The sequence below is a fragment of the Oncorhynchus gorbuscha genome, linkage group LG07 (genome assembly GCF_021184085.1).
Source record: "Oncorhynchus gorbuscha isolate QuinsamMale2020 ecotype Even-year linkage group LG07, OgorEven_v1.0, whole genome shotgun sequence".
Classification (NCBI taxonomy): Eukaryota; Metazoa; Chordata; class Actinopteri; order Salmoniformes; family Salmonidae; genus Oncorhynchus; species Oncorhynchus gorbuscha.
In genome coordinates, this window is record NC_060179.1 from 45,458,835 (window position 1) to 45,525,941 (window position 67,107).

Genomic DNA, 67,107 nt, shown 5'->3' on the forward strand with positions numbered 1-67,107 from the left:
AAGGAAATACATTCTCAAATGACCTAGTCTGTGTGCATTGCAGGGCCACTGAGTGACCATTTTGAGTTAAATGAGTTATGTACATTGGCCAATTACTTTTGGATGATTATTTCCATTCTGCAAGTTGAGCTTACTACCCCCCCCCCACCCCCACCCACCCACACACAAAAACACTGGACACAGTGGAAACCATTACCACTCAAATTACAGCTAAGCAAGCTGTCTTGAAATGATAAACATCTTGAGCATGCATGCACCCCTGGCTAAAGGGAAGGGAGAGCAGTGGAAAGACAAAAACACAAAAAGTCCCATTGCTCATACTGCAAGAGAGAGAGAGAGAGAGAGAGAACATTTAGTGGTTTGCAGAGCCTCATTGTTAATACACTTGCATCCAATTTACACAATTATCAATGAATGTAACAAAAAGGCTCCTCAAATTGTCCCGTGGTCAAATAAGTAGGCCTATGGTAGAATTTCCCCTCATTTCCTTGTATGGCTGATTTATTTAGAATGATCTGTATTGCAGCCTGGAAGCCTACCCCAGGGCACAAAACAGCCTATTGGTAAATCCAATTACTGTGAGAATGGTTTTCAACTCTGTTCAAAAAAATACAAGCTTGAAAAATCTGGCACACAGTTGTGTGTGTCGGGAGCATTGTCACTAGGCAGTGTCTCAGGATAATGTAATGGGGACCCGGTAACGGGTCATGCTGAGTTCACATTCTACCACCGTATATTACTGTATATATGTGGGCTTGTTTCATTTCAGTGAGTAAAAGCTGGTCTATGAAGATCGAGGCGAGTCAGGTACGACCTGGTTTTACATATTTAGAATAGAGGGGAAGCTGTTGCGCTAGAACAGGTAGGGAAACTGTGTTACTTATCTCCAGGACAAACAATTGTATAAGGAAGTCACCTGTTCATTTACTTGTGACTTAAAGTAGCCTAAGACAGTCAGAGTGACATGCTATATGTGTAAAATCTTACATTGAAGGTCACTATTGGTGGTTGTGAGGAGCTGTTATTGTCAGGAAATCATCATTTCCACTTCCATTTGCACATACAGCATCACAAAAACAGCGGTCATAGACAAGGCAAGAGACCCATTTTTCAACTCATTGTTCATCCCATTAGTTGAGCCAGTGGTGGTGTAGCTATTGGGGGCTGGGCTCAGTAAGACAGACTCAACGGGCATTTTTCTACAAGCGTTCAGCACAAATTCAGCAGTCGGAACTGTGTGCTAGAGCGCTCACATCAACAACACGCGACATCGCGTTCGTTGCAAAGAGGAAGAGACGGAGATGTTGCGCACGAAAACTTTTCCAGCTACAAACGATACATTAAAAGAACAGTTCAAGAGGACAGAACACCCACGCCAAACAGTTATTTTATAAAGAGTTTACCAAACGGTCAACCTCATTCTGAATTTATGCAGCGAGGCTTTTCATGGTAAGTTTTTTTTTAAATGCTGCAATATGTAACTTTTTGGTCGACTTGACAAAATTCACATTAACGTGATATATAGATCTGTCATTCTCATTGAAAGCAAGTCTAAGAAGCGGTAGATGTGTTTTATGTGCTTTATTTCTATGCTTCATGTTTTTAAGATTCGTTTTTGCTATCTTTCGTTTTTGTACACTACCAACTCCAAACAGCTGAAAATACAATATTTTTGTTTATGGAAAATATATTTCACAGTGATTCAGATGGTACAGTGATTCTCTGCACTATAATTGCTTGTTTGGTCATAATCACTGAAATTAGGCGAACTATTAGCATTTTTGCAATCAGGAAATGGTGCAACGATTTCTGAAAAGGGCATATGTAATTTATACAACGTTGCAGCCTGTGTTATTATAATATGTTGTGTAAATGTACTTTTATAATAGTTTTTTTGTTCACAAGAGACTGAGCGTCCTATATGGGAATAGTAGAAATGTTGAAAGAAGGCAGGCAGTGTAGCCTTTTGACACAGGTGTCGGCTGTCATACTTAACTGTCAATTCCTACATGACTTCTTTCAAAAAAAAGCTTCTCTGATAAACATATCTTTATACTGTCAGGCATGTAACATGCATGTCGTGGCATGTTTAACTGACCTATGTCTTTATCCTGATAGGTCAATAATGCAGAGCAAGTTGTCAATAACTGGCTCAGGACAGGACAGGAAACGCATTGTATGCAGCCGCCAATACATTTGTGGACCGTTCGCTAAACATTCTATATTCAGCCTGCATCGGCTTTGATTTCCTCCATAACTTTATTTAAATGGCAAGAAAGTTGAAAAAGACTGGGAAAATATGCATACTTTCCTTATGAAACACAATTGTCCACCACCATGCTAGAATGGCTAAACTACAAAGATACAGGCGTCTTTCCTAACTCAGTTGCCGAAGAGGAAGGAAACCGCTCAGGGATTTCGCTGAGGCCAATGGTGATTATAAACCAGTTACAGAGTTAAATGGCTGTGATAGCAGAACTGTTTTTCCATTAATACAATAACAAATAATACAAATCTTCCACTTTGCATTTGAGTATTTTATGTAGATCGTTGACAAAAATGACAAATCCATTTTAATCCCACTTTGTAACACAACAAAATGTGGAAAAAGTCAAGGGGTGTGACTAGTTTCTGATGGCACTGTATGTTGTTTGAATTCAAGTTTGAATTCAAGTCAAGTGCTTACTTTAGCAAACAGCCTGGGGGACAATGGAGGAAGCAAACAGTTGCAGAGCCACGGGTTATTTGCATAGCAGACTTCTTTAGAGACATTGTAGGCAGACATTGTGCCTCCTCCAGGTCTTTACCAGGAATGCAATCTCAGCCTTGGGACGCTTTAGGTGTTGTCAAATTCCTACATACAACCTTTTGGACATGCAATGATTCATCTGAAATTGTTCCCTTTGCTACAGTGAGAGACACTGGTCTTGTTTAAAATATTTGACCAAGGACTTTGACTGAACTCATTTACAGCAACAAGCTCGAGAATAGTTACTGGGGATGGATGAGCCAATTGGAAGCTGGGGATGATCGGTGGTATGAGTGCCAGATTGGGAATTTAGCCAGGACACCGGCGTTAGTACCAGAGGTCGACCGATTAATCGAGTTTAATCAAGTTTTCATAACAATCGGAAATCGGTATTTTTGGGCTCCAATTTGCCGATTTTTATTAGATTTATTTGTTTATTTTATTTGTATTTTTATAGCTTTGTTTAACTAGGCAAGTCAGTTAGGAACACATTCTTACTTTCAATGACAGCCTAGGAACGGTGGGTTAGCGGCCTCGTTCGGGGGCAGAACGATATATTTTCACTGTCAGCTCGGGGGATCCAATCTCACAACCTCACAGTTAACTAGTCCTTCGCAATAACGACCTGCCTCTCTCTTGTTGCACTCCACAACTAGCATTAAACTTATCTTATAAAAAACAATCAATCATAATCACTAGTTAACTACACATGGTTGATTAAATTACTAGATATTATCTAGCATGTCCTGCGTTGCATATAATCTGACTGAGCATACAAGTCTCTAAGTATCTGACTGAGCGGTGGTAGGCAGAAGCAGGCTCATAAACATTCATTCAAACAGCACTTTCGTGCGTTTTGCCAGCAGCTCTTCATTGTGCATCAAGCATTGCGCTGTTTATGACTTCAAGCCTATCAATTCCGAGATGAGGCTGGTGTAACCAAAGTGAAATGGCTAGCTAGTTAGCGCGCGCTAATAGCGTTTCATTATTTACTTGAGGCTAAATTGATTTTATTGATGTATTATCTTAAGTTAAAATATGTGTTCATTCAGTATTGTTGTAATTGTCATATTACAAATAAATAAAAAAAATTGTCCGATTTAATCGGTATCGGCTTTTTTGGTCCTCCAATAATCGGTATCGGCGTTGAAAAATCATAATCGGTCGACCTCTAAGTACTTTGTGATCTTTAGTGACCACAGAGAGTCAGGACACCCGTTTCACTTCCCATCCAATAGACGGCACCCTACAATGTCCCCAGATCACTGCCCTGGGATCTTTTTTATTTTTTTAGACCGGAGTAAAGAGTGCCTCCTACTGGCCCTCCAACACCACTTTCAGCAGAATCTGGTCTTCCATCCAGGGACCAGCCAGGACCAACCCTGTTTAGCTTCAGAGGCAAGCCAGCAGTGGGATGCAGGGTGGTATGCTGCTGATGGTGTCCTCCCAGCACCTCCCTTCCCACTCTTGCATTGTATTGCTTAGCACAACAATTTACTGCTGTTGGTGCATTTTCATGGATGTGCAGTATTTGTTATACATAAGGAAGCAGAGAGCAGGCTTTAGATGTGCTTCTCTGACACAATCCTCACGCAAAATAGGCTGCATCTCTTTTAATGAAGCGAGGACCAAAGGGAATTTAAGACCGGATCTGAAAGAAATGCTGTCATTTTTCTTCTGTTCAATGATCAAGTTCATTTTTGTAAGCTGTTATACTGCACTGTATGTAGCATTGGACTTGTTTGGAATAGGGATCAGCACTTCAAGTAGTGAAAAAGGGTGAGGTAGAGGGCTTTGTCAATATTTCAAAGTAGTGTTCGTCTGTGAGCATTTCGCTGTGTCATGGAGGAATTCCCCTTGTGGGACAGAAGGAGCTTGGGGAATATGAGGAAGAGGGTTTGTGTTGTTTATTTTAACCAGGGCCGTGTCCCCTTCCCTGTTCAGTGGATGAACTGCTTGTGTAAGGGATACATTGTTTTTGCCCTTGAAAGATATTGAAATTGACTGGTCAAGTCCCTCTAGATAAGAATACCAGTTTTATGGGGGATGTTTGTTTGTATAACAGGGAAGGTAAAGTGCCATTGTGTTTCTGTGATTACTGTAGTTCATTTCAAATGGCGCATCTTGTAATGTACTTAGACAGGTACTTTTTCCCCATGTCTTCAGGGTCTGTGGGTTGTCTTGTGTTTCTCTCCCGCTGCTGAATCCACCTCCTGTTTCTCATTGTAATTTCTGATGTTGCATAGTCTCCTTCCCACTCACTTCACCACAGTATGTTAAACCGTTTAAAACAACAACGACATGGGTGGAAAAGTCTTGTTCTTTGTATATTTGGGTTGGGAGAAGTCTATGAAATGACTCAATCGTTTACGAGTAGAGGGAGTGCTGAGCTGAGCACTAACGACTTTATCAGATTGACGAGATCAGAACTTCAGGGAGGCTCGGCCCCTAACCTGAAGGCTAATAAAAGGTGCTGCTAGTGGCTCGCTTCTGTCTCAACATACTGTTGAGATCTTCAGGTCTATTGTGTGTGTGTGTGTGTGTGTGTGTGTGTGTGTGTCTACCACCCATCTACTTCTATCGGTCTGTGTTTGTAAAATATCTGTCAACAGTACCACCTACCTTTTTAGAATGGATCCTTTCTAATGCTTGATGATAGACCACAGATCAGTCTTAGCCCCAGGCTTTAGTGATGTTCTCAGCACTAAGCTCAGTGAACAGATGGGCCACACAGGTGTCTGAACGGCATAGACAGACAGGGGACAGTCAAAGGGACAGGGGGAACCCACCAGTTCTCAGTGCCTGGGAAAGGTTGAAGGTCTTCTGAGCCAAAATGTTGGTATAAGATAAACTGGAGATTATTTTAATTGAAGGCTCAATACTGTACGTCATGTCTCCTCTTCAGAGGCAGGAGTTTTTCCTGGTCTGGTCACGATGTGGTTAGGATAAACTAAGGGCCTTGCAAAAAAAAATGTCTGAGTTGTATAGTGTATCCCAATGAACTAGCCCTTCGAGCCGGATCATAAACAGGGTCTCTCTGCCTCATGTTGTAAGCAGCTCTCTCAACCTTTGGTTCTCAGTCATCTCCTTGAGTGTCATAGACAGACAACCAGAGTACAAACCCTGATATCTCCCGACCATATTCAGTCAGTACTCCACCACTGTAACTACATTAACCTCTATCTTGCTCCAAAGCTCTCTCTTTCTTTCTTTTACATATCACAATATTATTTTGGATGATATTATATAGATACTTTGACTCCAAGTTTCCACTTTTTCCCCCCTATGTAGTGTTAGCTAGCGCTTGTCAGTTGTACCTGTGCCAAAACTCTTGTATTTTTCATTTTATAGCATGTTGTCCATCTTATTTTTAAATAGTGAGCCAACATGTGTTCAGCACTTTTATTTCCATGACTGATCAAAGCTAATTTTTTTTCATGATCATCTCGTCTCTTTGCAGCAGACATACACTGACTGTACAAAACATTAAGGACACCTGCTCTTTCCTTTACAAAGAATGACCAGGTGAATCCAGGTGAAAGCTTTGTTCCCTTACTGATGTCACTTGATAAATCCACTTCAATCAGGGAAGGCTACCGGTTAAAGAAATATTTTTAAGCATGGAGACAATTGAGACATTGATTATGTATGTGTGTCATTCAGAAGATGAATGGAAAAGACAAAAGATTTAAGTGCCTTTGAACGGGGTATGGTAGTAGGTGCCAGGCGCACCAGTTTGTGTCAAGAACTGCAACGCTGCTGTGTTTTTCACGCTCAACAGATACCCATGTGTATCAAGAATGGTCCACCACCCATCTTGACACAGCTGTGGCAATCATTGGAGTCAACATGGCCCAGCATCCCTGTGGAATGCTTTTGACACCTTGTAGAGTCCATGCCCCGATGAATTAAGGCTCGGAGGGCAAAAAAAAGTTTTGTATACTCGGTGTATAGTGAGCAATATGTATGGCGTATCAAATCTCAGTAAAATCACAGTATCAAATTGCAATAGCCTACATATAGAATCGTGAGAATTGCAATACATATCATATCGGTACCTAAGTATCGTGATATCTTATCGTGAGGTCCCTGGAAATTCCCAACCCTAATTTTTACACGGACTGTCAGTCACAAGTCTCATGGTCTTTGGTGATTGAATGTCAGTAAAATACTATTTTTGTGATGGTTCATTGCAGTACTGTTTTGCGGATCGGGCTGTGTTATTACAGAAGGAAGAATGACATTGACTCGGGGGCTAGGATAGAGATGGGTGATTATGGCCAAAAATCCACAATGTGATGAATCGATGTGATTCTTTAAACTATCCTTTTCCATCAAATGCTAGTTTGACGGTTATAGCCATCAATTGTCCCATTAACAATTACCCATATTAGCAAACTTATTTAATTTCAAAATTCACATTTCTATAGTATAGGCTACATACCGTATTGAACGATATCTGCAAAATGCCTGGGATAAGTGGTCGGTGTCGCTATTTTTTGGTTTATCGTCCCCGGCCCGAGGCTAGGACCCAGGGCAGTTTGTTGGGGACAGTTAGAGAGTTTAGCACCCACTCTTTGGGTCTGGGCCTTTCTTCTTATATTTTCAAAATCAAAGTAATGAGGTCTGCAGATTTCAATCAAGAAATGTTCATAGGTTAGCCTTGTGTCTGTCCTGGTTACTGTCAATTCAGATGAAATAAAATGCTCTGGAATACAATTAGTAGAGGTTGAAAAATAACATGGTTAAAATGCAATGTCCTTCCTGAGTGCTTTGTGATTGGCCGCGGTAGTTTGTGTGATGAATACATTCACAGCTGGTGTGGGACGGCCCTCGTGGACTATACTCGAATACTCTTGCTGCTTTTCACTTTCCCTTCCCTAAAGTTTCCTGCAGCCGTCAAGGTATTAGCCAGGCTTATGGAACCGGGACGACCCTTCCCAGAGGTTGTTTTGTTTTGGTTATTTTTCCTTTGATAAGCAGAACATAATAGTATTTGTCCTGTAGGAAGAAGCTGTTTGAGTGATTGGGTGCGATAGGCGAATTGAAGCAGGACGTGTTGTAGGTGGGAGGCAGAGGGTGATGTACGGGGGGGGGGGGCCTGTTGGAGCAGAGTGGAGGGCTACGTGGGGGGGCGGACGTGTCATACCGTTGCATAACGGCTTAAGCTGAGGGGAACTGGGTCTGAAGTAATTTGTCTGGAGAGGTGGTCTGCCTCTACTGCTGCCACACACACAGTGGGGTGGCCACCTAGTTACTGACTACCTCCCTCCTAATCTCTGTTCTTTTCATTCACCAAGGAGGGGAGTCGTACACTTGACTCCACATGACCCTTGATTCACAATGTGCAGTGGTCTCATATTCCATTAAAGGGTAATGTAGGGAGTATGAAAAAACCTACTCCCTACGTTTATAGTTATAGTAGTTATAGTTTTAGCATATAGTCATTTTAGAATGTCTATGGAAGTATCTATGCAATCCCGAACAGTCCTTGTGTCTGACGATATTCCCTCCGTACCCTCCAGCCACTCTACTATACATTAGAATTTGGAATGGTATTTTCCTCTTCGTCTGCGTGTTTTCAGGACAGGGGAAATGAATGAGGTTTTTGGTTACAATGAGAAGTGATCTCATAGAATTTTTTTTTTTTGACATCATCATCATATCATCATCATATATCATATGTTTCTTCTTGTACAGACTTCACTCTAATCCCTCATGGATAAGCATACTAGTGTTGTCCTGGGCAGATGCCTGTATAATTTCTGTGCCATTCTGTCCATAAACAAATGATATCTCTTAGACAGAATGACACATTTACACATTCTTACAGTTCAGCCTTGCTCACACAACCTTGACAGTGGCACCTAGTTTGAACTGGTGGTATTGGACTGGTGGTATTGGAGCTGGTAGAAATGGCCCCTAACTGCCTGTCCATGGTCAGATTTAAAAAAAATCCTCCTCCTATTTAAGGGTAGAATTTTGGACGAGGTAACCTGATCCTAGATTGGTGGTTAGCAAGAACCTCTACCTCGACTGTTTACATTACAATCATGGACCAACTGTTGTTTCATCACTTCCTTATTCCACCTCTGTGGCCATTTCCTTAATTCCACCTAGGGTGTGGTCCCATCACTGCTGAAGCCTTGAGCCCGATCCCAGATCTGTTTGTGCTGTATAGCCAACCAACTCCTTGGCACGCGGCTGTGCAATAACAAACCCTTGTGGGGAGTCTGAATCCAACTTTGAATCAGACTTAATTGAAAAAAAATGCCATTTAAACACCGGAGGATGCAGAACAGTAAAATGGACTCAAACTATTTCATCCAACTGGACATTCATAGCCCACTTTGTCTCTCTAGACGTTTAAGGGTGTTTTAAACGATGCCCTTGATCTTAAAGGGGTTTGTAGCCTATGTCTTAATGTTTAGCCTAGTGTGGAACACAGAACACTGAGATGCAAAGTATGATCTGATCTCAGTCCTGGGGGGATTTTTGGTCAAATTTGGATGATAGATTGCTGGTTGTTCTGCCTGCAGATTATAGGACTTAATCTGTCCTTACTTTTTTCTCTCTTTTGCCGTTCCTTACAATCCCAAACTGTCAATCAACAAAGTCTGTTTTTGAAGGGCACTTTATCTTGTCACGCATACCCTCACACAAAAGTATGTTCATCCAATCTTTAACTGAGCAGCGTAAACACTTGACCTAGAACGGAATGGTTGCATATTTAGATGTGTCCTTTCCCTGCCCTCCGGCCATCCAAATACACCCTGAGCCCCAGCACTGAACAGCAGGCTTTTGGGCAGGGTGCTCTTGGCCAGGCTTTTATCATGGAAGTGTGTGGTAGCTTCAATCAGGGTTCAACTCCCCCCTAATGACCAATATCCAACAGCTCGCCATGGGGGTCTGACCTGACCTGACCTGGGCCCGGCAGGATGGAACACTATGGCTGCGTCCCACATCCTGGCATTTTAGTCATTCTCAAATTGGATAGGCCTATATTTCACATGAAAACGTTCTTCTCTCACATAGACTAAAACAATATTAAATAGGTTGTAGTAATGTATGAGAATCGGGACATTATGGACCTGATGTTTGTGGCAAGAACAGCTGAACCCCCTGCCTGATAAGAATTAGATATTGTAAAGTTGTGTATTTCTCTTTGTTTTATTTCTTTCGCTATACATCACAACCTCTATTTTATCAGTTACTGGTCATAAATACTATAACCAGGTGATATGTACATTTATGGCTCAGCCAAGGTTTTGTCCTACTCCCTGTTCTCTCTCCTCTGGGATTTCCTTCCCTAGTGGGTGACTCAATCGTCTTTTCATTTCTGTCTGAAACTGAAGCTGCAAGTTATGTTTTATGCATGCTTTGTACCAAGGCAGCCGACAGGGGGTGGAGAAAGAGCGATCGTGAGCGAGAGAATGAGATGAAGAGCGACAGGTGAGAAAGAGAACAGCGATTATTTGTGGAAACAGACATTTATTCACACTAAAGGCACAATTGAGTGCCATATGCACAGTCAATGACTTTGCAAAGCAGAGAATTGACCTAATACTTCCCCTTTTTAGGGTAGGTTTATAAGTCCTTGCAAACACCCTTAGTATGTGACTAAATCAATCAATATACAGGTTAGATATCCAAGCATACCCTCGGATATGAACCTGTAAACCTCTCCCCTCAATAAGAGATTATAACAGATACGAGATATCAGATAGCTAGAGATCTCTATATCACTTCACTATCCTACACTACTGTTAGATCTGGGATTCGAACTGGTTCACTAGCCCGCCTCTTCAACCACAAGGTAGCCTGCTATAAAGGCCTGTCGATAGTAATGGATCAGAGGTTAGAGTTATCGATTGCTGTCTATGAAGGGTCTTGTTCGGCAGATGAATAATGAAATGGTCATCTGAGAATGATCTCGCTTTCTCTCTCTGCATGGCGTTTAATCCCACTCTCTTTGGCAGCTGGTGGGGCAATAACGTGGATTACTGCTGCCAATCGATCCAGAGTAGGAGGTAAGAGAGGGCTGTCGCAGCTAAGCAGCTAGTGGGCTGTGTGTGGGACAACAATCAACCTCCAGGAGTTACTATGATGTTGTCATATCATCTGATATGTCTTGGAAGCATCTCTCTCGCAAACACTGCATACCAAGGGTATTATCCAACACTGGCATTATATTGCCACAGTAATGTTTATGAAGCCAGTTTTAAAGCCTGGATTGGCTTGAGCTGCATTATGTGTGGGAAGCCACAGTCCTCTTAGCAATTCCATCTGTTTATCAACATATTTACTCTGCCTGGCTGAAAGAAAAAATGTAAATAGGCCTCAAAGCATATTACAATATTCCTCTGCTTGTAATTGAAGAATTGAGAGCTTAGCGAACATCTCTGACCCTGCATATATCCAGGATATATATTAAAGGCCCAATGCAGTCAAAATTCAGTTTTCATGTGTTTTATAACATATTGTACAACAGGTGAAACTAGCTAACACTGTAAAAGTATGAATACACTTGATCAGTGTTATTTCTTGATAGTTGCTAGTTGAAAATATAATCTACACAGTACCTTCTAATCAGCAGGTTCTGCATGGGTGGAGTTTTGTCTTTGCCTGGTGACATCACCAAGTGGTATTTAAGCAATAAGGCACAAGGGGGTGTGGTATATGTCCTGGATACAGCCCTTAGCCGTGGTATATTGGCCATATACCACAAACCCCAGGGGTGCCTTATTGCTATTATAAACTGGTTACCAACATAATTAGAGCAGTAACAAGAAATGTTTTGTCTTACCCGTGGTATATGGTCTGATATACCACGGCTGTCAGCCAATCAGCATTCAGGGCTTGAACCACCCCGCTTATAAAAGTTCATATAGACCAATAAAAAAAGCGAGTTCCAAACCTCTGCCAATGACAGATTTTTTTTTTAGTTGACATATCCCTCCCCACCCATACCATTCCCAGATAGTACTATTCTTGCTTGAGAAATGGCTTTTCAAAAAAACCCAAAAATGGTTTGATATTGAGATCAAAATGGCGGGGGGGGGGGGGGTTTGTGTGAGTGTATCAAATTAATCCTTAGGTTGGTAGGAACATAACATTGGCAATAAACTAGATATCTGATGATGCATCACTTAATGGCAATATCGAATGTCCACCGAGTCACTTCATTTTTTTGAATCAAAAATACAATGTTCCCTGCTTACGCGGTGCAGGTATCCATATCCCCTGTATGTCCCACGACACCACCACAATGTTTGAGAGAGGTTGTTGTAGAAATGTAGTTTTTATAGTGAACCATAACTTTTCGGCACATCCAGTGTGCCAAAACAGTGCAATTACCACATTCAGACACTTTGGAGAGGTTGCAAGGACACTAATGTACCCTGGAGGTTAATATGGTAGAACATGTATTTTTATATTGAACAAATAGCATTTAGGGATTGCAAATATGTAATAGCACTGGAATTGTCTAATTTACAGACATATACAACTTTGGAGAGATTTAGGGAGACTTGGAAACGTCCCGTGACCTCACCTGACACCACTTACTAAAACATCTGCCCATTTCTAGTTGTTAGGTCTATCAATCACATTTTTTTCTGATATTGTTCACATGTTGTGGAAGCCATCTGATGTGTTTCCAGCTCTGGGAATCAATAATTCACTTTTAGCTTTTCAATGAAAGATGACTTTGAAATAAAAACGGTTTTGTGTGTGCTTGATCTTGTGTCTTCTGATCATTTCCTCATCTCCCATATGTCTTCTTCTATGTCAGAATCATGTAATTACATATGAATAGCAGTTACTTTTGGGTATGTCTATTTTAAGCAGAAATCTACATTTTGCAATTCTTGCTTGAGAAATAGATTTTGGCTAAAAAGCTATTTTTCTTTTTGCCATTTTAATGGAAAACTAGTACTTAATTGTTACTCAGAAATGGTTTGATATTGAGATCAAAATGGCTGCAGTGCATTGGGGCTTTAACCAGTTACCTACTTATGTTATTTCAACTTCAGATTCACCACCGTTTTTCAATGTTCCCCTGAAATTAAGTACGAAGATCATTTGAGGAACTACCAGTACCACTACCATCGAGCCTTTTTAGGCACTAACTGACCCCATGGGATTAACGATGCCTATGGTTTTTGTGTGAAAATGACACCAGAGTGCACTGGACAGAGGTGGGTAGTAGTGTGTACTTAAGTACATTTCTGGAGGAACTAGTACTTTTCAATTTGCTCTCTGTGGGCTGTACTTGTACTCAAGTATTTTGACTCCCGTTACATTTTGCCAAATCACTTCCGTTACGTGGATTTATATTATTATATCGTCTCTGTCAGATGAAAACCTTGTCACTCTAAATGTTGTGATTCCTTTTTTTTATTACATGAATCGATACTATAGGTTCCACTTTACGTCTGTAAGAACGTTTCATAACCTCTTGACCTGTTACACCCTGATCTGTTTCACCGGTCTTTGTGCAATGTCTCCGCCCCGCTCCAGGAGTCGCCCATCTTCCCCATTATTCCCAGTGTATTTATACCTGTGTTCTCTGTCTGTTGCCAGTTCATTTTGTTCATCAAGCCTACCAGCGTTTTTCCCCTTGTGACTGTCTGTTTCTATTTCCTGTTTTCACGGTTTTGACCATTGTGCCTGCCCTGAACCTGAGCCTGCCTGCTGTTTTGTACCTTGTCACATCACACTGGATTATTGACCTCTGCCTGCCCTTGACCTGTCGTTTTGCCTGCCCACTGTTCTTGTAATAAACATTTGTTGCTTCGACACTCTCGGCATCTGGGTCTTCCCTAAAACGTGATTGTACGAACTGGCCATGACTGACCCAACAGACTCAGACCAGCTCCACAATGCTGTCTCCCTGCAAGGAGCCACCATTGGAAGATATGGGGAGTTAATTCAATGCCTTATGGAGGGACTCCATAGCCTGGCAGAATGCCATGACCAGGCATTCGATACTTTGCTGTGGTAATTCCCACAGATTCCCTACTAGGCAGCGGGTCAAACCCGTAATCTCCCAGCCTACCCCAGTGTCCTGAGAACCCCGCTTACCACCTCCGGAGATTCCGGAACCAGGCTTTTCTCTCCCAGTGCTCCCTCCATTTTAGAGCTGCAGCTTTCTTCGTTCCCCTCGGACCCCTCGAGGATAGCTTATATCATAACGCTGATGTCCGGGAGGGCACTTGCCTGGGCTATGGCGGTGTGGGAGCAACAGTCCGCCGTCTGCCTCAGTCTGGAGGAGTTTGCAGAATAAGTTTGATTCTCTGTTTGAGAGAGAGGCTGCTCCAGCTACATCAAGTCTCCAGTAATGTGGTAGACTACGCAGTGGATTTTCACACGTTGGCGGCTGAGGCCTGGAACCCGGAAGCATTGTTCAACATGTTCCTGCACGGAGTATCGGAGGAAGTGAAGGACAAGCTTACAGCCCGGGAACTACCGACGGGTCTTGACTCGCTCTTTGCCTTGACCATTTCGGATTGATGGGTGACTACGAGAGTGAAGGAAGGAGAGGTTAAATTTCACTCACCCGCCCAAGGCTTTCACCTCGCTTCCGAGACATCCCAGAAGTCCCCGACGGCACCGTTGCCAAGAGAAGGCTACCCAAGGTCTCCCGAGAGTATCTAAAGTCTGCCAATTCATCTCTTCCTGAGCCGATGCAACTAGGCAGAGCTAGGCTGTCCCCAGCCGAATGGCTATACAGGCTTCACATGAAGAGTTGCCTGTATTGTGGGACTGCTGGTTATTTCGTGGCCACCTGTCCACTAAAAGACCAGTCTCACCGGTAGGAGCGAGTACTCTGGTGAGCCATACAGAGAAGTTTTCCTCTCCCCTTACTCAACCCCCTTTTCATGCCATCTTGCTGTGGGGGAACCAGTCGAAAGGCCCGGGCCACTTATCTTCCGCCGCACCGACCCTATGAATGCAGATTAATCTTCTCCCAGGCACCACTTCGCCCCGGGGACGACTGTACTCCCTGTCTGGTCCAGAGACCAAGGCTATGGACACCTACATTGAGGACTCCCTAGCTGCAGGGTTCATCCATCCTTCTGCCTCCCCCACCGGCACAGAGTTCTTCTTTGTGGAGAAGGACAACCCTGTGCCCGTACATCGACTACCGGGGCCTCAGCGACATCATGGTGAAGTACCGCTACCACTCATCTCCTCGGCCTTCGTGCCACTCCAGGGGGCCACCATGTTCTCCAAGCTGGACCTATGGAATGCCTACCACCTGGTGCGGATATGGGAAGGTGGCGAGTGGAAGACTGCCTCAAACACAGCTAGCGGTCACTACAAGTATCTGCTCATGCCATTTTTGCCTTACCAACACCCCTGCTGTGTTCCAGGCTCTGGAGAATAATGTTCTCCATTACATGTTGAACCAATTCGTCTACCTCTGACATCCTCATTTTCTCCTGCTCAGCCCAAGAACACGTGCTCTACGTCAGACAGGTTCTCCAACATCTAGAGAACCAGCTTTTTTCCCCCTTCCTGGGTTACATCATCACTGCAGGGATTGTACAGATGGATGCCGGGAAGTTGAGAGCTGTGGTGGATTGGCCCCAGCCTACGTCCAGAGTACAACTAATGTTTCCTAGGATTCGCCAACTTCTATCGCCGCTTTATTCGGGGTTACAGCACCCTGGCTTCCCCCCTGTCTGCACTCCCCTCTCCCAAGGTTCCGTTCATATGGTCCCCAGCCGCTGACCGGGCATTCCGGGAGCTCAAACACCCTTTCACCAAACTCCCATCTTGGTTCATCCTGACCCGTTCTGCCAATTCGTGGTGTGGAGGCCGATGCTTCAGATGTCGGTGTGGGGGCTGTTTTGTCCCAGCGTTCCTCCCAGGACCTCAAGTTATATCCCTGCGCTACCTTCTCCCATCGCCTCAACGCCACAGAAAAAACTATGATGTGTGGAATCGTGAGCTTCTCACGGTGCAGATAGCGTTGGAGGGGTGGAAACAGTACCTGGGGGGGGGTGGAACATCCGTTCATTGTGTGGACCGGCCACAAGAACCTGGAATATCTTGGGAGGGGGGCAGGTAACCGGATGTTTGTTCCTGACACGGTCCGCTCCTCGGTCCTGGAGTGGGCCCACTCCTCCAGGCTTGCCTGCCCCATGGGCTCCCATTGCACTCTGACCTTTTCGTGTTACAATGCTTTTGGTGGCCTACCATGGTTACTGACGTCTCCTCATTCGTCGTCGCATGCACAATCTGTGCGCCAAACAAAACTCCTCTGCAAGCTCTGGCTGGTCTCCTTCAACCTCTGCCTCTCCCTCACCATCCCTGGTCTCTCATATCCCTGGACTAATGGCAACACCGCCATCATGACAGTAGTGGACCTGTTTTCCAAAGCCACCCACTTCATTCCTCTCCCCAAACAACTACCCTCTGCCAAAGAGCTCATGGTGCAGCACATCTTCCGGATCCATGGACTCCCAGTGGACATGGTCTCCAACCGGGGTACTCGGTTCTCGTCCTGGTTCCGGAAGGCGTTCTGTACACACATTGGGTCGTCGGCCAGCTTGACCTCTGGGTTTAGGGAAGACCTAGATGCAGACCGTGTCGAAGTAACAAAAGTTTATTACTAGAACAGGGGGCAGGCAAAAGGCTCAGGTTCAGGGCAGGCAGAATGGTAAAACCTGGGAAAACAGGAACTAGAAACAGACCGGCGCAAGGGGGAAAAACTGGTAGGCTTGACGAACAAAACAGACTGACAACAGACAAACAGAGGATACAAGTATAATACACTGGGGAAGATGGGTGACACCTGGAGTGGGGCGGAGACTAACACAAAGACGGGTGAGACAGATCAGGGTGTGACATAAACCATGGAAAATATTCAAAATAGCTTTGCATCAACTTTTGTCCATTTTGTCCAAACCCTGTATTTCCACCACCGCTCAAGCACACATCTTCACTGCTAAGGAGATTTTTGTTTGTGGGTTCTTAGCCAAATGTGATCAGAACTAAGTTGCACTTTAATTACCTTCTGCTTTTGTAATATTATATATTTCTGGAGTAAGATGAGTATTTAATGGATTAAAATCTGCTGTTGAAATTGTGTTTTGAGCGTGTGTGCACATGAAATGACTAGGTAGCTAATTAGCTAGCCAGTTTGCTTTGGTCAAACCATTGTCAGATTCTGGGTTATCTCCTGTTTTTAACTCTCACAATGATCTCTGCTTGTTGGCTAAGTTAACTAGCCACCTTGTCATTGGCAGAAAGAGTGAACAGAGTATTCAGATGTGTATGGCAATACAGTGCATTCAAAAAGTATTCAGAACCCTTTTTGTTGTTATGTACCAGACTTATTCTGAAATAGATCAAATTAATTGTTTTCCTCATCAATCTACACACAATACCCCATAATGACAAATTGAAAACAGGCTTTTAGACATTTTTGCAAATGTATTAAAAATGTAAAACAGAAATGCCTTATTTATATAAGTATTCAGAACCTTTGGTTGAGCTCAGGCGCATCCTGTTTCCATTGATCATCCTTGATGTTTCTACATCTTGATTGGAGTCCACCGGTGGTAAATTCCATTGATTAGACATGATTTGGAAAGGCACACACCTGTCTACAGAAGGTCCGACAATTGACAGTGCATGTCAGAGCAAAAACCAAGTCATGAGGTTGAAGGAATTGTCCGTAGAGCTCCAAGATAGGATTGTGCCGAGATACAGATCTGGGAAAGGTACCAAAAATGTTCTGCAGCATTGAAGGTCCCCAAGAACAGAGTGGCCTCCATCATTCTTAAATGGAAAAAGTTTGGAACCACCAAGACTCTTTCTAGAGCTGGCCACCCAGCCAAACTGAGCAATTGGGAACCCGATGGTCACTCTGACATAGCTCCTCTGTGGAGATGGTTGTCCTTCCGGAAGGTTCTCCCATCTCTGCAGCACTCCACCAATCAGGCCTTTTATGGTAGAGTGACCAGACAGAAAACCACTCCTCAGTAAAAAGCACATGACAGCCTGCTTGGAATTTGCCAAAATGCACCTAAAGGACTCTCAGACTATGAGAAACAAGATTCTCTGATGTGATGAAACCAAGATTGGCCTGAATGCCAAACGTCATGTCGGGAGGACATCCCTACGGTGAAGCATGATGGTGGCAGCATCATACTGTGGGAACATTTTTCCAGGGCAGGGACTGGGAGACCAGTCAGGATCGAGGGAAAGATGAACAGAGCAAAGTACGGAGAGATCCTTGATGAAGATCTGCTCCAGAGCGCTCAGGACCTCAGACTGGGGTGGAGGTTCACCTTCCAACAGGTCAAAGACAACGCAGGAGTGGCTTTGGACAAATCTCTGAATGTCCTTGAGTGGCCCAGCCAGAGCCCAGACTTGAACCCAATCGAACATCTCTGGAGCGACCTGAAAATAGCTGTGCAGCGATGCTCCCCATCCAACCTGACAGAGCTTGAGAGGATCTGCAGAGAACAATGGGAGAAACTCCACAAATACAGGTGTGCCAAGCTTGTAGCGTCATTCCAAAGAAGAATCGAGGCTGTAATCGCTGCCAAAGGTGCTTCAACAAAGTACTTGAGTAAAGGGTAGGAATACTTATGTAAATGTACTATTTAAAAAAAATGTTTTTAATTATGGGGTATTGTGTTTTAAAAACATAACAAAAAGGCAAGAGGTCTGAATACATTCCGACTGCACTGTAAATAGCTAGTTAGTGATATCATAAGCTGGCTAATCTAGTGCCAACCATGTAGCTAGCTGACTAATGTTAGCTAGATCAACCAGTCAGCCCAGTATAGAATCCTTCCTATTCATTGTTCTCTGTCACTGTGTGTTTAGTGTATGTCTAAATGTCATTCTGTTTTAATGACAAGGCCTATAGGCACATCTGTCATGCAGTGAAACATCTCGGTAAGGTTTTTGTAACATATAGCTACTATCGTTTTGTTGGTGTATTTTTATTTACAACTTCTAGCAGCACAACTGAGGGGAAGGAGAATGGGCTAGGCAAGAAAAGAAAAGAACTTTCACATTGGAAGAGGAGGATGAAGGGTAAATCCTAGCTTGGCAGGGAAACTATGATTGTGTTGACTATTGCAATTGATATCTGCACTGTTTGATTATTTATTACTTGCATGATTCTTACCTTGATAATTAATTCCATGCTGAAATCTGTCTGATTTGCATACTAGTAACATGATTCATAGTGAAATTTCAGTATTGATTGTTTGATATCACACTTGGTGTAAATATTTCTAGTACGCATTCACCATCACATGTACTTGAAATTAAATTGTAAAATACATTTTTATTAATGCTATTGAAATTGAGAAATTATGCCAATGTCTCAGACCGTTTTACTAGGCATGGGCGGTATACAGAATGCCATACAATACCTTCATAGCAACTCTGCCATATTGGGATATTCGGTAATACCGGCACTGAACCCAGGGGGCGCTATTTTCTAACCACACAGCCTCTGTAATCCGAAGGATAGCAATGCTAACAAGTACATGTAAAATCTCGTAGAGAATGCTAACGAGCGCATTGCGAATATTTTATACAGTTTCTGACCTAAACTATTTTCAGGACAAACATCCCAGCTCATAAAGTTAAACAAGTAATCAACATTCTTTTGCTTCAAGCACAAAACAAATATTAGACAGCAAGGCTCTTGTTCCAGGAGGGGATTCTCTGCTGTTACCAAACAAAGCTTGATTTGAGATAAGTAGCTACTAAATTAGAAAACAAAATGCACAACTGCAGAGCTGTAATGGATTTCCTCTTCTGAGGAGGAGTAGGAGAGATCGGACCAATGCGCAGCGTATCCATAATGTATTTTTAATGAGAAGGAATACAAAATACAAAAAGAACAAGAGAATCAAAATGAAAACCGAAACAGTCCCGACTGGTGCAAACAATGAAACGGAAAATATTCACCCACAAAACACAGGTGGGAAAGTATGATTCTCAATCAGAGACACGAACGACACCTGACTCTGATTGAGAACCATACCAGGCCAAACACATAAACACAACCTAGAAAAACGAACAGACTGCTCACGCCCTGACCATACTAACGCAAAGACAAAATAAAGGAACTAGGGTCAGAACGTGACAAGAGCATTTAACACATTTTAGACAGTTAACTTAATAGTTATAGGATATCTAGCTGGAAAACATTTAGTTATGAATTCCATACTGTAACTAGATCACCTGGCTGCACAGCAGTGAGTGACTCACAAGGCTCTGGTCTCTCTTCATTGGTTGCTTGTAAACAAACACCACATGACTGGGACTACCGGTAAACTTCAAAATGAAAAGTTGTGACAGGTGAAATGAAGAACGCAATCTTTATCTCTGAACGCATTGCACATATTGACTGCAGGTATTTAGTATGAAACATGTATGCACTCACTGGATAAAAATGCAGTTTTTAAAAAATACAAAAGTAGCTACAAATATTCAAGTTTAGAAATAGTTTTTGACAGTACTGAAACTATCCTGTGACTATTTCAGTCGTGTGTGTGTGTGTGTGTGTGTGTGTGTGTGTGTGTGTGTGTGTGTGTGTGTGTGTGTGTGTGTGTGTGAGATTCAATTAGAATATATACATTGAAAAATAAAGGAGGGAGTGACTCAGTGTGGTGAATTGGGTCAGGGGAATTGATCCTGGCCTGGGTCACATTGAGGAGAGTGCAAGGTATTGAACATCACAGATAGAAATTCCATGAATGGTGCTGACATGCCAGAGAGGCATGTTGATATGTGAACATTCCTCAACATTATGCCCAGCCCTGGTTAGCACAGACAGTCAGCCAGAGTGTTATGAATGCTTTCTCCAGCATAAGTTTGCACTGAAAGTTTGTCCTGTGTCGCCCCTTAATACATCTTTCCTTCCTCCATTTCTTTATCAGAGTATTAAGAACAGCGGCCCAGTCCAAGAGCCTGCTAGGATGAATTACTGTGATCTGCTGGTAGTCTGATCCGCTTCACAACCAGGCTGCCATGGCTACCAGAGGGCTTTATTTCCCCTTGGAAGCTCTGTATGCCGGACTTGAGTCTTGAGTTTCACCCGTACTCTGGCTCTCAGAGGAAGACAAAAGAGGAGACGGAGTCGCTTTAGAGAAGACTAATGAACATAGTGGAGAGGTGAAGTATTCACTCAGTGCTGTCGTAAATGAGGGAAATTCACAGTTCGTTAAGTGTTCTCTTATGTTTGCATGGAATGCCACTCTGCGTTCCACCATCATTGACATGATGACTCAGATTTTCCTTGGAAAGGTTACTTCCTCCTTACAAAACAAGAGTAGAATTTCTACACACTCATTACTACACTCATGACCCTTCAGGTTTTCCGGCTCAGTGTTGGTACTGTAGTAGTTTTAGCTAAGGTCCTGTGTTCGTGGGTTGCGCTTAGGACTGCTACTGTGACCATATTACCGCCACACCGGCGGTCACGAGTCATTATGGCAGTCAAATTCCACCTGACCATTTAGTTACAGTAATTAGGTCATTAGTAACCTACCAAACTTGCTAACTGCCTGGTACTCAGCACTCTATTGTCCCTCTAATCACACTGACATCAATGCAAAGGTTATCAAAAATCGAATCAAACTCTTCATAAGAACCCATGAGCTCATGTTGAAGAACATTTCTATAGGCTATGCAATTGCATGAGAAAACGGGGATGGCCTATTAAAAATAGGAAGATCTCCTCCGCTTTCTATAGGCTAGGCCTACTATATTTATCTCTCAACCTTCCTAATATTAAGCACATTGCTTCTCTTTATAACAGGTTGGTATGAAAATGAACCACGGGAATAGCGTCCTACATTCACTATTTAAGTGCATAGACACGTATTGTTTTTCACTGCCCCTGTTTGGAGACATTCGCATGATAATGGTCCATTCCAAATAAAAACAAATGTCATACATATATATTATTTAGTATATGCAAAGACTAGATTAAATCAAGAATCGTCTGATGGGTGACAATATTAGCCTCTCACTTGTGAGTGATTGTATTTTCCACTAGGAAATTCAAGGCATTATCAAGTTCTTGTCAAATTGTGAATGAGTGACTGGTGCTAATTTAATTTTTCTTTCTGTTTTTGTTTCTGTAGTCCATGAGCAGAGAGGGAGTAGAGCCCCAGCAGCGGCAGTGAGTCCATGGGACGCACGGCCGACCTGTTCCGCCTACTTCTCTCAGGCCTCCAGAAGCTGAATACGGGGTGCCATTGAGAGGTGAGCGAGCTGAAGAACCCAATGTGCCTCTGATTTGATATGTGCTTCGCTCAGTTGGTTCTCCTCGAAAGAGATGGCTTTCTGTCTTTCACATACCTTTTTTATTTTTGTCCTGTACCTTGAAGTTACACTCTGTGGAAACATTCTCAAATTACTACCGAGATTTATTCTCTGTCAGAGTGTTACTTTAGAGCTCACATCTGCTTTTGTCTTTATGCTCTGTTTGAAGGGTGCTCTCAGATAGTCTTCTAGAAGTCACTGCAGCGCTTGGGCTATTGCGGTTCTACGTGAACCACACTAAGACATTATAAGGATGTTGTTATACTATATGTTGTAGAATGCATTATGCACGGTGGGCTTTCAGTGAAGTGCTACCAAGTCAGTGTGTCGTCAATCCGTTTTGTCCTCTACGTGTGGTTGTTGTTCTGCTAATTCCAGCCGCGTGTGTGAAGTAACCATTTAAATCACTTAACCACACTAGCCTACTTCTCTAGCTACCCCACCTTTAGTCTACACTGTCGGAGCATACAACTGATTAAAACAAAACCGGTCAATACACTCTAACCGGGGCGGCAGGGTAGCCTAGTGGTTAGTGTTGGACTAGTAACCAAAAGGTTGCAAGTTCGAATCCCCTAGCTGACAAGGTACAAATCTGTCGTTCTGCCCCTGAACAGGCAGTTAACCCACTGTTCCTAGGCCGTCATTGAAAATAAGAATGTGTTCTTAACTGACTTGCCTGGTTAAATAAAGGTAAAAGAAAGAAAAAAAGCAAAACGTTTTCATTGATTGAGGTCAGATGGAGGATTTTGCAGGTCATGGCTGAGGCTGAATGGTGTCCCCACTTAACCACACTAAGTGCTGTACCTCTTAAAATGGAGGAGTAACCCCTAATCTCTTTGGCACACCATACTGTAATCCAGAGTGCGAGTAAGTAAGGTGTCTTCCAAGTGAATACTCTACAGAGTTGCACTGTATACTGAAACTTCTGTACTGTATACCGAAGATAGTACAATAAACTGTTCGGTACTAGAATTTCTGTTAGTTTTGGTACTTCTGTCAAATGTGTCTCATGTCATATGTGGATTGAGAGGTTTGAGTCTTGTCGAGTAATTTGTCTTTATCTTCTTAAGGGAGCAGTAGTAAAATAGCCAGGCCGCTTGCGAATGCAGCTGACACAGCTCAAGCCATTTTTGACAAGCAAGCGAGAGGGAGAGCGAATATACTGACAGCATTTTTCCAGCGAAAACATAATATACCACGTCCGCAGCTGGTTGACAAAACTGCCGCCAGAAGCAAACTATGGTAATATTTTGCTTACCAAAACAACTATGCTAAATGTGTTCTATAGCAGTGCAGTGTAAGAGGTTTAGTTGCGAAACATTTTTTTTTACACATGACTTTTTGCATTGCAATGCTATTCTACTACCAACTAAATTCAAATTCCATTTAGTGACAATGACATGAGCATTATAGTATGATTACAACCCAAAAGTAATTAATCTGTGACTGCAATATATTTAAACTACTTCACTAGCAGTCTGATAGCAGTCACCACTAGCCAGCCAGCAGCCCTGGGTCATGGCTAGAAGGGATCCAGCTTCTGTCAAATTAATGTCAAAAGTAGAATTTCTTTGTTTTAGTTACAATTCCTAACCTTAACCTAATTCTCCTAACCTGCTATGTTCATTTTCCTAACCTGCTGACGTTAATTTGACAAACGCTGACATGGCCGCAGCCCTGGGTGGAGCATTGCACCCTGGGAGTTGAAATGTACTCTGGGAAAAGTAGTATGCTGTGTAAAATTCATTGGATTTCTATGTTGTGTAGACTATTGCAATGTACAAGCTTAGGAAATGAACTTTAAAGTGTTTTTTTGTTATTTTGGAACTAAATTATTAATTTAATATATTACATTATTTAGCTGTAATAAATCATAGAATCATTACCCAAGAACGCCAAGGTAACCTGCGTAAATTACTACCACCCCGTAACACTCACGTCTGTAGCCATGAAGTGCTTTGAAAGGCTGGTCATGGCTCACAGCATCATCCCAGAAACCCTAGACCCACTACAATTCGCATACCGCCCAATAGATCCACAGATGACTCAAACTCCATTGCACTTCACACTGCCCTTTCCCACCTGGACAAAAGGAACAGCTACGTGAGAATGCTGTTCATTGACTACAGCTCAGCTTTCAACACCATAGTGCCCTCAAAGATCATCACTAAGCTAAGGACACTGGGACTAAACACCTCCCTCTGCAACTGGATCCTGGACTTCCTGATGGGCTGCCCCCAGGTGGTTAAGGGTAGGCAATAACACATCTGCCATGCTGATCCTCATCACAGGGGCCCCTCAATGGTGCATGCTCAGTCCCCTCCTGTACTCCTTGTTTACCCACAACTGCGTGGCCACGCACAACTCAAACACCATCACGTTTGCCGACAACACAATGGTGGTAGGCCTGATCACTGACAATGATGAGACCGCCTACAGAGAGGAGGTCAGAGACCTGGCAGTGTGGTGCCAGGGCAACAATCTCTCCCTCAACTTGAGCAAGACAAAAGAACTGATCGTGGACTACAGGAAAAGGGGTGCCGAACACTCCCCCATTCACATCGACAGGGCTGTAGTGGAGCAGGCCGAGAGCTTCCAGAGGGTAGTGCGTACGGCACAGTAAATCACTGGAGCCAAGCTTCCTGCTATCCAGGACCTCTATACCAGGCGGTGTCAGAGGAAAGCCCAGAGGAAGGCCCCACCCTAGTCATAGAGTGCTATCTCTCCTACCGCACAGCAAGTGCTCTACAACATCCGCAGAGTACGACCCTGCCTCACACAGGAAGCGGCGCAGGTCCTAATCCAGGCACTTGTCATCTCCCGTCTGGATTACTGCAACTCGCTGTTGGCTGGGCTCCCTGCCTGTGCCATTAAACCCCTACAACTCATCCAGAACGCCGCAGCCCATCTGGTGTTCAACCTTCCCAAGTTCTCTCACGTCACCCCGCTCCTCCGCTCTCTCCACTGGCTTCCAGTTGAAGCTCGCATCCGCTACAAGACCATGGTGCTTGCCTACGGAGCTGTGAGGGGAACGGCACCTCAGTACCTCCAGGCGCTGATCAGGCCCTACACCCAAACAAGGGCACTGCGTTCATCCACCTCTGGCCTGCTCGCCTCCTTACCACTGAGGAAGTACAGTTCCCGCTCAGCCCAGTCAAAACTGTTCGCTGCTCTGGCCCCCCAATGGTGGAACAAACTCCCTCACGACGCCAGGACAGCGGAGTCAATCACCACCTTCCGGAGACACCTGAAACCCCACCTCTTTAAGGAATGCCTAGGATAGGATAAAGTAATCCTTCTCACCCCCCTTAAAAGATTTAGATGCACTATTGTAAAGTGGCTGTTCCACTAGATGTCATAAGGTGAATGCACCAATTTGTAAGTCGCTCTGGATAAGAGCGTCTGCTAAATGACTTAAATGTAATGTAAATGTAAGTGGTACCGGAGCGCTAAGTCTAGGTCCAAAATGCTCATTAATCAAATCAAATCAAATTTATTTATATAGCCCTTCGTACATCAGCTGATATCTCAAAGTGCTGTACAGAAACCCAGCCTAAAACCCCAAACAGCAAGCAATGCTGGTGTAGAAGCACGGTGGCTAGGAAAAACTCCCTAGAAAGGCCAAAACCTAGGAAGAAACCTAGAGAGGAACCAGGCTATGTGGGGTGGCCAGTCCTCTTCTGGCTGTGCCGGGTGGAGATTATAACAGAACGTGGCCAAGATGTTCAGATGTTCATAAATGACCAGCATGGTCGAATAATAGTAAGGCAGAACAGTTGAAACTGGAGCAGCAGCATGGCCAGGTGGACTGGGGACAGCAAGGAGTCATCATGTCAGGTAGTCCTGGGGCATGGTCCTAGGGCTCAGGTCCTCCGAGAGAGAGAAAGAAAGGAGAGAATTAGAGAACGCACACTTAGATTCACACAGGACACCGAATAGGACAGGAGAAGTACTCCAGATATAACAAACTGACCCTAGCCCCCCCGACACAAACTACTCCAGCATAAATACTGGAGGCTGAGACAGGAGACGACAGGAGACACTGTGGCCCCATCCGAGGACACCCTCGGACAGGGCCAAACAGGAAGGATATAACCCCACCCACTTTGCCAAAGCACAGCCCCCACACCACTAGAGGGATATCTTCAACCACCAACTTACCATCCTGAGACAAGGCTGAGTATAGCCCACAAAGATCTCCGCCACGGCACAGCCCAAGGGGGGGGGGGGGGGGTGCCAAACCCAGACAGGATGACCACAACAGTGAATCAACCCACTCAGGTGACGCACCCCCTGCAGGGGACAGCATGAGAGAGCCACCGGAAGGCAATGACTCAGCCCCTGTAATAGGGTTAGAGGCAGAGAATCCCAGTGGAAAGAGGGGAACCGGCCAGGCAGAGACCGCAACGGCGGTTCGTTGCTCCAGAGCCTTTCCGTTCACCTTCCCACTCCTGGGCCAGACTACACTCAATCATATGACCCACTGAAGAGATGAGACTTCAGTAAAGACTTAAAGGTTGAGACCGAGTTTGCGTCTCTGACATGGGTAGGCAGACCATTCCATAAAAATGGAGCTCTATAGGAGAAAGCCCTGCCTCCAGCTGTTTGCTTAGAAATTCTAGGGACAATTAGGAGGCCTGCGTCTTGTGACCGTAGTGTACGTGTAGGTATGTACGGCAGGACCAAATCAGAGAGATGGGTAGGAGCAAGCCCATGTAATGCTTTGTAGGTTAGCAGTAAAACCTTAAAATCAGCCCTTGCTTTGACAGGAGTAATATGATCAATTTTTTTGGTTCTTGTCAGGATTCTAGCAGCCGTATTTAGCACTAACTGAAGTTCATTTAGTGCTTTATCCGGGTAGCCGGAAAGTAGAGCATTGCAGTAGTCTAACCTAGAAGTGACAAAAGCATGGATTAATTTTTCTGCATCATTTTTGGACAGAAAGTTTCTGATTTTTGCAATATTACGTAGATGGAAAAAAGCTGTCCTCGAAATGGTCATTAACAGCTTCTACCCGCAAGCCATTCGACTGCTAAACAGTTAATCAAATGGCTACCCGGACTGATTGACCCTCTTTTTTTAAGCTGCTGTTACTTACTGTTTTATCTATGCATTGTCACTTTACCCCTACCTACATGTACCACCGCTCATTGACTTGGTACCAGTACATATTACATGTACCACCGCTCATTGACTTGGTACCAGTACATATTACATGTACCACTGCTCATTGACTTGGTACCAGTAAATATTATATGTACCACTGCTCATTGACTTGGTACCAGTACATATTACATGTACATGTATATATTGTTATTGTGTTTCCTTTTTTTCTGTATTTAATTTTTTACATTTTTTTTATTTTTTTGCAAATATTTTCTTTTTTTAAATAGTTATTGGTTAGTTCCACACCTTGTTTTCAGCGCATGTGACACATAACATTTGATTTGATTTAGGTCTAATGAATGTCATATGACCCAATATTATGGTCATAGATTGAATTAACCCGGATATGTATTAAATTTGAAAACCATTTAGATTTAATTGTACAATGGTTTTGTATGCTCCAAGTCTCAGATATGGTTTTTGCATTTAAACAATGTTTCTGTTACTTATTATGGTGTTTTAATTTTTTAAAGACATAGAAAATATTTTATTTATTTTAGTAGTTATCGAAATGCTTACTTGTAGGTTCCTTCTCGACAATACAATAAGAAATAATACAAGATAAGAATATGAACCTAAAGTAAATGGCTCCATAGAATAACATTTTTAGCGTAAGTATAATACAGAAAGGCACAATTTATAGTACAATATTTACACATATATCAGAAAGGGGAGGATTATTTAAATTGTACATTATTAGTAATAGTAAATAAGAGGCTGGTAGGAGCAATTGTGGATGTGTGCTAAGGTCCAGAGAGTAATTGCAGGTGGCCAGTCCAGTTCAAGTTTTCAGCAGTCTGATAGGTCTGATAGTTTCTATCTACAAGCTAAGTGAGAGAACAGCTCGTGGCTGGGTTGTGTGGGGTCCTTGATAATGTAGGACTTCTTCAGTCACTGTTTCAAGTAGATGTCCTGGAGAGTGGGAACACGGCCCCAGTGATGTACTGGGCCGGATGTAGCAATTCCCGAACATAGAAATGCCCATACCAGGCTGGGATGCAACCAGACAGGATGCTCTCAATGGTGCAGCGGTAGTATTTGGAGAGGACCTGGGGTGGAATGCCGAATTTCTTCATCCGCCTTAGGAAGTAGAGACACATTTGCGCCCTATTGACAAAAGTGGTGGTGTTGTTAGTCCATGACAAGTCTTCAGTGATGTGGACGCAGAGGAACTTAAAACTGCAGACTCTCTACTGCAGTCCCGTTGATGTAGATTGGGGCCTGTTCCCTCTTCCGCTTCTTGAAGTCAAAAATCAACTCCTTTTTGTTTTGCTGAGGTTGTTGTCCTGGCACAACATTGCCAGTTCACTTACCTCCTTCCTCCCTACAGGCTGACTTGTCGATGTTGGTTATCAGGCCTACAACCGTGGTGTCGTCAGCAAACTTGATGGAGTTGGTCTTGTGCGAAGCCATGCAGTTGTGGGTGAACAGGGAGTACAGCAGAGGACCGAGGACATACCTCTGAGGGGCCCCTGCACTATTAGAGCTCTTACTAGGAATAGTGATTTACTTACTTTTTTTCATATCCACTAAGGCAACTCCAGTTAATGCCAATGTCTTTTTCAGTGGAAACCAAATAATGGGAAGTGCCAAGCGGTAAACATCCGGGTGGGTTTATTTGTTGAAGCATTTGGGATTATTGTATTTTGATGGTACAAGCCTTGGAATCACAACTGAATCATGCTATGTTAACATTCACTAGTTTTAATTTCAGAGCTAAGTAATTGGTGCCATAGAGAGGGATTTTTGGGAGAGGGTTTTGTTAGGCAGTTTTAGCTCCAGCTCCCGCAGGGAGTGATGTCCCGTGAAGCGAAAGCAGACCATACACTGATGGATGGCCTAGCTTTCTGTTCTCCACAGACATGAGCCATTTTTTATGAAAATATAATAGGGGAACAGCAAGACGGGCACACTGAGATGGCAGGTCTCTCATTGATAGATCAGCACTACCAGCATCAACTTTAAATATAGCTCAGCAAGGGATTTGGGGATGACTAAATGTTTTGGTTTGTCCTAGGTAATACCATAATGTCCCAAGTACAGACTGGGGGATTTGAACTGTGAAGGAAGTCATGCTGGAAGTGTTTGTTTAACCGGTTGGATCTCTCCATGCCTCCTTAGCTATGCTATATCCTGGGGTGTTTCTCAATAGCGTGAAGTGGCATCCTCTCCGTGATTTACTTTCCTTCATCCAAAGGGGGGAAAAAAATTAACTGGTGAAAATAATTACCTGGTAGCCATCCACCATATTGCTTTCACCTCTGTAAAAACCTCTAAATCAGCCCTTTGAAGGGTCACTGCTGAGTCATGTTAGGTTGTCTGCCACTCCCTCCTCCCCACTGGCCCATAAAGAGGCTGCTGTGTTAATGGTGGCAGCAGTGGAATCTGGGATGATTTGCTGCTATAGGCACTTTCTCTGTCTGCTGGTGGCCTTGGATGGGTGGGCGACTGGGCTCATGATTGATTATTACCCAGTCTGGACACTCAGGGAGGGGGGGTTCTCGTTGTCCACTCTCCTGAAGACAACTTTAGAGCTCTTTTATAATACCGGATTGGACCAATCACCGGGGTCATGTTCAGTGGCGTAGCGCAGTTTTGTGACCCACCCAGCAAAATCCGAGCCATGAGGCTAAGAGAAAATGTTGCTATTTTTCCTGCTAGAGATAATAAATTACGTGTTTATACAGTGCCTTCAGAAAGTATTAACACCCCTTGAATTTTTCCACATTTTGTTGTGTTACAGCCTGAATATTTAATTGAGATTTTGTAACTGGCCTGCACACAATACCCCATGCCCAAGGGGAATTATGTTTTTAGAATTTTTTACAAATTCATTCAAAAGGAAAAGCTGAAATGCCTTGAGTCAATAAGTATTCACCCCCTATGTTATGTCAAGCCTAAATAAGTTCACATTTAAAAGAAGACATTTGAATATCCCTTTGATCATGGTTATTAATTACACGCTGGATGGTGTATCAATACAACCAGTCACTACAAAGATACAGGCATGCTTCCTAACTCAGTTGCTGGAGAGGAAGGAAACCGCCCAGGGATTTCACCATGAGGCTAATGGTGACTTTAAAACAGAGTTTAATGGTTGTGATATGAGAACTGGGGATGGATCAACAACATTGTAGTTACTCCACAATACTAACCTAAATGGTAGAGTAAAAAGGAAGCCTGTACAGAATACAAATATTCCAAAACATGCATCCTGTTTGCAATAAGGCACTGGCTACACCAGTGGTCACCTTGCTACACACCCCTATCTCACCCTCATTTTGGTGTCCCTCAAGGTGAGTGGAGAGGTCTACCTTTACAACCCCTTGCTGTATGAAGGACACAATCAGAACACTGGGCAGTGTGGCCCACTTGTAGGCCCTTAGACATTGTGTGTGCTGTAGCCTACTTTTCTAGTAACTACCCTACTTTAGTCTACTCTGTCACACGGCTTAAAACTGGTTGAAACACCGTTTTTTTAATTGATTGTGGCCAGATGGAGGATTTGCAGGACAGTGCTGAGGCTGGGTGGCATGTCTGTTTGGAGTATAGTATAACTCCTCTGGAAACAAGCAGGCTGGAAACCGGGACTGTCTGGGTGTCAGAGGGTGTTTGGACTCTAGAATTTCACTGTCTGTCGGTTTCATTAGGCGTCTGGAACACACTCAGCGACTGATCTGAAGTGGGACCCTGCTATGAGCTGTATAGGGTCCTGTTGCTTTTTTTTTGTCATGTTCCCCTCCCCCTTGGCACTAGACAGATATTTATCTTTTGTGGTGAACAGACCATATATCTTTTACACATGCATGCATGGGCACACGCAGATACTGCCAGTTATCTGATTAGTTAGGAAAGTATGTCTGCAGCAACATCAAGGGAGCCATAAAAATGATCCTATATCAGCATGCTGGCCCAGTTTCTTTCTATCCCTCTTTAGACTGGAGTATGGCAGAATTCCCATACGACTGGCCACTCTCTCTCTCTTGCTCTCTCTTTTCCTATTTTTACTGCCTGACAAAGGCAGAGAGGCACACTATACTGTGTGGAGCCTATTTGGTCAAAGCCGCACAGGAGAGAAAAGTGGAGAGAGAGTGAGCGCCAGCCAGGGAGAGAGAAAAAGAGGTGGCGTGGGGGAGTTTGTGTGAGAGAGAGGGAGAAGGAGGGGTATAGAAGGAGGGACCGGAAAGTCCATTCACATTGGTGGCATTTGGCCTGAGCAATGAGCCGCGTTTGGACTCGGAGAGAAGTTTCCCTCAGGAGAAGAGAGTAGAGAGACCGACACAGAGCTACGGGAGGATTGGAACAAATTGAGTGGATATAACTCTTCTGGGAGCTGAACGACTTTGAAGTGGACGAGAGGAGGCCCAGTGCAGAGGCAGCTATGCGGGGGTCAGCTTGGGGTACGTGAGTAGTAACTCTGTGCTGGGGAACATTTCTTCGGCTTTGAATAGGGCACTGTGGAAAAGGAAGTTTGATGGAAAATAGAAACAGGCGAGATGGTTTCCACCAGAAACTGTAGACGTAGAACATTTGTAGACTGTGTGAGCCATGAGGGTTAACTGTTACCCTTGATGCCAGGTGGTGTAATTAACCTCTCCTAGAGTTGAGTGCTTTTTATCTATTAGATTTTTGTTTAGTCACACCTACAATTAGTTTAGTGCACTTATTTTGAGTCTGCTAAATTATAACAAATAATGGGATGGAAGTAATCAATCCAATGACCAGAGTCATCTAAAATGGGATAGTAGCCAAGTTAATGTCCTATCTCTACTAAAGATCAGTGATTCCTGGTCCTGGGGACCCAAAAGGGTGCACATTTCTGTTTTTGCCCGAGCAATACACACCTGATTCAAATCATCAAAGCCTTTTGATGAGTTGATCATTTGAATCAGAAGTGTAGTACTAGGGCAAAAACAGAAATGCACCCTTTGGGTCCCCAGGACCAGGATTGAGAACCAGTGCTATAGATGACTATAGCGTGGGAGAGCGCTCTCTCTCTGCTCACTGAAAACAAAAACAAAGACCGTGACAGGCAGAGAAAAGTTCTCTGTGTGTGTTGCATACATGGGAGAAGAGGCCTCTCTTCCTCACTGGTCTCATCCTTGGCCATGCTCCCTTTTAATTTGTTAGGCCACAAATGGAGAGAATGGCATTCAGTATGAGTGTAGGACAGACCTCATTATCCATAGAAGCATGATGACCGTCAGTATCATGAGGACAACCTAACAATGTGGGATTTAGCACACTGACTGGTGCTGTGAAAAACGGGGCAATTTTTCTTGGAAAGGTAGGTTGTCTGTTGGACCAAAGTAGGAATGGCACATTTTTTTCCCTCTGTGGTCTACTTTCAATTTTGGACACTGAATCGAGAGGGAAAGAGCGAGGGAGAGTAGATTAGATTAGGAGGGAGATGGAAAGTGGAGGAGGGGATTTCCAGACTGTTTGTTCCCAGCTGCTCATGCATAAGCTCTTGCTCTTCATTATCTCACTTTCTCTCATTTTCTCTCTTCTCTCTCTCTCCTCTCTTGTTCTAAATCAGAAGCGCTGCTCTCCGTGCCTGAATCCAAACCAGCCAGTAAAACAGCAGACTTTTTTTTACTGCCCCTGACACATCCCCTCTTGTGCACTATTTTTACACCAAAACCCCTCTGGCTGTGTGTATGTCCAACTGACTCTCAAATAGGGATTTACTGTGTCCTCTTGGTTTGTATCAAAGCATGTTTGTGTGACGTTGCATACTAGCCAAGCAGGGTCAGCTGCACCTATATGTTTGTGTCCATGCATTTCTGTGTGTAACACCCATAAATGCAAAGCTTTCATGTTTGGTCTGCCCCTCTGATTAGTGTGGACCATGCCTATACAGCAGATTTGTCATTCAAACACTTGATTTACGTGAAGTGAATAAGCTAAATGAATGTGCTGCTCTGCTGGGTTGCAGCCTGCATCTATCAGTCCAGTAGTCTATAGCGCCCTGCATCTATCAGTCCAGTAGTCTATAGCGCCCTGCATCTCTCAGTCCAGTAGTCTATAGCGCCCTGCATCTATCAGTCCAGTAGTCTATAGCGCCCTGCATCTCTCAGTCCAGTAGTCTATAGCGCCCTGCATCTCTCAGTCCAGTAGTCTATAGCGCCCTGCATCTCTCAGTCCAGTAGTCTATAACCCCCTGCATCTCTCAGTCCAGTAGTCTATAACCCCCTGCATCTGCTAAAGACATGTCCATTTTGATTAGTTAAAATGATGTCTAATAATGTGTAAGCTGCCATTGCTTCATTGCCCTTTACGGAGCGCCTATAGCCGTGTCATGTGAGCAATGACGCGCAGTGGTTGTTGAATCAAGGTGGACTGGTCTGGAGCCCTTCCACCTACCAGTGTTATTGAACTGAGAAACGAGTCGTTATAGCTGACGTGGCTGCAGATTCCTATTGCTGAGGGAGTGTCTGTCTGCCTGAACAAATACCTCCAGGGCTTTTCCCAGACGGACGCAAACAATCTGCCCAGAGAACGTCTACGACGCTGCAGTCAGCTGAGTTGAATGAGAAACATGGCTCTATTTTGGGGCCGATGTCCTCCGCGACGAAGCAGCGCTGACTTGATGTCATTGGTTAAACTAGGCCTATGCGAGTCAGTGTGATCTGTCTATCTGGTCTCCTTCAGAGTCTTTGAGGTGCTTAAGGAAAGGGTCCTGCCAAATACGAGTCCGCCCCGCCCGTGTGAAACAATAAACAGGACATGCGGTTATGGGGGCTATCAAAGCTGTATAGGAGACGAGTTGATTCTTTGAATCTGGTGTGTTTCCTAGGAATGCGCTGATGAACACTAATCCACTACTCTCTCGTCTGGACAGTCTCACCCATAGTTCAGGGATTACAGCTTCAGAAGAAGACAACTGGGGCCCCAAACTACTATGGGTGGAATGCATGGACAAGGCATAAGCAGTCAACCTGCTTATCCTCCCAAAATAGTGTTTTCAAGGTTTAGTGTACTTCTGCGAGCACAAATTTGTAAGAGAGTGAATGAGTGTTTTTATGACACCGCACGTACAGATTTTCATACATCTACAGAATGCGTTGTACTTTACTCTGTATGTAGGCCTACAGTATGTCTGTTTGTCATACAACTGGGCCAACCTTCAGAGTCAATCCGTTATGATCCAATACATTAAGTAGAGATCACATTTACAACCTCTCCCCTCTGTGCTAATTAGAATGTAGTAATCACAGTTAACCTCAGTTGTAGGCTTTTTTTTTGTCTTGGCAGGGTGGCACAGTGCGTGGGCAGAGCCAGCAGTGGCCGTCTGGTGCCAAACTGTCTGGCTGTTTTTAAATAAGGAGCTGGCTGGTTGATAGACATGCCACAGTCCCATTAATCATGTTCCTGATCTTAACGTGTGTGCGCGGATGCATGTCTATTAGGGGTGTAATGGTACACGTATTTGTACCTAACCACATAGCCGCAGGAAGTAGGGGTGCTGAGGGGTGCCGCAGAAGTCACTCCCTGATGAATCTAAATTAAAACTCCTTAAACATGTTGACACATTTGCACCGAAATCACCCCAGGATTCCTATCACCGTATCGGAGTTTACATCCTGACTTCGTAGAGCTCTGACACTCAGCTGTCTCCCACAGGACACACCTGTCCCTGGTACATCCGTGCTGGATGACTCCTAGTGATGATGTGTTTAACATGTGCAGCTGGGTGCCAGCAAACACAGAGCGTGACCTCATCGTCACGCACCTATGTCCTGTCTACTGTTGTCTTTCTTTCCCCGGCAAACGCTGTGCCTTGGGACTGATGATGTCACAGTGTGTGTACTGTGTTGTATCACGGTTTGGATGAGGAGATCATCTGATTTAGATGAGATCACTGGTTGGTAGGAGTCGGTTGCCACCTCACTGGAGCAGGCTAATTGGGATCCTAATAAATCAAATCACTAATAGTTGTTTACTAACCTGTTCGTGAACAGTAGCTTTTGACTTTTTAATGAGAGATGTCATTACCAATTGAGTGCCCTACGATGTTAATTCTCTCCCCCTAGTTTGCACGTCGTTGTTTTGAAAGGAGGTTGAAGGGGATGTAGGGAGACGGACAGTTGCTTCCCGCCATGAGCATCATGTCAGAGACCATTTCCGATATGAGGCCTGAAGCCAATGTTTGTGCTGCTCTGTCTGTCCGTCTATTTTTCATCTACTGTATGTCTACCATATGTTAATTTAACTGTAGGAGGAGAACATATTTTCTTTTGTATCCATGCAGTTTTTATGGTTTTACCAGGGTCACAAAGTTCAAACATTATTTTCTGTAATGTTGAATATTTTACATCACAACAAAGCATGTCTGTGAACATTTATTTAGGGAATCATGGAGTCATGTATCAATAGAACAATGTTCAGAATGTTGAGCTCTCCTTAGCACGACCCTGGATGGTTCGATAGACCAAACATGCTCCCTCTGATACATATTCCTGCTGTAAAGATTTGTTATTGCTTTGCTACTTTGAAAGTTCCCATTAATTTGACAATGTGTACCCCTGTTTCTCCCTCTGTCCCCCAGATCGTGTGGGTGTCTCACTGAGCAGCAGCCATCATGGCCCTGGTTCAGGCTCTGTCCATCTCTGCTGAGTGCCACCACACCCCCCGGCCTCAGCGGAAACCCCCGCCCCTCTGCCCCCCACACACCCCCCCAACCTCCCCTCCACCTCCAACTCCCAGGAGGCTATGGGCTCCGTCAGCAGCCTTATCGCCCAGCACCCCGGCCCGGCCCACCTGGTGCGTCACTACCGGCCCGTTGATGTTGTCCCCGAGCCGGGCTCCACCAGGCTCCACAGAACCACGTTGGGCGCCACTTCCTGCCTGGCCTCCTTTGACACATCTCAGGATCCGCTGCTCAGTAGCCTCACTCCGCCTGGCAACAGGAAGCCTTTGATGGTGATTGGCTCCAGTAAGGACAGCGGGACCAATGGGAATTACTCGTATCTGAACCAGGACTATGTGGGAGACTGGAATGACAACACTGTGGTTCATGGAAGCCCTGGGACCGGGATTGACACAGGGGAGGCCAAGGATCGGCAGCTTGGGAGCCTCAATGGGAACGTGGAAGAACCCCCTCCCAAACTGGTCCCCGTGTCAGGGAAGCTGGAGAAGGTGAGTGTGGCCCTGTCCAGGCTATATGGAACAGTCATTCAGTCTCTTTGAAGTAGATCAATCCACTCTCACAATAACACGATTAGAAGAAATGAATGAAACGTTCACTGAATAAACATTATTTACAACCTCTTACCCAACAAACCATTTGGTCTTTCCCTCTCACCTCTCAGAACATGGAGAAAACAGTGATCCGGCCCACTGCCTTCAAACCCGTCGTCCCCAAGAGTCACAACTCCATGCAGTTCCTTTCCCCTCGCCACGACAGGGCCAGTCTATCAGACTGCCAGAACAACCTCAACCTGTTGTCACCTGGTAGCCATATGGACACCTTGCCGCCCTGCTCGGAGAATCGCAACTCTTACAGCGGCGGGCGCCACACGGGCGGGGGCAGCCAGACCTGCTCCATGTCTGACTCGGGACGGAATTCCCTGACGAGCCTGCCCCCCTATGGCAGCATCCCCTGCAGCCTGGCGCCCGCAGACTACCCGCCTGGCAGTGCCCACCTGGAGCCCACGAAGAACGCACACGGGCACTCCAACTCGGACAGTGGGTGCTCCTCGTCCAGTAAGAGCACAGGGTCGGTGAGCGGACGTGGCCAGCCCCTGTCGGACAGCGGGTCGAGCGAGCGCTCGCCAGCCCCTGTGGAGGGGGGGTACGAGGGAGTAGTGAGGGACCTGGAGGATAAGCTGAGGGAGAGAAACGTGGAGCTGCAGCAGCTCAGAGACAACCTGGACGAGAACGAAGTGGCTATATGCCAGGTACGTGGTGAGGTAGATGGACAAAAGAGCATTGGACACATTATCTTGTCATATATTCTAAAAAGCATGAAGACACCAAGCTCTCTCTCTCACACACCATGTACCATCACACAATGACAAATGTCATGACTTATTGGGACACGAAAACCCTTACAATCACCACACACACAATGCCACCTTCACCTACCCAACCCCCGTCTTCCCTCTTTCCCCAGGTTTATGAGGAGAAGCAGAAGCGCTGTGAGCTGGAGCTGGAGGAGTTGCGTCAGAGCTGCGCCACGCGGATGCAGACCCAGTCCCAGAAGGCCCAGCGTGCCCAGCAGGTGCTCCAGCTGCAGGTCTTCCAGCTGCAACAGGAGAAGAAGCTGCTCCAGGAGGACTTCGGCCAGCTGCTGCAGGAGAGGGAGAAGCTGGAGGAGCGCTGTACCTCCTACGAGAAGATTCAGTTAGGGTCCAGGCTGGATGAGACCAAGTGGGAGGTGAGATGGACCGTCACGGTCTGTGGCCCCATTTCAAATCCACCCATACTCTAGTCCCTACCTCCCTAGGTCTTAGGCACTTCTGTAGATCTCGTTGAGGAAGTGGCTGAGGGTCTGCCCCAATGCTAGCAGTATGTGTCTACTCGGGGGTACTCTTGTATAGACAATAAAGACAGTGAATTTTACACAATTCATGAATGCCACTAACTCATTTTGAGTAATTGTTGGCACAGTCGGACAGGCAATTTAAATTAAATGATTCAGTACAATGGGGTACTGATAGTGTAGTATAAATGGTACCCTCAGTAATATGCTTCCCCAGGCATGTTTGGCAGGCTAGAGCCTGGCACAGTGTCCCACCATCATCAATCACATTGTAACAAAGACACCAAGCTCCCTGCTCTCTCTCTAATATATTTCCTCATACACTGAGTGTACAAAACTTTAGGAACACTTTCCTATTATTGAGTTGTACCCCCGTTTGCCCTCAGAACAGCCTCAAAATGTAGGGGTATAGAGACTACAAGGTGTCAAAAGAGTTCCACAGGGATGCTGGCCCATGTTGACTCCAATGCTCCCTACAGTTGTCAAGTTGGCTGGATGTCTTTTGGGTGGTGAACCATTCTTGATACACGTGGGAAACTGTTGTGTGTGAAAAACATAGCAGCGTTGCAGTTCTTGACGCACTCAAATTGGTGCGCCTGGCACCTACTACCATACCCCGTTCCAAAGCACTTAAATCTTCACCCTCTTAATGGCACACATACACAATCAAAGGCTTAAAGATCCTTATTTTAACCTGTCTCCTCCCATTCATCTACACTGATTTGAAATGGATTTAACAAGTTACATCAATAAGGGATCATGGCTTTCTCCTGGATTCACCTGGTCAGCCTAAGTCATGGAAATACTTACTAATGTTTTGTACACTCAGTGTATGAGGGAATATATTCAAATGTTTACACAGTATACAGTGCATTTGGAAAGGATTCAGACCCCTTGACTTTTTCCACATTTTGTTACGTTACAGCTTTATTCTAAAATGTTTTTGTATGTTATTTTTCCTTCATCAATCTACAGACAATACACAATACCCCATAATGACAAATCAAAAACAGGTTTTTAGAATTTTTTTACAAATGTATATATATATTTTTAAAATATATATGACATTTACATAAGTGTTCAGACCCTGTTCTTATTCAGTATTCAGACCCTAGTACTTTGTTGAAGCACCTTTGGCAGCGATTACAGCCTCGAGTCTTGGGTGTGACGCTATTATCTCGGCACACCTGTATTTTGGAAGTTTCTCCCATTCTTCTCTGGTTGGATGGGGAGTGTTGCTGCACAGCTATTATCAGGTTTCTCCAGAGATGTTCCATCGGATTCAAGTCAGGGCTCTGGCTGGGCCACTAAAGGACATTCAGAGACTTGTCCTGAAGCCACTCCTGCATGGTCTTGGCTGTGTGCTCAAACTCGTTGTCCTGTTGGATGGTCAACCTTCGCCCCAGTCTGAGGTCCTGAGCGCTCTGGAACAGGTTTTGATCAAGGATCTCTCTGTACTTTACTCCGTTCATCTTTCCCTTGATCCTGACGACTCTCCTAGTCCCTGCCACCGAAAAAAACATCCCCACAACATGATGCTGCCACCGCCATGCTTCACCGTAGGGATGGTGCCAGGTTTCTTCCAGACGTGACGCCTGGCATTCAGGCTAAAGAGTGTAATCTTGGTTTCATCAGACCAGAGAATCTTGTTTCTCATGGTATGAGAGTCTTCTAGGTGCCTTTCGGCAAATTTAAAGCGGGCTTTCATGTGCCTTTTACTGAGGAGTGGTTCTGTCTGGCCACTCTACGATAAAGGCCTGATTGTTGGAGTACTGCAGAGATGGCTGTCCTTCTGGAAGGTTCTCCCATCTCCACAGAGGAACTCTGCAGCTCTGTCAGTGACCATCGGGTTCTTGGTCACCTCCCTGACTAAGGTCCTTCTCCCCCGATTGCTCAGTTTGGACGGTTTGCCAGCTCGAGGAAGAGTCTTGGTCGGTTCCAAACTTCTTCAATTTAAGAATGATGGAGGCCACTGTGCTTTTGGGGACCTTCTATTTAGCAGAAATGTTTTGGTACCATTCTCCAGATCTGTGCCTTGACACAATCCTGTCCCCGAGCTCTACGGACAATTCCTTCGACGTCATGGCTTGGTTTTTGCTCTGACATGCACTTTCAACTGTGGGACTTTATATAGACAGGTATGTGCCTCTCCAAATTATAACCAATCAATTGAATTTACCACAGGTGGACTCCAATCAAGTTGTAGAAACATCAAGGATGATCAAAGGAAACAGGATGCTCCTGAGCTCAATTTCAAGTCTCATAGCAAAGGGTCTGAATACTTAAGTCAATAATTTTAAAACCTGTTTTCACTTTGTCGTTATGGGGTATTGTGTGTAAATTGAAGAATAATTTATTTTGTTGAATATATTTTAGAATAAGGCTGTAAAGTAACAAAATGTGGAAAAAGTCAAGGGGTCTGAATGACTTGTCATATTCCCACATATTTGTGGTGTGTTTCCTCTATATGACACTAGTTGTGTTTCATCCAGGTGTGTCAGAAGTCTGGGGAGATCTCCCTGCTGAAGCAGCAGATGAAAGATGTCCAGGGGGAGCTGGCTCAGCGCATGGGGGAGATCGTCTCTCTGCGTGGACAGCTTCGGGACTCCCTTGGTGAGCTCACCACCAGCCAGGGCCTGCTGCAAGAGGCCAACACTGCCGGCCACACACGCACCATGGAACTGGAGGTGTGCCAGAACGAGCTGCAGCGCCGCAAGAGTGAGGCCCAGCTCCTCCGCCAGAAGGTGGGCCGACTGGAGGAGGAGACCGCCCGCCTCCGTGCTTCCGCCACCAATCAGACAAGCCTCCAGAGCCCCGCCCACAATGGTGGTGGAGGCAGGCAGTGCCAGGCCTTCCCAGAGGGGGAGGAGCCACACTTGTTGACCTATGAGAGCGACGAGGCCAGGGCCTATGAGAGCGAGGCCCTCCAGAGCCTCCGGCTGCAGATGGACGGTCTGAGGGCGGAGTTAGTCACAGAACGCCAGCGGGGGGAGGAGCAGGCATGTAGCTTTGAGGAGGAGCACAGGGTCTGGCAGGAGGAAAAGGACAAGGTGATCCAGTATCAGAAGCAGCTGCAGCAGAACTACGTGGGGATGTACCGGAGGAACCGGGCGCTGGAGCGAATGCTGCGCAAGCTCAGTCTAGAACTGGAGACCCGGGACGAGCTGGAGGAGCAGGATGAAGGCAGTGGCAACGAGATCAACTTTGACGAGATCACCGCTACTGAGATCTGACACCACCACTTTTTCTCTCTGTCTCCTCCTCCATCTCCCTATCAGCCATATACAACTGATCCCCTAGGAGCGTCTATAGGAATCCAGATAGCCTCTATAATGACTTAGTAGGTCAGGATCCTTCCTTATGGTTTCTTCAGGGTCTCTACAGTATGTAGTAGTCTGTCTATAGTTGGTCTACGCTCCGTATGTTCCTGCTTTTCCACGCCGTCTCACTGTCTCATTAGTATGGTTGACTCCCGCTGGCTAATGTCGATACACACACACATACACGAAAGAATGCACACACACACTTCTGTCTCTCACAGACATGGTGAGTTGATGTGGTTGAATGAGAGTTCACTAACCGGGAGTTTGATTTTGAAGTCTGTTGAGTCTCGTACAGCTTGGAGGGAATACATCCAGTTTATTTTTTATTTTTTAGCTATTCCTAGAATTACTCGCTGAACATCATGTAAACACACAGGGGGGCTCGGCGCTCTTCCTAGGAATTTGTACTTCCTCGTCATTCACCGTGGGTGGTCTTGTGTTCTTGGTAGGCAGAGCTTGATAACACTAGTGTTCTTCAGCATGTTCTCAGATACTACAGGTTCAATGCAGGTACTTCAGGTTCAATGGCAAAAAAAGGGAAACGCTTCAATGTTACCAAAAGCCTCCTCATTCCATGTGACACATATATCTAAATATGGACCTTAGTGGTCTTTAATTTCTATACAGTATCTCCAGGTAGAAAATGAGACACCATGGAAATTCAAGGTAAAAGTCGCTAAAGCACACTCTGATATGCTTTCTATTATTGTGAAGAGAATCGACTTTACCTTTGATCTCCCTTCACCGACGTACAAAAGCACGGATGGATGAATCTCTATGGATCTTTGTGTTTCTCTGGCAATATTTGTACGCTGCACTGGCTGTTTGTGAAGGTGCTTTTTGTACAGGCTGTGAGAGAAGACATGCACTAAGTGAGCGACGTTTCGGGCTCTATTCAATCCACATTGTGGAAGTTCCACGTTAGAGGAATTTAAATTTAAAGGCAATGTTCCCGCGTCAGCATTCACAGTAACCACTGTATATGTCGGATCAATCTCTACCGCTTCAGTGACACAGATTTAATAGAGCCCGTCGTCTTTTAAAACGTTAAATTAGACTGACCATGATAGGACTTACCTTTTCATCAACTTCTGTATCGGAAAAAAACACACCCATTCACAAGAGGATGACACTTAAATGTCCCTTATCGCTGTTAACCCTTCACTGTAGATATCCTTAATACTGACATCGTATATGGTGAAATATAATAGATTTCTTAGAGATATAATCTATTTCAAAATAAACATAGCCACTGTGAATAGACCAAAGCAATGTCACATGTCCTGTTGGTTCCTTACAGTACCATGTCTGCATATTGGTGTATGTGTGAAGGCTACTCATGGTTCTACAGTACAATTTTTTTTTACATTAAATGTATATTTCCATGCTGTAAATGTCTTGTATCAACTGACTGTCTTTAATAAAACGAACGATAAAACGAATAGCTGCTTTTCAAATGGATTACTGATGTTTGGCTCAAAACATTTTATGACAAACTGTTACATAATTACAACGGTTTGGTTAAATTATCATTAAGCATGTATTGAATGGTTGATTCTATTAAGTCAGACAAGGAACGTCAAGCCACAGAAGTAAAACATGATCAGATACTCTTTTTATAGCCACAGAAGTAAAACATGATCAGATACTCTTTTTATTTTATGATGTTAAGCCCTGTTTATACACGTACATTGTGGTAACATGTCACTCTCCTCCTTTATCTAGATTGTATCGCCTCTGTAGACACTTCTTGACACCAAGAATTTGAGAAACTTAGCATGTTTACAACTGATATCAACATGTTCATGACTGACAGGTGGATGTGATCTAAGCCTGCCATCTTCTGGTCACTAGCAGCACTCCCACCCACCTCTACACACTGGCTCAGACAAACAACCATTAGTTCACTTCACAGGGGTCCTGAAAGGCAGTCGGATTACAGTTTGCATAAATTAGCTGGTGTGTTAATGATTTAAGTATAATTCTAAGAAATGTCTATATATATAGATGTGTATTTATTTTGCATAATTTTCGAAAGTGTCTGTGATGATAAATAAAATAACATAACTAATGTGAAAGGAAGAATTGTGTGAACTGGTCTACTATTGGCTCAGAGTGGCTTGATGCTTTAGGACAGCACATAAGTCACTGTCTGCTGATTCCCATGGCGGCAGGTCTCTTCCTCCCCTCGTTTGATTGGTCAGATCCTCTTGGGTCCCCATAGAGGGAACAGAAGTTTCCTATTAGCCCACATAATTCCTTTAGACCTTCACTTTTCACTATAGCCTGTGGAGCTTCTGTTTGTGTTGCTCCTAGGCTTTAGGTCTTGGAACTCCAAACCAAACCCCATTTTTCTGTGAAGGGAATCAGTCTTTTGTCAGGGACTACATCATTAGTGGGTCAATTATCTTTAATATTGCAGATTGTGGCTTCCATCAATGTAATTCTCTGCATCATTTCCAATACCCCATATTTTTGGGGTAAATATATAAAGTACCATTCCAAAGTTTGGACACACCTACTCATTCCAGGGTTTTTCTTTATTTTTACTATTTTCTACATTGTAGAATAATAGTGAAGACATCAAAACTATGAAATAACACATGGAATAATGTAGTAACGAAAAGAGTGTTAAACAGGTTCTTCAAAGTAGACACCCTTTGCCTTGATGACAGCTTTGCACACACTTTGCATTCTCTCAACCAGCTTCATGAGGTAGTCACCTGGAATGCATTTCAATTAACATGTGTGCCTTGTTAAAAGTGAATTTGTGGAATTTCTTTCAACAATGCGTTTGAGCCAATCAGTTGTGTTGTGACAAGGTAGAGGTGGTATACGGAAGATAACCCTATTTGGTAAAAGACCAAGTCCATATTATGGCAAGAACAGCTCAAATAGGCAAAGCAGGACTACAGTCCATAATTACTTTAAGACATGAAGGTCAGTCAATCTGGAAAATTTCAAGAACTTTCAAAGTTTCTTCAAGTGCAATCACAAAAACCACCAAGCGCTATGATGAAACTGGCTCTCATGAGGACCGCCACAGGAAAGGAAGGCCCAGAGTTACCTCTGCTGCAGAGGATAAGTTCATTAGAGTTACCCGCCTCAGAAATTGCATCCCAAATAAATGCTTCAGAGTTCAAGTAACAGACACATCTAAACATCAACTGTTCAGAGGAGACTGTGTGAATCAGTTCTTCATGGTTTAATTGCTGCAAAGAAACCACTACTAAAGGACACCAATAAGAAGAGACTTGCTTGGGCCAGGAAACACGATCAATGGACATTAGACCGGTGGAAATCTGTCCTTTGGTCTGGTGAGTCCAAATTTGAGATTTTTGGTTCAGATTTTTTTTTTTTTTTTTTTTGGGGGATTCTTAACAACCCAGATTTTGGTCCAGGATTGCTGGATGCTGGCTTTCACTTTTGGCTTAATAAGGGCATACGCAGACTAAATGACTTATTTGCTGATAAGATTTTATTGTCATTTGAGCAGATGGTTGAGAAATATCGACTCCCAAAGCAGGACTTTTTCCGCTTCCTACAAGTAAGATTATATTCTGAAGAGCACCACCTTAATTGGTAACCCTGATATGTCTGTCATTGAAAGAATGCTTTTTTTTTCCCACAAAGGAAAATGTCTGTAAGTCTGTTGTATGATGTTGTAAGGTCCTTTTCTGCTGTCAACACACAGAGGGTGAAACAAGTGTGAGAGAGAGAATTGTCTGTTACTACTGGTGAAGAGATGTGGGAGGACATTTGGAGATATACAAAAACAATATCTATATGTAACCGTACTAGATCAATCCAATTATAGAATAATACACAGATTGCATATATCCCCAAATCGCAGACATGCTTTTAGCCCCACTTCCTCTTCCCCTCAGTGTCTTAAATGCAAAACTGATACAGGCACCCTAACACATTGTTTATGGTCATGTACCAAAATAGAAAGATACTGGTCTGGTGTTCTGCAAGAAATTGAAAAGATCCTAGGGGTTGATCTAGAATTGGACCCAGTTTCTTTACTGTTAGGTCTCCCTAGTAGGCATGTTACTTCTGTGGGTAAAAGGAGGCTTTACAACATCCTGACCTTCGCAGCGAAGAAAAACATCCTCTTACAGTGGATTAGTGATAAGGTTCCTTCTATTAAAGATTGGCATAAGATACTATTTGAATGGGATCCATTAGAATATCTGACATGTACATTACATTCTAAAACAGATCAGTTCTACAAAATGTGGGAACCTTATTTAAATGACCTAGAACCTAAGGTATCAGCTATTATGCTACAAGGATTCTCTTAGAATGGTGGTGATCTATGTATTTCAGAAATACACTGTACGTTCCATGTGTGGAACCTAACTTCTTGGTTTAAACTGAGCTTTTTTGTTTAATTTCTGTTTGTAAATTTGTTTAAAATGCATGTATTGAGAGACGCAATGATGGGGATGGGGTGAGAGAAGGGCCGAGTGGGAAGAGGAAAATGGTGTGTGTGTGTGTGTATGTATGTATGTACAGTACAAGCATGCAGCCCCAACTCAAAAAACTTCCTAGATACATCATGCTGAACTGAGTTTGCCAAGCACTACGGTATTGATGTTAAAACACAAGAGATGTTGGTGGCCAGAAACTTTCATGCCCAGAAAAGAGAGGCTGGACGTCCTCCCAAAGATGTACTTGCTGTGCATAACCTCCTGGATGATGATATGTTTCCTTCTCTGAAGGAAATCATTCGGGTTGCCCTCACAGTTCCAGTGAGCAGCTGCCCCTGTGAAATATCCTTTAGTGCACTGTGCCGGCTGCACTCCTGGTTGTGTAAGACAATGGGAAGGAAAAGTCTTGCAAGTCTTGCAGTCATGTCCATTGCGGGTGAAGTGCTTGGGCCACTAAGCCACAATAGTGTTATTGACCACTTTGCCACCTTTAAAAATAGGAGATACACTTTGATGCATCCAACCACAAAATAACCATCAAAAGAGAGAAGCAGGAGGAGCAGTTCTGTAATATAGGTTGTAATATTTGTTTGGGATCTTACTTTTTTATAAGATTTATAATTATTTTTCTGTTTTTTTACATTTTATTTAGCTCATTAGTCGAATTTAGTCGAATTTACGTGCATGATACTGTTTAAATATTAGATCGGTGTCTACCTCAAACTATGAGACATGTATACATTTAGCCAACCTTGACCAAAAATAACTAACCTTATTTTTATGTATTTTTAGTGTAACAACAGGTGTAAAATCTATGATGAAAAGATATATATATTTTTAAAATCCTGGGTGAGTATGCCCAGACCCCCCTAAAAGAGGCTTAGCCTCCCTATCCATGAATCTCTAGTGACGTCCCTGGCTCAAGGTCATCGGCCACAGATAAAATTAGGTCAAATCACGTTATGTCTACAGTCACTTTAATTGGACTGATCATGTCAACATCATACTTTCTCAATCTTAGCTAGCAAGCTAACAAGCAGTTATCATCATGAATCACATCTACAATCTACTGGCAAATCCCTTTCAATCCTTGTCATATGAAGATAAAGTATAGATAAAATGTATCGGTGCTCATCGGCCATAAACATTACACAACTAGTCGGAAATTGCAAATTCAACAATGAGTGGTTTGGAACGATTCAGTGGCTAACTCCAAGCATCTCAAAGCAATCACTATTGTGCTTCCCCTGCCTGCTATTCATTGGAGGGGGTGTGTGGTCCAAGTCTGGGTTTAAACATGTCTGAAAGGGTCTCTTTTCCATGTTTAAAAGGACAAACATTCACATGAAACATCATGTAATAATAACAAATTATGTAATAAGCAAGGGAGATATGCATACAGTAGCTAATAAAGTAATACTAAGTGTATGTTGTGTAGCAGTAAGCTGTTAGTAGCCCATGTGTCTCCCCCAAAGAATTTGGTACCTCCTTATCAGAACTCATCATCATCAAATATATTAACAGCTTTCATTATCTGCATCTACTGTATGTCCCCGTTATTTTTTCTATGGTTCTGACTTGGTGGGGGGGGGGATACTGTAAGAACAGCCCATGTTCTGAATTATGTTGCTGTACACTTCAAAAGTGCTGAACAAATACTTCAATTGACTACTCGCTCATTAATGTCTTAATCGAAATTACTGCTTGCCTCTTATCAGCTCATTGTTCCCCCTTAGTTTGTACATCTCAATTGTTATTTCTTAAATACAGTGCATTCGAAAAGTATTCCTACCCCTTCACTTTTTCCACATTTTGTTTTACATTACAGATTTCTTGTTAAGTTGATTAAATAAGACATAATACCCCATAATGACAATGTGAAAACAGAAATTCCTTATTTACATAAGTATTCAGACCCTTTGCTATGAGACTTGAAATTGAGCTCTGGTGCATTCTGTTTCCACTGATCATCTTTGAGATGTTTCTACAACTTAATTGGAGTCCACCTGTGGTAAATTAAATTGATTGGACATGATTTGGAAAGGCACACACTTGTCTATTTAAGGTCCCATAGTTGACAGTGCATGTCAGAGCAAAAACCAAGCCATGAGGTCAAAGGAATTGTCCGTAGGATTCTGTTGAGGCACAGGTCTGGGGAATGGTACAAAGACATCCCCAAAGAACACAGTGGCCTCCATCCTTCATAAATGGAGGAAGTTTGGAACCACCAAGACTCTTCCTAGAGCTGGCCACCCAGCCAAACTAAGCAATCGGGGAGAAGGGCCTTGGTCAGGGGGTGACCAAGAACCCAATGCTCACTCTGACAGAGCTCCAGAGTTCCTCTGTGGAGATGGGAGAAACTTCCAGAAGGACAACCATCTCTGCAGCACTCCACCAATCAGTTATATGAGAAACAAGGTTCTCTGGTCTGATGAAACTAAGTTTGAACTCTTTGCCTGAATGCCAAACGTCGGGTCTGGAGGAAACCAGGCTCCAATCATCACCTGATCAACACCACGGTGAAGCATAGTGGTGGCAGCATCATGCTGTGGGGATGTTTTTCAGCAGCAGAACCCGGACTTGAATCCCGATCTAACATATCTGGAGAGACCTGTAAAATAGCTGTGCAGCGGCGCTCCCCATCCAACCTGACAGAGCTTGAGAAGATCTGCAGAGAATGGGAGAAATTCCCCAAATACAAATGTGCTAAGCTTGTAGCGTCATACCCAAGAAGACTAGAGGCTGTAATCGCTGCCAAAGGTGCTTCAACAAAGTATTAAGTACATTTTATATTTCCGTTTTTATGTTTTATACATATGCGAAAATAAATGTAAAAAGGTTTTTGCTTCGTCATTATGGGGTATTGTGCATAGATTGATGACGGGGAAAAAAATAGAATAAGGCTGAAACGTAACAAAATTTGGGAAAAGTGAAGGAGTCTGAATACTTTCCAAGTGTACTGTAGGTCTCTCATTAGTATCTAATTCATCATTATGTATTATGTTATCTCATGTGCTTTTCTTCACGAGGAGGGGATAGTACATCCTCTTTTTGGGTCTGTAACCATGTTATCCATTGACAATCTCATCACATTCAAATATTATTTTTCAACAAAAAGTTGAGTAATATAGATAGACCCATGTAATCCAGTTGATATTGCAAGGGTTGTTTTGTTTGGGCAATGCGCTGTCAGTGCTTCGGTATATTGTCTATAAAGGTGGATCCTCGTAATTGTATTGTCCTTCCTGTCACGTTCTGACCTTAGTTCCTTTATGTCTTTGTTTTAGTAAGGTCAGGGCGTGAGTTGGGTGGGTAGTCTATGTTCCGTTTTCTATGTTGTGTTTTTGCGTTTGGCCTGGTATGGTTCTCAATCAGAGGCAGGTGTCGTTAGTTGTCTCTGATTGAGAATCATACTTAGGTAGCCTTTTCCCACTTGTGTTTATTTTCCGTGTCAGGGTTTGTTTCCACACGGAACTGTTTCGGTTTTGTTTTGTCACATTGTCGTTTATTGTTTTGTTCAGTGTTCTTATTAAAAACCAAGATGAACACTTACCACGCTGCATATTGGTCCGATACTCAGAAGAGGAAGAGGAAAGCCGTTACACTTCCTTTGTAGACCACATAGACCTGATAAAATACTAACATGCTGTGTAGTGGCATTGCTGTCATATATCTCAAATAAAATTGGTTGCGTTTGCCCCACCAAGATTGACATGCTAAAATCGCCATAGCACACCACTATGGGTTTCTTCATGGTACCCAAACCAAAAACATATTTCATTTATTGCTCAGTTATGTATCGAGCCATGTCGTTGTGGAATGCTCTGCCACCAGAGTTTACTCAGGGAAAAAGCAAGTTTACCTTTACAATATATATTTGTATCTGTATTTTATCACAGCGCCTCTCCTCTTTCTAGAGATCGAATTTAACTGTACATATGAATATGTATATATTAAATATGAATAGTGTGTAAATATTATTTTTTGTCTCTTGGTGTATTTCCTATATATAACTTTTATTTTATATATAAAAAAATATTTTGAATTTAATTTTAATATCTCATGTTGTTCTCGTCTATTACTGTTCTGTACTTTGTCATGTATTTGCAAATGGTATGTGGACCCCAGGAAGAGTAGCTGCTGCATGTGCAGTAGCTAATGGGGATCCTAATAAACAAAATAAACTGAATCAGATGTAGAATGTTATAACCTATAGATCTTTATGCTATCATTCCACTTCTTTGTCCAGATAATGTCATGTAGGAAAATCTAAATTCCACATCTTACCGGTCCTCCTCTTCCTCCTGAAAAACAGAATAGGATTTAGATGGAAATTACACACTTCACTGGAAAGTGTAGGCTACTGACATAGCCGTGGGAAAAATCACATTTTTTCAATCAATAATAATAATAATGCCAAAATGTTGAATTTTTGTGTACTGGGCCTTTACTAGTCCTGTATTAGCAGACCAATATAGCTGCCTCTAGGATAGGATAAGTAATACTTCTCACCCCCCCCCCTTTAAGATTTAGATGCACTATTGTAAAGTGACTGTTCTACTGGATGTCATAAGGTGAATGCACCAATTTGTAAGTCGCTCTGGATAAGAGCGTCTGCTAAATGACTTAAATGTAAATGTAAATGTAGTGCAGGTCCCCAAAGATTCGGCACCCCCACCAACAAACATCTTCCCGCAGCTAAGGCTATAGATTTGTAAATTACTAAACCTGTTTATACCTGTATTCCTCAGTCATTCACTCCACACTTGATTATAATGTCTCTTATCTTAAGCATGATATTGTAGTTGTACAGTGTAAATGTGTCTCAGTGGTGTGTTCAAGTGCCCCCCATGACATCTCCGCTCCCTCCTCAGATTGCGTCACATCGGGTTTGACCTCATCCTTCTCTGAGGCTATGACTTCCTGTGTGGGATCAATAGTGTCACTTGTGATACCGTGACACATCAGCCTCCTATGTTGAGTTTGTCAGAGGGAAACTGGTTGAGTAAGAAACCATGTTTTAAGCCTGTCTCTCTCATTTTGTGGGTAACCTTTCTCTGACATCACATGCCCTATCTCCTTCTCCTCTGAGATTATGATCCCTGTCTGATATCTCTTGGCTGGCTTGAACACCTCACAACACATTCCTCCTTCAGACTTGATTCCTCACTGTATTTTCTAGACATCTTCTCCTTCGGCACCATTTCTCCATGATCTTTCCTATTTCTTTTCCTGGTTTGTCATCCATTTATTTAGTATTTTCTTCCCTGAATGAAAAGTCAATTGCTAAGTCTTTGGGTAAAAACAGAAGATGGAAATGTTTAGCATGTCTCTAAAAATACATTCTAAATCATAATCAATAATTGAAATCTGTCTTGGGTATGTGTCACATGAAGCCTTCTCTTGGTCCTGGTGGTCAGATGGAGGTTTGTCTCTTGTGGGTCCTCAGTCTGAGTGATTCTCGTCTGGTTTGACATCATCATTCTCTGGTCCTGAGGTTGACTCTACTTGTGTAGAATTAGCAGGTTCACTAGTTTCAGGTGTATCAGGTTCATCAATCACCTGCTGAAAATGTTTGTTGGAAAGAAATGTCTTGGTTCAGTTCACCGAATGCACTTATCCTCCCTCATTTGCTGGTTTTTCTTTTCTGACAGCAGTCCTCTAAATGTTTGATACAAGTGTTTTCCGATTGGCCAAAAATCTAAAAAGATGTGTTTTTCTGATTGATTACTCTTTTCTTTCCTGCTTCTTGTATTCTTGCTTCTACTCTCTTTTCTATCATTCAGTCCTGAAAACAACATTGACTGTCTCCCACTGGCTATCATTGTTTCAGTCATCTGTTAACTTTCTCTGTCTGTCCAATGTGTCCCTTCTGTCTTGTCTAGATATCCTTCCCTCTCTCGGCACACATTCCTATATGTTATTTCTAATCATCTGTGTTGGGTATAAAGCCATCACCTTTTCTTGGCCCTGATGGTCAGGAGAAAGAGGTTTGTGTTTATCTTGTGGATCCTCAGTTTGTCCCCTCTCAGAGAGAGTCTTGTCTGGTTTGACATCATCATTCTCTGGTACTGAGATTGACTCGGCTTCTAATTGGGTAGAATCAGCAGGTTCAGGTGTATAATTCACCTGGTGACCAGTTTGTGATACAAAACAACGTTACAATCATTGCAGAAATTCATCCATATCTATAGATTTCTAGTCTCCGCTCTCAGCTCTAGCCTGCACATCTAGCCTTTCCGAACCGTATTTCTTAACCTCAGGGAGAGGGCAATCCTTTAAAAGAATGTGCAGAAGCAGTTACCATCAACAAAGGTTAGAACCGGAAAAGCCCTTAAATGATACAGAGAGGTGCGAAAGATAGGATAATATAGAAACCACCAAAGGCACCCAGGTTTTTGCAGAGTATTATTGTGATCAGTTAAGATGTCACCTCCTGTTCTGTGTTATCTTTGTCTAGAATTTCTTCAGTGACCTGCTCATTTTCATAGGTGGAGGTGCTGGGTACCTCTGATTTCTCCATGACACCTGGTGATATGACCCAAGTGGTCTGACCAGACCCTTTAGGTTCCTCTTGAAATATCTGCTGATATGTTGACGGGATTATTACCCCCCTTGAGTCAATTGACGCACCGGTGCTTCAATCTAAGTAACGTAACAAAAGTCCCCATCAAAATCTGTCAGTTTAAGCTAGAGATATCCTTTTTGTTGCATTGGATGCGTCTCAATCCACCAAATCCGCCAGTGTCGCACTTCCACATCTGCAGTGGAAGGTTGCAGAGCTACAGCGGTGTTTGCCAGACCATGAGACGTCCCGAAAATCTGTCTTCTCAGAAAACATTGGTAGTGTTCCGAACGGTTTGGCATACAAAACTATTATGACCAATCTATGGAAAAGGGAGAATCTCACGATGGTGTTCTCCATTTTTCTCTACAACCACAAGTGTCACAGGACTAGTCTAAAGGTAACCGGTACCTTGAAGGTGGTTTTGTGCCGACCCAAAAAAGGGGTTAAATATGTGTTTAAAAAATTATAATTTAAGTATATATATACAGTACCAGTCAAAAGTCATCAAAACTATGAAATAACACATATGGAATCATGTAGTTACCAAAAAAGTGTTAAACAACTCAAAATGTATTTTATATTTTATATTATTCAAATAGCCTCCCTTTCTTTGCCTTGATGACAGCTTTGCACATTTCACATTCTTAAAACCAGTTAAGTCTATGGGGACGCTATTTCATTTTTGGATGAAAAGACGTGCCCGTTTTAAGCGCAATATTTTGTCACAAAAAGATGCTCGACTATGCATATAATTGATAGCTTTGGAAAGAAAACACTCTGACGTTTCCAGAACTGCAAAGATATTATCTGTGAGTGCCCTAGAACAGAAGCTTCAGGCAAAACCTAGATGAAACTGCAACCAGGAAATGAGCAGGATTTCTGAGGCTCTGTTTTTCATTGTCTCCTTATATGGCTGTGAATGCGACAGGAATGAGCCTGCCCTATCTATCGTTTCCCCAAGGTGTCTGCAGCATTGTGACGTATTTGTAGGCATATCATTGGAAGATTGACCATAAGAGATTTTATTTGCCAGGTGTCCGCACGGTGTCCTGCATGGAAATTGGTGCGCCAAACTCAGCTGCTGGTATTTTTCCATGGGATTCTGAGACGAAAGCAGGCTTCCACGAATGGCATATCAATGAAGAGATATGTGAAAAACCTTGAGGATTGATTCTAAACAACGTTTGCCATGTTTCGGTCGATATTATGGAGTTTTTTTATTTTATTTTTTTATTTTTTTATTTCACCTTTATTTAACCAGGTAGGCTAGTTGAGAACAAGTTCTCATTTGCAACTGCGACCTGGCCAAGATAAAGCATAGCAGTGTGAACAGACAACACAGAGTTACACATGGAATAAACAATTAACAAGTCAATAACACAGTAGAAAAAATGGGCAGTCTATATACAATGTGTGCAAAAGGCATGAGGAGGTAGGCGAATAATACAATTTTGCAGATTAACACTGGAGTGATAAATGATCAGATGGTCATGTACAGGTAGAGATATTGGTGTGCAAAAGAGCAGAAAAATAAATAAATAAAAACAGTATAAAAACAGTATGGGAATGAGGTAGGTGAAAATGGGTGGGCTATTTTCCTATAGACTATGTACAGCTGCAGCGATCGGTTAGCTGCTCGGATAGCTGATGTTTGAAGTTGGTGAGGGAGATAAAAGTCTCCAACTTCAGCGATTTTTGCAATTCGTTCCAGTCACAGGCAGCAGAGTACTGGAACGAAAGGCGGCCAAATGATGTGTTGGCTTTAGGGATGATCAGTGAGATACACCTGCTGGAGCGCGTGCTACGGATGGGTGTTGCCATCGTGACCAGTGAACTGAGATAAGGCAGAGCTTTACCTAGCATGGACTTGTAGATGACCTGGAGCCAGTGGGTCTGGCGACGAATATGTAGTGAGGGCCAGCCGACTAGAGCATACAAGTCGCAGTGGTGGGTGGTATAAGGTTCTTTAGTGACAAAACGGATGGCACTGTGATAGACTGCATCCAGTTTGCTGAGTAGAGTGTTGGAAGCCATTTTGTAGATGACATCGCCGAAGTCGAGGATCGGTAGGATAGTCAGTTTTACTAGGGTAAGCTTGGCAGCGTGAGTGAAGGAGGCTTTGTTGCGGAATAGAAAGCCGACTCTTGATTTGATTTTCGATTGGAGATGTTTGATGTGGGTCTGGAAGGAGAGTTTGCAGTCTAGCCAGACACCTAGGTACTTATAGATGTCCACATATTCAAGGTCGGAACCATCCAGGGTGGTGATGCTAGTCGGGCATGCGGGTGCAGGCAGCGATCGGTTGAAAAGCATGCATTTGGTTTTACTCGCGTTTAAGAGCAGTTGGAGGCCACGGAAGGAGTGCTGTATGGCATTGAAGCTCGTTTGGAGGTTAGATAGCACAGTGTCCAATGACGGGCAGAAAGTATATAGAATGGTGTCGTCTGCGTAGAGGTGGATCAGGGAATCGCCCGCAGCAAGAGCAACATCATTGATATACACAGAGAAAAGAGTCGGCCCGAGAATTGAACCCTGTGGCACCCCCATAGAGACTGCCAGAGGACTGGACAGCATGCCCTCCGATTTGACACACTGAACTCTGTCTGCAAAGTAATTGGTGAACCAGGCAAGGCAGTCATCCGAAAAACCGAGGCTGTTGAGTCTGCCGATAAGAATATGGTGATTGACAGAGTCGAAAGCCTTGGCGAGGTCGATGAAGATGGCTGCACAGTACTGTCTTTTATCGATGGCGGTTATGATATCGTTTAGTACCTTGAGTGTGGCTGAGGTGCACCCGTGACCGGCTCGGAAACCAGATTGCACAGCGGAGAAGGTACGGTGGGATTCGAGATGGTCAGTGACCTGTTTGTTGACTTGGCTTTCGAAGACCTTAGATAGGCAGGGCAGGATGGATATAGGTCTGTAACAGTTTGGGTCCAGGGTGTCTCCCCCTTTGAAGAGGGGGATGACTGCGGCAGCTTTCCAATCCTTGGGGATCTCAGACGATATGAAAGAGAGGTTGAACAGGCTGGTAATAGGGGTTGCGACAATGGCGGCAGATAGTTTCAGAAATAGCGGGTCCAGATTGTCAAGCCCAGCTGATTTGTACGGGTCCAGGTTTTGCAGCTCTTTCAGAACATCTGCTATCTGGATTTGGGTAAAGGAGAACCTGGAGAGGCTTGAGTTAACCTGTTAAGACTCTAGGGGCAGTATTTCATTTTTGGATAAAAAGACGTGCCCGTTTTTAGCGCAATATTTTGTCACGAAAAGATGCTCGACTATGCTTGGAATTGATAGTTTTGGAAAGAAGACACTCTGACGTTTCCAGAACTGCAAAGATTTTCACTGTGAGTGCCTTAGAACAAAACCTACAGGCAAAACCAAGATGTTTGAGCGACCAGGAAATCAACAGGATTTCTGATGGCACGTTTTCCATGATCGCCTTATATGGCTGTGAATGCGACAGGAATGAACGGACACTTCCTATCGTTTCCCCAAGGTGTCTGCAGCATTGTGACGTATTTGTAGGCATATCATTGGAAGATTGACCATAAGAGACTACATTTACCAGGGGTCCCGCACGGTGTCTGTGTGGAAATTGGTGCGCAAAAGTCAGGTACCAGTATTTTTCCATCCGAATCTGAGAACAATGCAGGCTTCCAGGAATGGCATTTCAATGAAGAGATATATGACAAAACACCTTGAGGATGGATTCAAACAACGTTTTCCATGTTTCAGTCGATATTATGGAGTTAATTCGGAAAAAAGTTTGACGTGTAGGTGACTGAATTTTCGGTTAGTTTCGGTAGCCAAATGCATAGTAACAAAACGGAACGTTGTGTCCTACACAAGCATCTTTCAGGAAAAACTGGACATCTGCTATGTAACTGAGAGTCTCCTCATTGAAACATCTGAAGTTCTTCAAAGGTAAATTATTTTATTTGATCCCTTTGCTGGTTTTTGTGAATATGTTGCGTGCTAAATGCTAACGCTAAATGCTAAGCTAGCTATCACCACTCTTACACAAATTATTGATTTTCTCTGGTTCTAAAGCATATTTTGAAAATCTGAGACGACAGGATTGTTAAGAAAAGGATAAGCTTGAGGATAGGCATATTTGTTTCATTTCATTTGCGATTTTTAGAAATCGCTAACGTTGCGTTATGGTAATGAGCTTGAGGCTATGATTACGCTACCGAATACGGTGTGGGTAGGACTAAGAGGTTAATTTGGAAAAAAGTTCAACGTTTTGGTGACTGAATTTTCGGTTCGTTTCGGTAGCCAAATGTGATGTACAAAACGGAGCGATTTGTCCTACACGAAGAATCTTTCAGGAAAAACTGGACATTTGCTATGTAACTGAGAGTCTCCTCATTGAAAACATTCGAAGTTCTTCAAAGGTAAATTATTTTATTTCATTTACTTTTCTGGTTTTTGTGAAAATGTTGCGTGCTAAATGCTACGCTAAATGCTACAATAGCTATCAAAACTCTTACACAAATGCTTGATTTTCTATGGTTCAAAAGCATATTTTGAAAATCTGAGATGACAGTGTTGTTAAGAAAAGGCTAAGCTTGAGAGCAGGCATATTTATTTAATTTCATTTGCGATTTTTAGAAATCGTTAACGTTGCGTTATGGTAATGAGCCTGAGGGTGTATTCACGATCCAGGATCCGGGATGGCTAAGATCAAGAGGTTAAAATAGTGGTGATCCTAACTGACCTAAGACAGAGACTCGATGCCTTCAACGAACAGATTTCGACGCATACCAATTTAATCAGCAGCCATTTAGAAACAACACATCGTCAAAATAAAAAGGTAATTTCTTTAGTGAATCGGCAATTTCTTGAAAAAGAGAACAGGGACATGCTTTTCGTTTAGGTTTGCACAATTTTCTGAAAACAAATGTGGTTAACCATGACCAGAAAATGTTTACGGTTGATTCATGACTACCGTCGCAGTTCATTACAACTTGTACTAAGGCGACCAATGTGCATGCTCATCAAGGAATCGACCTTGTTAATAATGAGTTACCTGAGGAAAGCCTACTAGTTTTACGTGGGTAGGTCTCATTGGTTAGCATTGGCGAAACAGGGGCTGTGACCCAGAACTTGGGCGGTGAATAGGAACGGTGCTCAACATAACTAATATGATCTGGCAGGGTGAAAAATCTCCTTAAAATAAGCCCTGTTCTTTCGCGATTACTTCAGAATTACGGAAAGCAGCTGGGGCATACTCCACGGCGGATGCAATGGACTAGTTTTTAGTTGAAAAGAAGCGTTTAAAAAAATGTCATGTGTCCAGCCGAATATAAACATTGTCGCAGTGGGAACAGTGAAATTGTCTTGACAACATTTGGGTAAAGGCTGCCCCCCACTGGCAATAAACTGAACAAGCTATTTAAAGAACATTACTCGCTCTCTTCTCATGGTCCCATGTTTTCTTTATAGTTGTAAATCCACTATGCAAGAAACTCGATGGGGTCCATGGGGCGATACTCGGCCACCTCAGCTAATCCTTCTACGTACATGTTCCCATACCCCTTTTCAAGTATTCTGAGTCCATTTTCTTTTATGGAAGAGGATACCATAGTATATGAACACAATAGCTACACATGTCTTGCAGCTAAGACAAGTGGTAACAAATATGTTCTACTTTTTTCTGGTTTGTATTGGTCAAACAACAAACTTTATGAGGATGGCCACATTTTAGCTCAAGCGTTCAGCAACCCTGCCTATGAACAATCAAACAAGGTTTTCCATTTTAAAATGTTCCTATTAGTTTGTAAATACATTGTAAACAATATGCCTCGACACAAAATAGGATTGTTTACTTAAATGTTACTATTTTATAATAGGATAAACTACCTCGAAATAGCTAGAAGTGTCAGGATTTGGCCAGGGTTGTTCCGGTTTTTGGTCACTAGATGCCCCCATTGTGCCTTTTGACCTTTTGTTTTCCCTTGATCCCCATTATTATTTGCACCTGTGCCTCGTTTCCCCTGATTGTATTTAAACCCTTTGTTTTCCTCTGTTCTTTGATCTGTGTTTGTATGTTAGCACCCAGCCCTAGTACTCTGTAAACTCTTGTTGATCCGGTGGACTCTCTTGTGGAATTCTGTTTTTTGTTCTTGTTTGTTTGTTTTTGAGTATCTTTTGAGGCTTTTTGTGCTTTACCTTCCACCTTGTGGATTTACCTTTTTTGTCTTGGAGGATTACCTTTGTTCTTGTGGAATTCCTTTTGAGGTTGTGGAGTTACATGTTTTCCTGAAGAACTTCACTTTTTACTTCATTAAATACACCGTCTCAAGTACTGCTGTGTCTGCCTCATCTTCTGGGTTCTGCTGACTATTCGTGGCTCAGTTGGTTAAGTGACTGTTTCTCACTCTGGAGACCTGGGTTCGTAACCGGGTCCTGACAAGAAGTGTTTGGATGGTTAATGCTCAACTGAATGCATTGCATCATGTTGACTCGTGCCTTCATTTTTCAGTCAGGCATGTCTTCATTAGAAAGCATGGATGCCAGCAGCTACTGCCAGTGCTGGGCATAACACTCTACTTGAGTCTGACTGTGTACACAGGCACAGTTATCCTCCCTGGAAAGTGAGGGTCCCCTTGTGAAGAATGTAAATTTTTTAAAAACCTTTAATTAAATAGTTGAGTCAGTTAAGAACAAATTCTTCTCTACAATGACAGTCTACCGGGGAACAGTGGGTTACCTGCCTTGTTCAGGGGCAGAACAGCAGATTTGTACCTTGTCAGCTCAGCGATTCAATCCAGGAACCTCTCGGTTACTGGCCCAACGCTCTAACCACTAGGATACCTGCCGCTCCAAGATAGAATACGGGGGAAAACAAGAGGTAGGGAAAAGACAGGAGAAGCTGCTCCATAAAATGAACATTCATTTTTCACATTAATATAAAACACCACCCCATCTGGTGACTTTCTATGAACAGGGCATTAATTGGATAAGCCTTAAGTAAGGCCGCGGTTGGATGGAAGATTCCACAAGGAGTTCTAAAAAAATGTTCTACCAGAAAATGTTGTTTCCTTCCCTCTCTTTTCTCTCTTCTGGATGGTCTTAAAGGCCGGTTCACATGACCCCCACCCCCTTACACCGAGAGTGTGTGTGAGTGTGTATGTTGTCTTTGCCTTATATAGAGGAGTGTTGTGGCTCCAGTAAAGCCTCTCACATTCCCTCTTTCCTTCTTAGCTTTGTGCATTGAAGGATGCATCAGCCTCACTGCTCTACCTGTTATTTATAATAGTTGTCTCTCCATTTAGGCTTTTTAGCCTACTCAGACCGCATACCACAATGATCGGGCCAGGAACGGATTGTACGATGCTGAGCACTATAGGTCATTCATGTTTACCTCCGAGTCTGTGGGAGAAGGACATCCAGGTGAATAGACAGTTCTAGTATGGATACAGTCATTTCCATGTAAAAGGACCCATGAGCATCAATGTGTAAAGATTATAGAAGCATATCGAATGTGGTGTTAAATGAAAGCTAAGAGTTCATATTTTTGGTAAATGGCATAGATATGTTTTCCATCCTAAAAATTAGGAATAAGCAAAGGCTTATTCTGGTCACACAGATGGAAAAGGTTGAAAACAAAATCTGTAGAATATTGACTTGCGCCAGTTTGCTACAGCAGGAAAATTATCCTGCAGCAACAGGAAATGTTATTATGTGGATTATCATTTTTGTTGGGGCAAATCAAGTCTGAAATGTCAAAGTGGAAATTACAAACTTTTCAAAACTCAAATGCTCTACATGTTTTATTTTCCTGATGTGGAGGAAAGTTCTCAGCAACAAAAGAGTGATCAAATTAAGATCCTACATCTGTAATAGAAAAAGTCTTTAACGGTCTTAGAAATACATCAAAATGCAATAATGTTGAAGCCCCCTGCAAACTCATATCAACATTTACATTTCGTTTGCATAATAAATCCTAGAGGATTTAGGGAGAAGAGGAGAGAGGGATGAAGTGAAGGAGAGACTGTTATTGAGAAAATACGGTAGTTAAAGGGACAGTGTTCAACAGGAATCTGCCTTCTGTAAGTTTAAGAAATACTGCCTTGTGTCTTGTCATTCTGTTACCCAAAACCCACATATCTTTGATATATCTTTGAATTTCTCTCCCTCGTGAGTAGAGAGGGTTCACAGAAGTAACACAAAGGTAGACCTACCAATGAGTTAGTGTTTTTACTGATAACAATTTTGTTTATTAATTATTAAGTGATTGAAACGCATTACTCTGATACCAAATTGTTAGCACAGTGACCAAAAAATCTGTAACAGAAGGACTGTAATTGATTTGGCCACAATAGGAAATCATAGTAGTCAAACCACAGTTGCAGTAGAGAACAGTAGAGCACATTAGAGTACCATACAGTAAAGAAAAATAGAACATAGTACAGCACAGTAAAGGACACATGAGTAGACTAGAGTTCAGTATAATGTAATATACTCTACTGTTCTGTATTGAACTATACTCTACTGTACTCTACTCTTCTGTGATGTACGTTGCTCTACTGTACTGAATTATACTATACTCTATTTTTCTCTGCTCTACTGTTCAAACTTGTGAAACATAAACATAGTCCGGACCAAGCAAATTTAGTCATGTTTTGGGGGCGGCCCTCATTAGAATAATGGCCCGTGTGTAGAATAATACCCAAACATGATAACATTATCTACCGTTGTCTACCTATTCAGGATACATCACCATGAAGAGAATGGCATTCATAATTATGCATTTCTATATATGCTGAACAAAAATATAAAAACAACATGCAACAATTTCAAAGATTTTACTGAGTTATAGTTCATATAAGGAAATCAGTTCATTGAAATAAATAAATTAGGCCTTAATCTATGGGTTTCTCATGACTGGGCAGGGGTGCAGCCATGGGTGGGCCTTGGATGGCATATAAGCCACTGGGGAGACAGGCCCTGCCAATCAGAATTTAGTTGGATGGAGGAGCGGCTTATGGTAGAGAAATTAACATTTGATTGTCTGGCAAAAGTCTGGTGGACATTCCTGCAGTCAGCATGCCAATTGCACGCAACCTCAAAAATGTTGCCATCTGTGGCATTGGGTAGTGTGACAAAACAATCTGTCCCCGGGTTTTGATCCACTTCACTAACTGTAGGTCAATAACAAATATATATTTTTTCAAACTCAAGGGGTCATATCATAGCTGACATCCCATTCTTTGAATCCCAATTCAGAGTAAATATTTAACAGAGTTTTTGGAAAACGTGGTCACATAAAAACCTGATGATTTTACCGTCAATCTGTTACCAAACGTTGCATCTGCACTGTTCCTCTAGTAAATGTGTTTTAGTGAAATTGTCAATCAGTAGAACCTGTCCCGACCTTCACCTCTCCCGAGTCCTTTAGGGGAATTGCAGCAGTGGTAGCCTGGAACGGACCGAGTGGGGCAGCGGTCTAAAGCACTGCATCTCAGTGCTAGAGGCGTCACTACAGGTCCTGGTTCAATTCCAGGCTGTATCACAACCGGCCGTGATTGGAAGTCCCATTGGAAGTCCCCTTATTACTATTTTCTACATTGTAGAATAATATTGAAGACATCAACACTATGAAATAACACATATGGAATCATGTAGTAACCAAAAAAGTGTTAAACAAATTAAAATATATTTTATATTTGAGATCCTTCAAAATTAGCCACCCTTTGCCTTTTCATTCTCTCAACTAGCTTCATGATGTAGTCACCTGGAATGCATTTCAATTAACCTCTGGGATATGTGGGAGCATCCCACCTGGCCAAAAGCCAGTGAAAATGCAGAGAGCCACCAAATTAAAGCTACACGTGTTGTGAATCCAGCCAACCTGTCAGATTTCAAAAAGGCTTTTCGGCGAAAGCATAAGATGCTATTAGCTGAGGGTAGCACCTCCGTAAACAAAAGAGAGAAAACATATTTCAACCCTGCAGGCGCGACACAAAACGCAAAGATAAGAATATAATTCATGCCTTACCTTTGACGAGCTTCTTTTGGTGGCACTCCAATATGTCCCATAAATATCACAAATTGTCCTTTGGTTCGATTAATTCCAGCATTTGACCAGAAAAACACCGGTTCCAACTTGCGCAACGTGACTACAAAATATATCTAGTTACCTGTAAACTTTGCCAAAACATTTCAAACTACTTTTGTAATACAACTTTGGGTATTTTTTAAAGTAAATAATCGATCAAATTGAAGACGGGATAATCTGTGTTCAATACAGGAAGAAAACAAAGTGACGCTACCTTTCTGGTCACGCGCCTCTATCTAACAGTACACTTGAAGTGACAGGTAGCCTTCACACACCTGAAGTCCCAGATGGCCCTGGTCACCCAACTTTGCAGTGCCCTACACATTAATTGTATGCAATTGTTTTGAAGGAATCTGTAGGAATATGGAAGATAATGTCATTATTAGACTTTTACATCACCAGGTCATTGTGGATTACTAAAGTATAACATCCCACAAATCATGATAACGTTGGATTGATAGATGCATGGGCACACACGTGCATATGCAGCATGTGGCAATAACAAGGATAGCATCACAAATGAATACATACATACCACTTGAAGCTTGATGATGACTTGATCATTTGAATTACCTGTGCAGTTCTAAGGCAAAAACAAAAATGTGAACCTCTAAGTCCCCTTGACCAGGACTGAGAACCACTGCTCTTCATTGGGACCTCTTCATCTGTAGACAGGCTTTCATAGCTCCCTTTGTCTGAGGGCAGGAAACCTCACAAGAAACAGACTTCATTATAATCAAATTACACCACACTGAATATTATGTTACTATTATCTCCATCCTCACTTCTAGGGACAGGAACTACACAAAAGTACCTGCCCTATCCAGAATAGCCTACTCTCTCACTTTGAAAGTTGGGGCTGTTAACATTATCCTTTCACCCTCCTCCATGGCTGTTAGCTAGCTACCTACAAATGCATTTGGAGTTTGTTTTTTTACAGTGATAAATGCATCAAGATAGCTAGCTAATATGAAGTTAGGTAGCTGGTGATATTTCATTCACTTAGCTAGCAATAGATACAGTATGTCAAGTTGGTTAGATAGCAAGCTAGCCAACTAAAGTTAGCTAAATTAGAGAATTTAGCAGCTCATTTTAGTTAGCCTGCACTGTAGCTAGTTAGCTAATAATACATTGTTTAAAAAACAAAACATTTTCTAAGTGTATTGACTTACTTGAATAGGTTCTCCCAGCCATGTGGACAATTGGAAACAGGGCAGCAAAGTTTGTCTGTCAACAGAGCGTTTTAAAGCATATTACTATTAAACTATTTACCCATTTAATAACCAGACATTCATACAAACTTGCTATGCTGAATTCTTGATGCAATTTCGAACATGCTGCCTTAATATGCTGCCAGCACGCCCACAAGCGAGTCACAATGGGGGGCCTATGCAGCACACGGCAATTTACTGCTTTAAAGAGCACCATCCTCATCTGTATGCTGTCTGTAAACTTCTGTATCATATATAGCTTCTATGTTATTAGGATCGTTCTTCTTCCTACAAAATCTCAAGTTAAGCTTTTCCTGAAAACCAGGCTTGAGAAACAATGATCTTATTTGAGCATCAATTTGAACCTCCATGAAGGATGATTCTGATCATGTTTCTGAGATGCTGGTCCCGCAGGTCAGACATTGCAATTGTTCACTCTCTACTGACGCAAAACATTTGCTGCAATGCTTATGCATCACAATAGGGGAAGATGCAGAGTGGGGATCTGAACTTCTGTACACTGCTCAAGCAGTCTGTGTTGAGACTATCTGCACAAAGCAATGGTGTTCATTTAAGCAAATCACTAAGGGCCTTAACAGTTACTTTATGACCGTTTGCGTAAGCCATGATTACCAAAAGGCATTCTCCAACAGTTATGGATGCATTGTCATATACTGGTTTGCCTATTTTTGTTGTGTCATTAGATTTTGTCTGTGCACCCTCCTCACTAGACACCTTTTCAAATACCTCACTAAAGATAAAGTTATCATCATAGGGCCAATCCATGAAATTTAGGCAACACTTCCTCAAAAGATTCAGATGGATCATACTGATCAGTATTGTCACATACAGTTGTTGGGACATCAGGAGTATCTCTGCTGGCTGATCTGAAGTTGGCTCTTCGTTTTCAATGCTAAAGTCAATGATTGAAACATTCTCTTGTGCTGGTAACAGAAGACAGTAAAACAACAGTTTAATAGTATGTTTAGACAACATTTTTAATGTAAAACATTGTGTTGCACCATCACTGCGAGTGTACACATGGGTCTCAAAAGAACTTGGCAAGATAACACACACAGATGTGATAAGCAAATTAGATGTTTATGTTTTATATATTTCTAGTACAAGAGGGTGCATAGGGAGTGGAATAAGAATGTATGACTTACTTACATTTTGCTTTCAGTATCGTCTAGAAAGAAAACAGATTGTGGTCATTAAGTAATGTAAGGGAACCTCTAGGGATGTGTGTACAGGATGCTGAAGTGACATGCTGTGACTTGTAGTGTGTTTTGTTTTTTCTTCCCTTTTTCATGTTTCAACCTCTCTTCTTCAGACCTATTTCAGGATGTAGAAGACATCCCCTCCCCCAAGAAGTCACAGCATGTCACATCAGTATCCAGCTCTGCAGGTGTTTGATGTATGAATTGTGTATGTAGAGTAAAAACTGTAAGAAATTGGTCCCCAAAAGTGTCAAGAATACTAAACAATAAAAAGTATGAGCAATAACGAAAGTGTGCTCTGCATGCTGCAAGCAAAGAAATAATAATAACTTTTATCAATAATGATAGTGTGCTCTGCATGCTGCAAGCACAGAAATAATAATACCTTTTATCAATAACGCCAGTGTGCTCTGCATGCTGCAAGCACAGAAATAATAACTTTTATCAATAACGATAGTGTGCTCTGCATGCTGCAAGCACAGAAATAATAACTTTTATCAATAACGATAGTGTGCTCTGCATGCTGCAAGCACAGAAATAATAACTTTTATCAATAACGCCAGTGTGCTCTGCATGCTGCAAGCACAGAAATAATAACTTTTATCAATAACGATAGTGTGCTCTGCATGCTGCAAGCACAGAAATAATAACTTTTATCAATAACGATAGTGTGCTCTGCATGCTGCAAGCACAGAAATAATAACTTTTATCAATAACGACAGTGTGCTCTGCATGCTGCAAGCACAGAAATAATAACTTTTATCAATAACGACAGTGTGCTCTGCATGCTGCAAGCACAGAAATAATAATAACTTTTCATATGTTATAACAGAAAAGAGGACAAATATAATATACTGAATAGCATCTTACCATCAAGTAGGTCTACTAGTGATAGTGGTGGAGCCAGCACCTCCACACATAGAGATGTATCCACTCAGTCAAGTAGGCCTGCTAGTGATAGTGGTGGAGCCAGCACCTCCACACGTGGAGATTTATCCACTCAGTCAAGTCGGCCTGCTAGTGATAGTGGTGGATAGTGGTGGAGCCAGCACCTCCACACGTGGAGATATATCCATCCAGTCAAGTAGGCCTGCTAGTGATAGTGGTGGAGCCAGCATCTCCACACGTAGAGATGTATCCACTCAGTCAAGTAGGCCTACTCCGTGACCCACAACAACGCAGTCTTCTATGGACCAGTTTATGCCAAAGTCTATGTCTGTAGCAAAACAAGGCCAAATTGATATTGCATCGGCTAAAATGATTGCCACTGATTTCCAGCCATTTTCGTTCATGGAGGACGACGGTTTTAGAAATTATAGCAATAGTCTAAATCCAATGTACACAATTCCAAACAGGAAAACCCTTTCAAAATCACTTATTCCACAACTGTACGAGAGCACACAGGCTTCAGTGCGCGAAAGAGTCCACAAAGCTACTGTAGTTTGCCTTACCACTGACTGCTGGACATCAAGGGTAACCACTTCTTACATGTCGGTTACATGTCAGATGAGAATGGAGTATCAGTAGACAAAGCATGAACCTGAACTATGTGACATCCTCAAAAATGATACTCCTGTGTAAGGGTCTGCAGCGAATCACAGCCAGTCGCCAGAGAGAAGCAAATGTAACCACAGGACATGTGACAGAGTTGATGGACACCCTATCTTCATCAATGAACAGAAAGTTCCACAGAATGGAATATAATCACGTGCTATCAGAAACCGCGGCACTTGACCCCAGGTTTAAAAAGTATGGAGCAATATTCTATTATTATGTTGCTCAGATTATATTCATTTTGAAATGTTATATGTATATGCACTTTGTTTATATACATTAAAAAGTTATACTTTAAATACACATGTGTAATAGCATCCTTCTTTCTTACATTTATTTAAATTTGTGGGATGCTGCAGATTTGCAAATTGTTATTTATTTTTCTTTGATATGGTGCAATATTCTATTTTGTTGTTCAGATTGTAATCCCTTTTGAATGGTTAGATTTATATGCACTTTGTCTATATACATTAAAAAGTTATACTTTAAAGGCAAATGTTTAATAGTATTATTTTTCATAACAAACCAATGCATTTTTAAAATACATTATGGTTAAGTTAGAGTATGATTTCACTTAATAATTTAATTAGAATTGTTTTAACACCAATGATATTCAAACTATCGAAAACTGTTTGACTTGAAAAAATACAAAACATATATTTTTCAAAAGAGCCGTTTGGGAGCCAAAAGAGCCGGCTCTTTTTGGTGAGCTGAGCTGAACAAACCGGTACAATGAAAAAAAACAGAATACCCATCACTACTTGGGATGCAAATTAAGCGTAAATCATCTAGACAAATCTGGAAACGACACCACCTAGAACAAATAGAACGTCAATAGTTTTCTTTCACAATGTAAGGAAGCCCCGCCGTAAAACAGGGCATCAAAAAATTAGTTAATACTCATAATGTTCCTCTCCACGGAAATCTTTAGTAAAAGGCGAAAGATTTATGCGATCTGAAGAGAAACCAGAGTGTACTACCTTTAGAAAAAGTCAAACTGGATAGGGATTC

At 42.8% G+C, this 67,107-nt stretch overlaps 1 protein-coding gene and 1 non-coding gene across 4 annotated transcripts; one reads left to right on the top strand and one right to left on the bottom strand.

The window, feature by feature from the left end:
• The first annotated feature begins 864 nt into the window (after window positions 1-864).
• On the top strand, window positions 865-42,480 carry LOC124039917 (leucine zipper putative tumor suppressor 2 homolog). Of its 3 annotated transcripts, XM_046356470.1 has the most exons (7): window positions 865-1,449; window positions 20,674-20,908; window positions 21,883-22,003; window positions 35,781-36,370; window positions 36,544-37,131; window positions 37,347-37,610; window positions 40,208-42,480. In XM_046356470.1, exons 4-7 carry the CDS (start codon window positions 35,945-35,947, stop codon window positions 40,946-40,948), a joined length of 2,019 nt encoding a protein of 672 aa, XP_046212426.1. In that variant the 5' UTR covers window positions 865-1,449; window positions 20,674-20,908; window positions 21,883-22,003; window positions 35,781-35,944; the 3' UTR covers window positions 40,949-42,480. The 3 variants fall into 3 exon arrangements, with proteins under 3 accessions (XP_046212426.1, XP_046212427.1, XP_046212428.1); XM_046356471.1 differs by lacking the exon at window positions 20,674-20,908; XM_046356472.1 differs by lacking the exons at window positions 865-1,449; window positions 20,674-20,908; window positions 21,883-22,003 and adding an exon at window positions 31,392-31,629.
• Window positions 42,481-66,955: 24,475 nt separating this feature from the next.
• LOC124040511 lies at window positions 66,956-67,071 on the bottom strand. The gene has a single exon (XR_006839744.1). It is a non-coding gene; the product is annotated as a U5 spliceosomal RNA (small nuclear RNA).
• Window positions 67,072-67,107: the final 36 nt, after the last annotated feature.

Excerpts from the sequence above, each read along its gene's own strand:
- LOC124039917 (XM_046356470.1), top strand. The coding sequence starts at position 35,945 with ATGGGCTCCGTCAGCAGCCTTATCGCCCAGCACCCCGGCCCGGCCCAC. Across the intron at positions 36,371-36,543 it reads TGTCAGGGAAGCTGGAGAAG|AACATGGAGAAAACAGTGAT; the intron begins GTGAGTGTGGCC and ends CTCACCTCTCAG. Across the intron at positions 37,132-37,346 it reads ACGAAGTGGCTATATGCCAG|GTTTATGAGGAGAAGCAGAA; the intron begins GTACGTGGTGAG and ends CTCTTTCCCCAG.